The sequence below is a fragment of the Phytophthora cinnamomi genome (genome assembly GCF_018691715.1).
Source record: "Phytophthora cinnamomi strain GKB4 chromosome Unknown Contig0, whole genome shotgun sequence".
In the NCBI taxonomy this organism is placed as follows: Eukaryota; Oomycota; class Peronosporomycetes; order Peronosporales; family Peronosporaceae; genus Phytophthora; species Phytophthora cinnamomi.
Window position 1 is genome coordinate 3,225,580 of NW_027150933.1, and position 59,760 is coordinate 3,285,339.

Below are 59,760 nucleotides of genomic sequence, written 5' to 3' on the forward strand. Positions count from 1 at the left end.
GTCGGCGATAGCGTACGCAGCATTGTAGCTATCGCCGCCTCCCCAATGACTGTTGACAGTCGTTGGAGGGCCTCCCACTCTGGATCCGACAGGTGGGGGCAGTCCGCGCGTGCAACATGAGTTGCAGGCGTATTGGAGTTCTCCATGGGCACTCCGTGCTCATGTGGTTCTCGGCTCCGCGTTCGTACACCTCGTACGAACGTCAAGTAGTCGGTCGTTGGACGGACTACAAAGTCCTACCAGGTGTAGTGGGCCTACTTTGGCTCGCTACTTTAGCTTACACGTCGCGCTGCGTGTATGAGGAAGCGTAGGAGTTTATTAATAATTTGAATTAATTATACTTGAGTCCACAAGTATAATATAAATCAGATAAAACACCAAGTAGCTAGTTTAAGGTAAAATGAGAACTGTATTGTTTGTAAATTGATCTTCCTCTAAAATCTGCTAAAAACTGTTTATCATCTATGAAAGGGTTGACAGCGGCTGGCTGTCAGAGCCCCGCTAATATGCATGACTCTGATTGGTAGAAAGATGCTGCTTTCTACCAATAGGATCTTTGGGTATGTGTGGACCACTAATTGTGGTGGCCCACTTCAATGTATCCATTGGTGTGTCTTACACCAATGTGAGGAAGTATCTAAAACCTTTAACAGATATTTATCTGTTAAACCATAAGTGACAAATGTCATGCACAAGTGACAGTTGTCACTTGTGACCGTTATCGTGCACAAGTGACTGTTGTCACTTGTGTGTGTAACCCCGTTACAAAAGGTATATGTGAAGTCAATACCAAATCGCTGTTTGGCGCCACGTGCAACTATGCGTGCTCGGTACCTCACGATGGTCTGTCTTCGCATCGAGTATCCCCATGGTCTTGATGGTCTGCTGCCCGCAAGGCAATTCCGAACGTAGAATATGCCTTTGCACTCATTTGGCTTTCAAGAAAACTATCTCCGCGTCCACAGCTTCACGCCAAAACGTAGCTTACTTGGAGCGAATCGCAGGCCTGTAGGTCTTAGGAATTTTGATGTCACTCGCGTGTAATCCACCATTACCATGGCGATCTGGACTGGATGCAGTGCTTTGAACGCTGAGTACACAATGTCCTCGAATAGTTCCGGTTAAAGGTTCGTCGGGATTTCACGAAGTCCTGGACGCCTTATATCCGTTCCAAGCTTGGCCCCCAACTTTGTACGCTTCTTGTTATGCGTACGACCAATATCGTCGTCTCTTGGATGCACCTTTCCGACCAGCATCTGCTATGGAATTGTCGAACAAATAATTGTAGTAATTTCTGCCATCAAACCTTTCAGCCTCTTCAGCCACAGAAATTAGATCAGACACATGGCTAGATGTTCTTGCCAGTTCAACAATTGAATCGCCAACAGCGTCATCATGTTCATCAAATTCACTATCTGAATCATCAACGAATTAGATGAAGGGAAGACAGCGTTGAGGGAGCGGCAAAAAGGAAAGTGAGCTGCCTGCCCCGCGCAATTCGGGTAGTTGGGAGTGGCGCTCCCACAGACTGCCCTACACTGCTTATATACTAAAGTTTGTATCGTGTCAACACCTATCCTAAGGAATACTCTTAACAATAGTTACACATGTTACTCTCACCTATCCTCAAGGAGTCGTCCACCCACAAATAGCCAATCATTCGGAAATTTGCTCGGGTGAGCCAAAGAGGTCCTGGTGTGCTTGTCCGGCTTCAAAGTACCTATGCTTCGAATGACGCTGGACATGGGAGGAGCTGGTCCCTCTTTGAGGTTGCCATCGGTAGTTACCATGGTCCAGCAAAGCTCCAACCAAGGGGTGCAGGTGCCGCCGCTCGAAGGAAGAGTTGAGGCCGAGCCAGACCTCAGCCTCGACCTGCTAGCCGCGGCTGACTGCATGGTGTCTCCGGCCCCAGAACCGGAGCGGGCTTGCTCTTTCGGCCCTCTCGGCGGCATAACCGAGGAGGAACTTTACGAGTTCTTGGGCTCGCAATCGCCAACATCACTGTCGGATGGAGCTTCGTTGGCCTACACATGGGTCTCCTACCGCGTTGAACAGTCTTCGCCGGTCGTTTCTGCGTCTTTGCTTCGTTCTGCGTCGCCTCTGCTGTCGCGTAGTGGCGCGACATCGGCTCCTAGTGCTTCGGACTCGGCTGAGTCTGTCGTTGAGACTGTGCTTTCGCTTGTATCGCCTGTGCCTTCACCTCCAACGTCGCCAGCTGGGGGTTCTATCGCTGATCCTGCCGCTGATGCTCGTGCTGCTGAAGCTTCCGAATCGCGCTGGGGCGTCATTGAGTTTGCCTTGGAAGGTGATATCGATCAATATGAGCATGGCGGCCCCTTCGCGGCGTACAACTTGTTGCTGGGTTTCCTCGACATCATTGAGCGTCTGGGATGCTTCGCTGTCTCCTTCTGCGTCATTAAAATCCCGTAGAAGCTAATCGAACGTCTGTAACCATCTGTTCACCTTTGTCTTCAATCCGCTGTCGTAGCGATTTTTATACTTAATAGACTCGTTCACCTTCACACCAGCCACGAATCTCTTTTGGTGCTTTGCTCGAGAAGAGGAAAATCCGACGGATGTCGCTTGAGTAGACATATACATCATTTGTAAAAGGTATTATCGTTGCTTAGAGGCTATGCAATAGAGTTTTTTTTTAATCTGGGTCAACATAGCAGCATAATTTGTAAAACAAACCGGCTATTGAAATAACAGGCATAAACACGAACAGATCGTCAACATCACAGATCATATTCAATGGAGTAAGTATTATGTGATAAGCTAATAATGGTGGCACTCGCCTGTCGACTCTGGATTATATCCAGAGAATTGCTCATTGTAAGCTAGCGTTTGTCCAAATGAGACGAGTTCGTAGATTCCGTGCCAAGGTAGTCCTCTCGATTCGTAGACCGCTAGAAGAATCGATGGCACTTGAGTGGCTGCGTGTTCGTGGCAGTGTTTGTCCTGCCTTGGCGACGCACTCCGTAAATTCGCCAACTTCTAGCTCGTTGGTCAGATTATGGAAAGTCGCTTGACAGAGAAAACCCTTTTCCTTCAATGCTGTTCAATTGCAGCCAGAACACTATGTGTAGCCTAAGTGAGGAAGGCTGCAGCCACTTGACGATATCCAAGTGGCAGTTAACCGTCGTGGCCGTGAGAACGAGTTCGCAATATCTTCATCAACATCATGTAAAACCTGACTTAGTCACATCAACAAGTAATACTACTGTAGCACTACTATCTGTATTTTTCCGCAAGGTTGCCTCTTGACAAGGGGTTATTCCTATACGCACGGTACTACACTGTAATCCACTAAAGGTTCCCTTCACAAACTTATCTTTCATGCTGGTTTTTATCCCTTCAGATTGACAACGGACCCTCAATCTGGCAGGTTAAATCCGGAGTCGGTGGCCCTCGTCCCTGCGGCACATGCCGTTGTGCAGCACTCTCCACCCCTTGTTGTCGCAGTTGGCCCTGTTAAATTCGCATTTGTTCGCGTAGGTGGCACCGTTACTTCCACAGACTTGCGTAGTATCACCACCTCCCGTGCATTGAATATTGGAAGCCGCCGCGCACGACCAATTTTGTGCGGAGGTTCCGACGATCAGGAGCGAGGAGAGTACAACCGCAATGACGAACTTCATGACTTCGAACTTGGGACGAGTAGTGAAAGGTTTCAGGTCGGGGGGGGGGGGGGGGGGGGGTTAGTCTCCCGTGAGTTTATGCGTAGTGGTTTGTCGATAAATGCAGAGTGAGTAGGACGACAGCTATACTGTATATATATATCCTTCGGATACGTATTACGGGATGCTATACGGGACGCGGTTTATGGGATGAATACTAATAGATTATGGGACTCTAGCAGAGAGCGGCGGTACTGTCCGTGGGCAGGAACGCCATCCAGCTGGCTGCGCACAACGGGAATTGGAATCTTCATAAACCGCACGGAAGGCTGCGTGTGGTGAGCGTCGGAGAACGCTACACGCTCGGGCCCCTCGAGATTCTCCAGTGGCTCTATGCCCATTATCCCGACCAGTTCGATTGTAACCGCGTGATTGCAGCCGCCGACCGAGACGACTTTTATATGATGGAGTGGGTGCACAGCCTCGGGATATGGCACGCGACGTAATTCACGCCGCTTGTGCCTACTGACATTATTTCCGCACCTAGAGACTGCGAGGCAGCATGAATTGACGTGTATGGTCGAAATTGTCGAGAGAACCTTTTGCCCAGGCGCTAGTCAAGCACATGAACGCCATTTGTTCTCAGTTTCGTAGAAAAATCTTGTGCACGTATTTTTCGGTTGAGAAAGATAAATTTGTAGCTAGCTAGCTCCATCATAGAGGTTTGTTTTGTCCATCGGGGATTGAAGGCCTGTCCTCTAAAGAAATTGGAATCGCAAAGCGTCTCAACTCACGCCACGGGATGGAGCTACATTTTCCAGGCTGGTGGTGAAGACGATGGAGCCATTTGATTGCAAATCAAACGACGCATTGAAGCTGTAAATTGAAGACGAATTGTCTAGTCACATAGTAGCTCGCAAGAGCAGGTAGCGATCCTAACACTGAGCTTCCTGTACCAGTATCAGAAGGAAGATCAACGACCCCACAAGCATACCGCAGAGAGCATTTTCGTAGCCTCCACTGTGCTCATATCGAACATCCCTCCGACGATAGAATACTTTCCCTCAAGGAGAGTATCTGATCACCGTGTGATCTCGATGCCTTCGAATCGATTTTTTCTTCTTACAAGATGAATGGATAAGTATTCTGGTACCATTGCTCTCCATGAGCTACCATCAAACATGTGCACATCAGTTGACGGCAACATTTATTCTTCCGTCCTCATTTAGCGCAAGTTCCAGAGCCTCGTACAAGCCTCGTACAGTAACCAGCGCTGTTCATCGAGGAATACAGTTGAGCGGCATAGACTGCAATTCAGCTGAATCGACTGCAGTCGCGTTTCCACTGAAAAGTAAGCATATTGCAGCATGCCAGCACCTTTCGGACATGTCATGTCCGAAAGGTGCGGAGTAGATACATTGTATCTACTCCGTCTAAAAAACGCGCAAGCAAATGGGCACATTTCGGGAGGCCCCATTGATCCACAGCACTGAATGCATGTTAACAACGAAATCTTGAAGAGCTACCGGTTCCTCTTCATGATGCGGGCGGTAATACAGCAATAGTTATCCCCCGTTCGTGTAAGCAGCGCCGCCATTTACTTTGGGGATATTTTGTACGCATGAAAGGGGTAGTTCAAAGACCTGTGCAACAACTTCGCAACCACTTTCACTTAAGGGTAATCGGAACCAACTTGGCCGACTTCTTTCTAAATGATTCACATTTCAACAAATATTGACTCAAAAAATATGGTGACCACACCGATCGAAAGCTGTGCGCTTCAGCTATCTCCCGGATAGCTCCGAGCTGAGACTACACGCGAATTCAGCGACTTCTGACGTGTTCAAATGTTCACATATTTTCAGAGGCTCCAAATGATTTGGGGGCCCCCATTACCATATGGATTTTCGATCACAATCTATACACATTGTATTCAAAAGCTGAAGTCGGAGGACTCTGGTGTGGATCTAGATGCCTGTTCTACTTGCTCGGTAAAGCTCAGCGTAGACAATGACGATGACAACGACCAGCTCGGAATAACGTCGGGTAATGTCTCCGCTACCGGGCTCTTCTGCGTCTGCTTCGTTGGCCTTCTCCCAGTGCTGTGTCCAGAATTCGATCCTTTCGAACAGAAATTCTATCTTTGTGCCGCTTGAGAAAACCGGCAATCCATTTGTCAGAGAGACCTGCCGCACTGAATTGGTGTTCGCGACCATCGCTGATCATATCAAGAATAATTCCTTTGAGGCGTAGGCGTGTAGCAGGAAATCCGCGCCTAGCGAGGTCGATCAGTCCGTCGACTGTGCCTTCATCTTCGCCGTCTGACAATGCGGACTTGCGTCCAGGCATGATACCAACTTCAGCTTCATCTAAATAGCGAGTCAGTGTACGAACAGCAACTCCATACACCCGTTTCGCTGCTTTTATAGAAAGCTTGCCGTTTCTGACAGCACACACAGATCTCCTCAGATCCACATCCGTCCACTGCTTATAGTTCCTGTTCAACGGCTCTTGCTTGCGCTGGACCTTGCCAATCTTGGTGAAAAATAAGAGCGGCCACCTTTCGCTAACCAAGCGAAATCAACCACCACATGCTTGGTACCAGCGGTACCTATTTCTCCACATCGCGAGGTAATTCGTCCGTCTTGGCAAGATACACCTCTTGATCCCGCTAATCTGCCGACAAAATTGCTTCTTCCTTCTGGCTATTTGTGGTTGTAGATTGCCGTGAGAGTTTGTCATACATCGGCGACGCACTCTGCGTCTGTGGGTCTCGCATCTGTGAACACACCGTGAGTCCTCCCATCAACCAATTGGACCCACACATCCCCGTTGTTGAGCTCATTCGCCAGATTACAACAGCATTCAGCAATGCTTATAGCACGTTCTCTATCAGCAAAAATCTGCACCCCATCGTCCAACTTCGTCACATCTCCGAGAATACTACTACCAGTACAACCAACAATCATTTGTCCCGACAGTCTTTTCCTCTCCTCTCTCGAATGGGAGATCATGCTCATTGTGCTGACATATTTGCTCGGATGAACCTCACGGTTGGAAAACATTCCCAAGGAAGGTATTCATACTTAAGTAAAGCGATTGAGCGCGAGACGGCTAGGTATTAACAACCAGTACTACAGTAGTAGTGCTATTGTAGTAGTATTTTTCTCTCAAGTTATCTCTTGCACGGTACTACACGGTAATCGACTAAAGGCCGTCCCCGACAGACCCCTTCATTTCTCATTGTGGCCCACCAGATCGACGAAGGGGCCTCAACGTGACAGCTCAAGCACGGAGTTGATGAACACGACCTTCGTCCCTGCGGCACATGCCCTTATGCGCCATTTTGCGCCCCATATTGGCGCAGTTGGCCTTCGCCCACTCGCACACATTGTTGTAGGTGACACCGTCACTTCCACAGACGACATAGTCGTTCATGCATCCAATATTGGCCAACTGTGCGCACGTCCAACCTTCAAAATTGTCAGCGGAGATTCCGACGACCAGGAGCGAGGAGATTAAGGCCGCAATGACGAACTTCATGACTTCGAACTTGGGACGAGTGGTGAAAGGTTTCAGGTCCGGGGGGGTGGGGGGTGGGGGGGGTAGTCTCCCGTGAGTTTATGCGTAGTGGTTTGTCGATAAATGCAGAGTGAGTAGGACGACAGCTATACTGTATATATATCCTTCGGATATGTATTACGGGATGCTATACGGGACGCGGTTTATGGGATGAATACTAATAGATTATGGGACTCTAGCAGAGACTACTGGTACGAGTCGTCATACATGTATGAGGACTGGTAGTCGGAGGAGGGCTGGTAGTAGTGGGAGGACGAGTTGTCGTCGGAGGACTGGTAATCGACGATTACGACGATTACTAATCGTCGTAGGAGGGTTGGTGACGGCCGGCGGTGCAGTCGTCGATGGCGGAGCGGTCGTCAATGGTGGCGCAGTCGTCGATGGAAGGGAGGTCGTAGCTGGTGGGATTGTCGTCGATGGCGGATCAATTGTGACCGGTGGGCTCGACGTTGCTGGAGGCGAGGTCGTCACCGGTGGACTGGTAGTCGATGGCGGCGCAGCTGTTGCCGGTGGAGCAGTCGTGACAGGAGGGATAGTGGTTATCGGCGCCTGTTTCAACGTCCGTGGCAGATCAACACGTCGACCTCGCGCACGCCGCGCGTGGGGTCTTGCTGTATTTCCACAATCCGATCTTGAAGATCGTCACGAACTCGTTGAAGAAAGACCACGAGCTTGTTCGGGTGGGGCGGCGTGTGTGGCGCCAGTCACATGTGCCGGTCGTCGTACGTGTTATTGACTCCATCATACATGATAGATCTTGTCGACTGGTTTAGATAACTAGCCTACCCCTAAACGATATAATTGGTTAATTTTAAAATGATAGCCACAGTGATTGGGTATGATCCTTGATACATGTAGCTGAATGCCACGACTGTCTCGAGGTGTTGGTAGTTTGCTTCTTTTTTTCGAAGCAGTCAGCTCGTCCTCAAGTGTGAAACGCGTGACCGCAGCTGGCGCAATGGAACTTCGTGCTAAATGACCTGCCGCCTCTGCTGAAGGAGGAGTAACAGCTTCTGTTGCTGCTACTTTGTCCTCGTCACACCCCTCGTTGCCGTCGGGGCTGGCGGCGACAATAGGTAGGACAGTTGAGACTTCGTGTGCGCTCGCCCGGTCGGAGAGCAGACCCAACCAGTTTTTTTTTTTTTTTTGTGAAACGCATTGTTGCTTTACCTACTTCGGTTCTCCTCGTGCTACGTCTGTTCTTCTTACCTCGCAACTCCAGGAATTTCTTGTAGTTCGGATAATAAATTCTTTCATGTGGCGTGATTTAACCCAAGCATCTCCTCGACATACCATCTCGGTCTACGTTTGTCTGCCCATAAACGCACCGTCACGTTCAGCTCCCCCAGTGTGACGCCGTAGTAGATCGGGGGTTCGAAAATAACGTTCTTGTGGTTGTATATCTCGCTGTTGTACATCTTCGCATAGCGATAATAGGTCTTGAAGTTTGCATTAGTTGCGAGTTGGGCTTCCGGGATGTTTTCCAAGTTTTAGTGTCTCCAGATTTCTTGAGTGGAGTATCCTCGTTCAAACCAGTCGTCCAGCATGCGTCCTTCAACCTTGTACCGAAACTGCTTCAGGTACTTGTAGTTGGGTTGCGCCTTCAATACCGATTCTTCGACCCCCTTCAACCCCAATGCAGCTTTGACATAGCTCGGTCGCAGACCATAGCTTGACTTTCGCCCACATTTTGATGGACGAAAATAAGCCTCTCGTTTCCGTGTTAGGAGATCCAGGACCTGCCGCCCGCAGTAGTCGTCCATCGCTACTGATCGGCGGAATATCAGGAGGGTTGGCCATCAAAGTGGTCATTGAAATCGTCCTAGTGGCTGGGGCTTGTTCAGCTCTGACAGCTCAGACAACGAACGCCGTTGCAAGTATCAGTAGGAACCTGTAAAAATGCATGCCGTGCGAAGAACGGTTGAACTTGAGTGGTAGCGCGTCAATTTGCAAGTGCCGAAGGAGCAGCACCCAAGCAGGACGACGGCATTGCGCCATTTGATATGCACTTAGTATGGTTCACGAAGATACACCTCGGGATGGGACTGCCGGATTAATTAAAATAATTTTTTGTGAAAAGCACTCAGAATGTCTAATCGGATAGTAAATCGGCTGATTTCGTGCCTTAGTTAGAGACGGAAACCCTTATTTATTTCGACCCATCCCTTATTTAGAATTAGGTACCCCTAATTATAATCGGTCTTATGCAGCATCGCGTCAAAGCTATTTTAGAGTCGTAATCGATTTGGTCTCTAAATAGGCTGAAATGTCAGCTCCAACCTCGGCATTCCGAGGAAGTCCGCACAAATAAATCCACCGAGCAAGCGGCTATGCAAACACTAGCCAAGATATCAGTCAAAATAGGAGGAATCAACAGGACGAGCAGAACCAGCGTCCGTGTCGAGGACGCGAAGTATCGCTTCGATCCAGAGGGCAGCTTTGATGACCTCTACGCGAGAGCGGGAGAACGCATCGTAGCCGCGCTAGCTGCTTTCGAAATTAGAACGTTGCGCCCTGATACTAATCTCTACGCTAAGCCAAGTTAATGCGCCACTAGTAGTGCAGCACCACAGCTCTCCAACGAAATTCTGCGGCATACATCGTGTCTCCGCTGTCTCTCTCCCTCACCACTCTGTTCTGACAAGATGGCTTTAGAGCCCAGTTCCCAACTCCTATTTAAGCCGACTTACTCAGATTAGTACCCAGATTAACTTCCTATTCAGTACAAATTACCACGTATCGTTTTTGCTCACAGCCCTGATTTACAGAGCTATACGGAGTGACAAAATCACCGGTTTTCACAATACTGTAATGTGCAATTTTGTGTGATTACGGGGCTTCTCCATGATCCATCACCAGCGTATGGGGAGATATCACCAGCGATTTAGGGAACATCACCAGAGGTTTGAGGATCATCACCAGGATTCCAGATGGGTAAAATCACCAGCCGTTTAGGGTTTCGACACCATCAGGAGGGGTTTTATCACCAGAGTTGTAGTGTATGTCAACAGCAAACACACTCAATATGTTAGGCAATGTGTTCTTGGTAGTAGCTACCAGCTAGGTACGATGCGAAGCGGAGAAACCATATACACGAGGCATTCAGTTATATGACAATAGTGATACGTGCATTAATAAGGTTGAAGTAGTGTCATCGGGTCAAGCGATGCTAGAATCGACGCCACTTTGTCTGCTCCCATGACCGGCGGAGTATGAGAGCTTCTCAGGTCAACCTGGGTTCGCTGTTGCTATGGGAAACCAATCCGTGATATCTGGAGTAGGTTTGGTTGGGATCGACGGTACCATAGCGCCATAAGTACCACCAGCAGAGTTTATTGTAGGAGCAGAACGGTGTGGAAATTGTATTGATGCGTGAGGGGGGGGGGGGGGGGGGGGGGGGGGGCTCGCTGATGATCACAAGTGCTGAAGCGATTGCGGTAGGTGTAAACGTGAGAGGGGAACTGCTATGGTGGCTTGCACTACCATATCGTAACGAATGTGCCTGCGGTGGCCTCACATATATGCTGGAAGGACGTCTGCCACTTCAGTAAAAAGTTGATTGGCTCCGCTTTGTTTCCAATTACACGGGAAGGGTTTTTTTTTTTCGTGGAGCCCTTGAGCCACTAACCTGTTATGCGTCTCGACAAGTTGAGTAGCTCCACGTGAGCGTGGTGGAAGCGGTGGTCTGTATGTCGGATAATCTACAGTGCTTAGCGCAGTGTCCGTGATCGATCGATGCACAATTCTCAGGGAACAGCTCGTATTCTGTGGCCTAGAGCCCGGTTTACGAGAGCCTTGCGTGGTGCCGCTACCACATAGACGTTGCTTGCATACAAATGTTTGCTCTGGGTCTGGCATACCCGGACAGGGAAGCTCGAGTTCATGTGTGCTGTGAATTATGTGGATGCAAATGGAAATTTCGCATTGAATCGTCTAGTACATGTCTGTGTTCTCCCGTCTAATATCCATCCGTCTTCTGGTATATCCAGCCACTGCATACGTCGAACATGAATGGATGTATATGGCTCATTTTATGCCTTGGTTCCTCCACATAAAAATCATCAGCTTCCAGGCTTGCGGTATCGCCGTAGGCGATGTCGAAATTGTACAAATTGGGCCGGCAGATCACCAGCAGCTAGAAGGGAGGTCATCTTGAGTTCTTTCTTGCGCACAGTTAAATTATATAGGGCTTTCAACCTGTCAGATACAATTGGTGTACTGCTGAAGGCCGCTCGCATGTTAACGAATATAAGGAGAGATCTATCGAGACGCTGCACCATTTCGGTTGATTCGCTTCAGCCGACTTGTTCGCCAATTTAAGCGTACGATGGTATTGGTATAAAGGGGTGTTTGTTGTAGCACATCATGGGGGTGTATGTAATGCCTGCCACTGTGAAAAACGTGGATGCAATACCGGTATCCACTGACCTGTAATTTGATTCGCTACTGACTTAAACGATGAACTTAATGCAGATGCAGCATTCCACTCTACAAAAGCCTTGGCTCGACTAATTTTTAACTCGTCTTTTTCATCTGTGCATGCTGTGCGATATCAAAAAGCTGGTCATCCTCGTCGTGGCCTAAATGGTCGAGTTGACATCGTGCTCGGTCGTTGTTTTTGCCGGATAAATTTTGGTATAGTAGAGAGAAAATCGTCTAATGATGTAGCATCATTGGATTCGACACTCCACCACTGCAACCCTGTGCGGCGTGCCCTTGGATATATTGCGACCATCCCTGCTTCCACCAGGATCTGTATGCATTACATCACTTAGTCTTCACTCGGACAGCTATTCAATTACCCTTTGTACCTGCAATTTGGCTTCGCAAGAAGGATGTTCCATCCCAGTTGTGCTGATGAAGCGCGTGGAATGAACCATGGCAGATGCGTACTAGAGTTAGTAAACAGAAAGGTAATTTATTCAATTGACGTTCACTTTGGCATTTACCAACAATACACTACGCATATACTCCGGGGAGACTCGACTTTTCCCGCCCCCCCCCCCAACCTGAAACCTTCCACCACGCGTCCCAAGCCCGAAGCCATGAAGTTCGCCATTGGGGCACTACTGTCTTCGCTCCTGATCGTCGGAATCTCCGCTGACAATTTTGATGGTTGGACGTGCGCACAGTTGGCCAATATTGGATGCATGAACGACTATGTCGTCTGTGGAAGTGACGGTGTCACCTACAACAATGTGTGCGAGTGGGCGAAGGCCAACTGCGCCAATATGGGGCGCAAAATGGCGCATAAGGGCATGTGCCGCAGGGACGAAGGTCGTGTTCATCAACTCCGTGCTTGAGCTGTCACGTTGAGGCCCCTTCGTCGATCTGGTGGGCCACAATGAGAAATGAAGGGGTCTGTCGGGGACGGCCTTTAGTCGATTACCGTGTAGTACCGTGCAAGAGATAACTTGAGAGAAAAATACTACTACAATAGCACTACTACTGTAGTACTGGTTGTTAATAACTAGCCGTCTCGCGCTCAATCGCTTTACTTAAGTATGAATACCTTCCTTGGGAATGTTTTCCAACCGTGAGGTTCATCCGAGCAAATATGTCAGCACAATGAGCATGATCTCCCATTCGAGAGAGGAGAGGAAAAGGCTGTCGGGACAAATGATAATTGGTTGTACTGGTAGTAGTAATTTTGAAGTTGTGTCGAAGTTGGACGATGGAGTGCAGATTTTTGATGATAGAGTAACCTTTGCTGGGCGCTTCAAACGGTGTTCTTGTTATTATCATAGATACTTCAGCTCTCGATAATTTCGACCAAAACTCGTCACACATCAATTCATGCCGCCTCGCGCTGCGGTAATACATGTCAGTAGGTAGGCAAAAGCGGCGGCAATTACGTCGCGTGCCATATCCCGAGGCTGTGCAGCCACTCCATCATATAAAAGTCGTCTCGGTCGGCGGCTGCAATCACGCGGTTACGATCGAACTGGTCGGGATAATGGGCGTAGAGCCACTGGAGAATCTCCAGGTGGCCCGAGCGTGTAGCGTTCTCCGACGCTCGCCACGTGCAGCCTTCCGTGCGGTTCGCGAACAGGAACAGCACGACTTCAAAATGGCCGCCACCAGCGGCCTCGTCCATCGCTCGAGTCGAGCATCCTTCAATGCTGTTTAAGTGCAGCCAGCGTACCGTCTCGAGCCATCCTCCTGCCGCCGCATTGTCCATGGCAGCCGATGTGCAGCCTTCGAACCGGTTGGCCTGAAGCCACTTGATCGTGTCTAAATGTCCTCCCGCAGCGGCCTGATCCATTGCCTGCATCGTGCAGCCTTCCTCCCGGTTAATCTGCAGCCACTTGACCACTTCCAAGTGGCCGTTAGCGGCCGCCTTGTCCATGGCATTGGAAGTGCAGCCCTCTCGCCTCTGCGTGTGGAGCCACCTCACCACTTGCAGGTGGCCGGCACCCGCCGCTTCGTCCATGGCAGCAGTGCCGCAGCCTTCCCGTCTGTGGCGGTGCAGCCACCTTAGAACCGGCAGCTGGTTGTTGGCCGCCGCCGCGTTCATCGCGTCCTGCGTGCAGCCTTCGCTGCGGTTTTCGTGCAGCCACTGCACGATCTTGAGGTGGCCATTGGCCGCGGCGCCGTCCATCGCGCGTGTCGTGCAGCCCTCGTGGCGGTGCTTGTGCAGCCACTGCAGCACCTGCAGGTGGCCGCCGCGCGCGGTGCCGTCCATGGCCTCGCGCGTGCAGGCCTTCCACGACTCCTGGAACCTGTTCTGGTGCAGCCACTTGACCGTCTCGAGGTGGCCGTTGGCCGCGGCCTTGTCCATGGCCGCCGTGGTCCAGAGCGCGAACCTGCCGTCGAACTTCTTGCCGTGCAGCCACTTGGCCACGTGCAGCTGGCCGCTCTCGGCCGCCGCCGTGGTGGTGCGCGTCGTGACGAGCGCGGGCCGGCGCCGGGCCAGCTTCTTGACGGCCTCCAGGTGGCCGTTGGCCGCCGCGGCGTTGAGCGCGCTCTCGCGGAGCACCGAGTGGCCCTTGATCATGTACTTGAACACGTCCAGGTGGCCCTGGGCCGCGGCCTCGCCGGCGCCGTAGCCCGACCACTGGCCGCGCGCCTTGTGCAGCCACTTGACCAGCGGCAAGTTGCCGTTGCGCGCGGCCAGCTCGATGGCGTTCATGCCCACCAAGGGCGGCGCCGTGTGCGCGTGCAGCCACTTGACCACGGCCACGCGGTCGCTCTGCGCGGCCGCGCGCATCTCGTTGGCGCCCCAGAACACGCGCGCGTGGTGCGCGTACAGCCACTGCAGGATGTGCACGTGGCCCGCGCGGGCCGCGCTCTCCACGGCGTCCGTGACGCGGCCCTGCGGGTAGTACACCTCACACAGCCACTGCACGACGCGCAGGTCTCCGCGCGCGGCGGCGTTGGCCGTGCCTCGGGCGAACGCCCACTGGCGGTAGAGTGAGTCGTCGGCCTCGTCGCGCGGCGGCTGCGCGTGAGCAGAGAGCTCCACGGCGCACTGCGCCGCCCACAGGCGCTCCAGGAGATGCAGTCTAGCAGGACCGCGCACGGCGCGGAGGCACGCGCGCGGCACGGAGAAGCGCGGCGAGTAGTCCAGGTACGCCGAGATGGCCGCCAGCACGTGCGGCAGCGCGGCCACGCGCGGGGCGGCGCTGCGCAGCGCCACGGACGCGCCTGTGAGTGGCCGAAGACAGCGGCTGGGCCGCGCGGCCGGCGGCTTGCGCGCGGGCTCGGGCCGCACCGGAACGTGCACGCCGCCTTCGAGGCGGCGCTCAAGTTCCCAGGACGCCGTCATGCCGACGTGAGCGCTGGCCGGGGAATTGGCGACTGAGCTGCTCCACTTCAACGGATTATGGATTTCTTCGAGGGCGTACGGGGATAGAGACGCGTGCAGCGTGAGTAAAGTGGGATCCTTTAGTTCTGGCAGAAAGGGGAGAAGGGGCGTGTAAAGAGACCTAAAAATGTGGAAAGTTGGTTGGGGAGTGTTTTAGTACTACGTGTACTATGGGCTTCTCACGATTGTTACCCGAATTCCGCTGTTTCTCGTTCCACGATACTGTATTATAATTTCCATACTAAGTCGTGGCAAGATACACTGCCGTAAATCTCTTTCGACAACAGGACGAGAATGTTGTGTACTGGCCACTTGAAAAATTTCGGACCCCTCAGATGCTAAAAAATCCCCTCGTTTAATACTATGCCTGTGAGGCTGTGAAAGCCCGCTACAGATGCCACATTTAACAAATTTGGCAAGTCCACCATTAAACACATGGCGGCATGTCTCTTGCACCGGATGTTTCTGATGGCGCCCGGATTTAATCAAAATCAGTGAATATTGTCACTTTATAAAAGCGCGAGTTCATTCAATTCGCGCTATCTACTTATTTTGATTATGTCCTCTGGGATTGGTCGGTGCCCAGAATGGTGCGGTCGTGCCCTGCCGTCGGCCGTCCGGGACGGCCCGTCCCATTGGCGGCGGCGGCTCAACGCGATGGCGCCACAAGGTGGCGTCATCGCAGCCGGCTTGCTCGCTCCGGCGGGTGGCGGTGGCTTGTAGGCAGCTTGGCAGCTGGCAACCTTTAGTCCGGTCAAAACGGTCGAAGAAGGGAGGAGACTAAAATGTGAGAACGAATATGGGATGGATCGCGAGATCTATGGAAGCAGGATGGACGCGACTATTTAATCTGCCTCTGCCGCCGAGTGCTCACTTGCGTCCACAGCAGCGGTAACACACAGATTCAAGTGCCGAGACCTCTTACAACCAGTTGCTGAAGCTCACGTGAGCTGCACAATGTCAAGCCTCTCAAGGCCATCCTTGGGGAAGTGGAGCCGTGCGGTGCAACGGCTTCCTCTGCTCTAGTCGGCCACCTGGCGTCTGTTCGTCAGCGCTAGATTAACTGCGCTTCAGCTCTACAGCCAGCAACGTGTACTCTGTGCGGAAGTTGTTTGCACCGTTGCCAACAATTTGGACTTGCGTTGTCTAAGCGAGCGGATAAAAAGGAAGAGCGTCAGGGAACTAATTTGATCTGCTCCATTCGTGGCAGTCTTTTTTACAATTGTGAAAATCTGCCCCAAAACAACGCCTGAAGGCATGAACATTTTTTTCTGGTATGGATGAGGTATGACGCAAGCTGGAATTCGGGGAGGATGCGGCCAGTTGCTACATGCCTTGTGGAGCTGGTTATTGTATCCTAGAGTTTCTCATAAAAGCACGAGAGCATCCAGTATTTAGATTAAAATAAATGGATCGATATTTGACTGATCAAGTGACTGACTCTGGTACAGCAGCTAGAACATCTGAATGTGCGCTTGCTTCTGCTAAATTCATCATGAATCAATTCGCACCTCTCGCTGCGATTTCGAGTCCCGATGACATGGGGATGGGAGCGCCACAAAGCTCGTACTCCTACCGTAATCCAATGCGCTAATATGACTCTGCTCTTGATCAGAGAAAACAAGGACGGCCAGAGGCGTTTTATCTTCACTTGATACGGAGACGACCTGAATGTTTGCGAGTATCTTGGGCCTGTATATGTATGTGACGATCATCTGCGTGGATCCAAGCACCACTCCGGCAATATTTGGGGCCATAATGAACATGTTGTTGACCAGTGCCGCGTAAATTGTCCAGCAAAAGCTGTTCAGCACGTTCACAATCCCCATTGTGAACGGCATCGACGACGCCGTCTTGGTACTCACGCTCGTAGCCATTGGAGAAGCGTACATTCCGATCGTGGTTGCAATGGTAGTGAAGCCAAATGTTGTCCCTACGGAATGGCGAGATTGACCCATTTTGCCTGACAACGCAAGAATGCTGTAAATTGTTATGGCAATGCACACGCTAATGGCGACGGAGAAAATCTTCAATACATCTCGCTTGTAGTCCGTCCGTCCAGTGGTAGAAGAACCCAGACAGAATCACTCCCATTACCACACCAAGCATTGACGTTGCGAAAGCGGAACGTAGTCATCGATCGCGTAGGCGTAAAACTCGACGGCGTAGCAGTTGGTGAAGATCAGGACGCAAGGCATCACGGACATGTCCCCTGTACTACGATTCCTGCGCCAGCGATTGAAGTCCGGCAGCAACGAGGTGCGCATCATGACGGTCGTGATGATTGTCACGACCTTAAAAATCAGGACGGCGGTGTCGTGGACGCTCATCATTAGCTCGGCCTTGTGTGCTCGAACGCTAGAAGTGAAATGGGCAACGCAACGAGGTACGAATCCGTTTGCTCTTCATTGAGCTGAGGCGGGCAGCTCGGTCATAGATGATGTGGGTCCACAACACTTGTATGACTGTGTTTACGAAGTACCTGGAAGATTTCGAGCACACATGATCGAAAAACTTACGGTCACTCGTTTTTACTAACGTGGAACAGCAGCATCCTCTCGTACAGGGCCATTTTAAATGAAAAATCCTTCAGCTCACACGCTTTTAGTTTACCCGAGACTGCATCCTTGAATAATTCACTTTAGCTCGGCAGCTTCGGAGATTGTATTGACACGAAGTTTGGACTCTTCGATCCATCCTCACCGCTCAGCTTCCTTTCGTAGTTTCCAGCATGGGTAGGCGACTCGATCACGACAGAGACCATTGCTTGGCCATCCAGATTTTCATTCGATACCGGCGGTTTGCGTCTGTAGATGTAAGTGAGGACCAACTGGGTCGTTCCAAGTGAAAGGCCCGCGATGTTCGGCGCCAGAATGAACATGTTGCCAACGAGTCCCGAGTACAGAGCCCAGCAGAAGCTGTTGAGCACGTTCACGATCCCCATCGTGAATGGCATGGACGATGCGGTCTTCGTTCGAATCACTCGCACAATCGTGGCCATGGGCGACATGTACATCCCCACGGTGGTGCCGATTGTCATGAAGCCCATGGTCGTGTCCACCGACGAGTGCGATTGCCCCGTTCTGCCGAAGATGGCGAGGACGCTGTAGACCGTGATAACGATGCAGACGAAAAAGGCGGTGACGAAAATCTTCATCACGTGGCGCTTGTGAGCCGTCCAGCGGTAGAAGAAGTAGTTGAAGAACACCCCCGTGACGATCCCCAGCACGGACGTAGCGAAAAGAGGCAGCATGTCGTTGATGGCGATGGCGTAGAACATGACGGCGTAGCAATTCACGAAGAGCAGGAGACATGGCATCACCGACATGTCGCCCGTGCTGTGGTTCCTGTGCATCCTACTGAAGTCCGGCAGCAGCGAGACCCGCATCATTAAGGTAGTGATAATCGTCAGCACCTTGGCCACCACAACTGCGGTGGCGTGCGCACTCATCTGTAGCTCGAGTTGTGTTGTGGCCCACAGTGTGGGGGCGCGGTACTCGAGATCAAATCTTTGGTCGCTCTGACGTGTGTCCCCCCTCGTCAATGGCCGCGCTGACGTAAAGATGATGCACGTCCACACTTCATGTATGACCTCGCTACACGGAGTTTCTCAGGTCTCACAAGAACAGCATAGCACAACGAGAGCTCACGTCTCTGCAGCCATTCGTGGCCCCGAGGTGTATGGTATTAAAGGGACGTCGTCGGTTATCACCTGGAAGTGACCGCTTCCTCTGGCTAAAGCTCTCCTCTTACTCAGGTGGAGAGGATCCCGTATATCTAGAGACTACCCGAGGCTTTGGCTCTGTTGGGGGCCGAAGCTCACACCGATGAAGAAGGGTTTCTTTACTTGTTGAAGACATGGGGATTTGTGAGATGCTGGTGCAGATTAAAATAGGTTTTCTACAAGACGTGCGTAGTTTCCCCATGTCTAAAGTCGTAGCTCAAGCAGTAGGAGTGAAACTCCCCGAAGTAGGAAGGTAGCCGGCCGACGAAGAGGCTCATTCCTCGATTCGTCGCCTCCCCGGACAGCATTTAAGCTTTTAAGCTATCAAGACTTCGCTCGAGTTTCGCTACCCAAGTTATCTTACTCTTCAAGATGGCCCCGCCGCTCAAATCGCGTTCGCATCTTCTGGTGACCCCTGACCTCATCGGGTTTGCCTGGGAGGCTCCCATCTACTGCAAGATAGTGAAACTGGGCCCACGGTTCGTTCGCATCGAAGGACTCCACGAGGCGGCCGGGAACATGTGGTCTATGAAGCGTTCGGATGCTTCTCACTGCACCGTGACCGCATCCGAAGCTCGCTCCAACACGTCAGGTCCGTTGCTACGACAGGCAGTCATGGTTGAATACGAGAACGCATTCCACCACGGCCAGGTTGTAGCGGCATCGCGGAACCAAGTGTCGATTAGCCTACTGAGCGAAACTCTCCCAAGTTCGGCCAACGACGCAACCCCGGTCGCACCTATCGTCGCCATCCTGCTCGAAGCGCTCTCCTTTGGGACGTCAGAGTGGTCCGTCGACGAAATGATTGAGCTCCACCACGAGATTTTGGATCGTATCTGTGGCACCAGTAACAAGAGCGGGTCCAACAATGTCTCTACGATCCTAGCCGACCTAGTGGATTCATCATCCTTTCCGACTGTGGTACCTGGATTGACTCAAAGACAGGTGATGAGTCGTCTTTTACACTGCAACATGCAATAGATTATGTGTATTATGTTGGCGGAGGAGTCCAGCCCGTACCAGCATCAGTCCGCACGTCGTTCTGTAGACCACCCACCTCTCGGCCTCGAAGACAACTTGCAACCCCGCTTCAAGTCATCGCCCAGCACCTGCTAATGATCAGCTCGAGATCTTCGACCCCGACCTTGATGACGATGACGGCGCCATCAGCGAGGTGTCGGCTGGTCAGCCCCAACTGGATCCGCCGTCACCCCGTAAGTGCGCAGCTAGGAACACGACAGCCAACCAGTCAGCCTCTAAGCCACGTGTCGGATTTCAGGATCCGGGGACCGACGCCGAGAAGGATGCTCAAATCGCACAGCTACTCATTGATCGTCCCGGTTTGACTGAGCGTTTTCTACAACTTCGCTCAGATGCTGCAGTACAGAGTGACTTCGCGGATGCTGCTGCTTCACCTGCTCTAGAAGCTCCGGTGGTTCACTCTGCCACATTACCAGTGCAACATCAACAGGAAGACGGTGGCTACACTCAAACAGGCAGTATCCAGCAGGTGGGCCACGAACAACAGGAGACCAAGTATCGGTCGAAATACGCGTTCGTACCCTCGGTCACGCAGCGGCACATTCACGCACAGATTACAGCTCTTCGATACCAAGGTAAGAGTGTGTCCGTTTTCTCGAAGTGCTGATCAACTCTGGTTTTGTCCTCTTTAAGCCTTTCCCGAGCGTATTGGGGCGTGCGTTTGCCATCGAGTTCGGTATCCGAGCCTTTTAATCATGCACTTCATGCGTTTCACCGACCTTAGTGACAAGGCCGTGTGGATCGCGACGTCTGGGGTCAATATGCAGAATTTTTCAGCCGCAGTCCCGCTACCCGCGGCTCCCGTAGCCGAAGGTGTTGATGACATCATCGACGCCCTCCAGTCACTTGCAACGTACGCGGCAGAGTACTTCTTCCCGGTGCTACGAGACTTCGTTGACAGCCTAGTGACCTTCGCCAAACTACGCCTCAGACAGATGAGGTGGGACCAAGACGACCTCATTCTGTTGGTGAACTGGGTAAACACCGTTCTGGAAAGTTTTCGCATCGAAATGGAGACGGGCACCAGTGATGGCTCGCGTATCAAACTTCGCTGTACCGAAGACGACGTTGATTTCCGTCAGATCCTTGTTCACGTCCAGCAACGACAGATTCGCGATTTACAAGCTGAACTGAACACCCCGCACCACAAGCGGGTATCCACCTCAACTAAGCCAATTTCGACAACACAGAATGGTGACGGTGGTCAACGTCGAGTACAGCGCGTCATTAAGTCTGAGCAATCTATTCCAGCTGATGTCTATGCGCAGCTTCCCGTGCAAGACGGGAAACGACTCTGTCTCCGTTTCCTGTCAAACGCAGGCTGCAGAGCCAACAGTGGGAAGTCCTGCCTGTCCGCTAAGCGAGCTCACCTCGTTCCAGGATCACTCCACCCCCTGGTCAAGGACTTCATCGCAGAACGGTTTGGCGGACTTAAATTTGAATATGCTTCGTTATGACGCCATTCCAGCAGGGGTGTAGGCACGGCCGACGTGAAACACTACTCTAATTGCTGTCCAACTGCATGTGGCGCATCGCTGCCTGCTACGAAGTTCACACCGGCCCAAGCTACAGCCCCACTCGCGTCCTGTTTCGTCCCCAACAATCATTACATGACGGCTGGTCCGGAGCGAAGTCCCGGCTCGATGTCATCTCCGAGCTGTTTCGGCGCATCCTCCCCTATGGACCACCCCGCCGCTGATTTACCCAACCTTCACCAGGGAGAGCAGAAGTCAGGACCAATTTCTCTTTCGCAACACTCGGCAGCACTTGTGGCAGCGCGACTCGAAGAAAAACTGTTTCGTGAAGAGACTCGTCAAGCGGTCGCACGACAAAAGCTTGGGATTCGATTCACTCCACGCACAGCGCCACAGTCCAATGTTCTCGACGAAGTCGCGAAATCGTCAATTTCAAAAGTCATACGAGAGAATCACCTCGGCCTTGCTGACACTGTGCGTTTGTATCGCCACGAAACCAGTTCTGACAGCCAACCAAACAAGGCCCTCGATCCGGACCGGCTCAAGTTTCTCCTAAACGGGTACCCCCACTTGGCGACAATTATAAACATAGCGATTCAAGGTATAGCTCCGGTATGGGCCTCAGACCATCAGCATGCCTGTCGAGCTCCTAAACATCACTTATCGTTCGCGCGCAACCAAACCGCAGCTCTAAAGAGCATCCGTAAAGGTCAAGATACTGGCCGATTCCTAGTCGTCGACGCGGACATATTGGATCAGTGGGAGACCGTACACTGCAGCCCATTTGGCGCTGTAGAAAAAGCGACGTGGATCCTACCATCGAAGTCAGACTGATTCACGATTTATCATTTCCCAATGGGGCGTCCACGAACGACCTTCTCGACAAGTCGTGCCTGACTGACATTGATTACACCTACGTGACGGTGTTGGCGGCTCGGATCGAGTATCTTGCCGGTCAATTCCCTCGATGCACCATCAAAATGCTCAAAGGCGACGTCAAAGGCGCGTATCGGCACTTGATGACCCACGAGCTCCATGTGCATCACATGGCCGGCCTGATTCCTGAATTAAACGCATTAGTTATCGATCTTGCAGTCCCTTTCAGCTGGTCGGGCTCACCGCAGTACTACGGTGCCTTCGGCCGAGCGATCTCTTGGTTGGTTTCACACAACTCACCCGCAACAGTTGTTGAGTCCTCACATTGAGTACCGTTCTTTGGATATGAATGAGTAGACGACCACGTGATGATCGAAATCGACTCTGGTAATAGACTTCAACTCGCTGAGGCTACGCTACGGCACGCGATGTTAGCGGTTCTAGGGTCACGCTCCATCAGGGAGACCAAATTTTCAAGTGGGAGACTAGACTTACTGTATTGGGGTTGACTTGGGATACCAAGGAGCATACAGTATCAATTCCGCAGGACAAAATCATCAAAGGACTCTTTCGTGTCAACAATTTACTTGGTTAAGGGAAAGCCACACGTCACGAGCTCCAAAAGGTGCTGGGCAGTCTGCGCTACATCACAACGTGCATCAGAACAGCGAAGCCCTTCTTCCAGAATTTACAGTCCGCGATTCGACGGTGGCCTCGTTTCGGTCGAATGCCGTTGTCCGAATCAACCCGGTCCGATCTACAGTGGTTTGAACACATTCTTCGCCACGGCCATCTCTCCGAGCTGCCACTATGTATGTTCGGTTCGCTGTCTACATCACTGTTTCACATTTACATAGATGCATCCGACCTCGGTCTCGCTGTATTGAACCCTGCGTTCAAGGAATACGTTCAAATTCGGTTTGACAACGAAGAAATCCAGGGCATCACCTCAGGTTCACTGTCCATCAACGTCCGTGAGCACATATGCATTGCTCTCGCGATTTGGACATGGGGTGAGCAGTGGGCCAAGGCAGCGCTCTCCAGTATTCCCCACATTCGCTGCTGGAGCGATAATGCCTCGGCGGTGGCGTGGACAAATCGATTGACTAGCTACTGTACCGAGTCGCAAGAAATTAATCGAGCAATTAGTCTGGGAGAAGCAGTATTTAACATCCGGGTCTCAGCTGCGCATTTACCCGGTGCTACTAACCGAATGGCAGACGCCGCCTCAAGAGCTTGGCAAGAACCGCACGTGTCCATCTGGACTAACTTCTCTGTGCACTGGATGCAGGTTCCAATCCCGCCAAACTTGAGAAAGATCTACAAAACATTCTCGTCCAGCTACAGTCCGACTATCTGGGCGACTCGTCGGCAGAAAAATACACCTGGACGTGGAACCAGTGGACAGACTGGTGCAACTTCATGCAGTTTTCACCGTGGCTACCAACAACAAGACCCAGCAATCGTACCAACTCGCACTTTTCGCAGTCTTTTGCTGGCGCCACGGATTCGGTCGCCAGCAACAAGGCAATTCAGCTTCAACCATCCTCTCCAAGATCAGTCACATCTCTTGGAATCATCAGTACCAGCGAGGCTTCAGCGTCGGGCTATTGCCCGGACACAAACTGGCAATCACTGGTATGCGACGCCACGACAGGTCATCCGCAAGAAAGCACCCAGTCACTGTTCAGATTCTGCGCGCGCTCCATCGCCTCCTCAATTTCTCCACCACCCACTACCGGGTTCTGTGGGACGCTGCGGTCCTGGGTTACTTCTATTTGCTGCGGCGCTCCGAGTATCTTGCCAGCGGCAGAAAATCGCAGCCCTATGCCATCTCGAGGGACGATGTCACAGTATTAGACGACTCCAACAACCGTGTAAAACTCTGGGCCTGGCGGCAAAGATGAAAATTGGATTTCGCGGCAGTAAAACCGATCAATTTGGAGAAGGAACGTCACGGACGTTGTGTCGCTCGGAGGAATGCTGGTGTTGTCCGGTCCAAGCTGCTTGGTTCCTTACGAAGCATCACGAGGCCACCGGGGCACCCGCCAACACCCTACTATGTCAAATTTCCAAGGGCGACCAACTTCAGGTCTCTCACATAGCGGCGGCCCTGAAGCGCGCTGCGGCATCGGTCGGAGAGGATCCCGCCCGCTTTGGCTCGCACTCACTACGCAGCGGCGGTGCGACGGCTCTGTTCAAGGCGTGTGTCGACAGCCTCGCCGTCAAGAAGTTCGGCCGGTGGAAGTCTGATGCTGTTGAAAGATACACGGTGCTCAAGGACGATTTAACAGCCTCGCTCGCGCGCAGCATGCTCGGCAAACATGCATAGCAGCGTTTTAATAGGGCAACCTCCACGCCACTCCCTGGCAGCGAGGCGCTGCTAATCAAGTTTACCGTCGGGCCACCATGTGGCCGATCCCCCAGAACGACTTGAAGAAATATAATATATGTTATGTACTGTGGGACAGTGGAGTTCAGATGATTTATGCCAATATTCATCAACGACAGCATAACAGTGCGATGTTGCCTTTACGTTGGTCAAAACGGGGAAGGCCAAGGTAATGAGGGCTATAGCCTCGTTAACTTGTGCGGAAAGGCAGCAGCGAAATCAAGACAGTGAAGCGCACACGGAGGTATTGAAAACGATTGCCAAATTCCTCTCAGGGACCAATGGGGATGGTCCTGGTTTGGATCTTAAAATTCCTGTACAAGTTCATGTTCCCCTCCCTGGGACAACAGCAAACCTCGACGAGTTGTACAAGTCGAAATAATGGTAAGGAAGAGAGGGCTGAACTCGAACAACACCCTGGAAAACAGGTTTCGAATGGAACGATTCGCTCTACTTTGGTGCTGCAGCTGATGGATCTCATATATGATTGAAGTCGAGTTGTCAGAGACTATTCAAAATATGGTGCGTGAAAATATGTAGTTCTTCTCGATCACGCTGCTTATTGATGTGGATATAAACCTCCGACGCAACCGAAGCGCGCTGAGAACAGCAATGTGACTATGTTACATTTTGTTTAGGGCAAACTGACCCAGTACAGACAACGACGCAGAAATCCGGCATCACTTAATGCCATCCTCCATAGTAAATAGACGAACACTGTGCCCGACAAAAACATCCGGCAGGAAATGTCATTGGTCAAAACGTGGGTCAATTGTACAGAGATCGTTCATAAATGCATATGAATTTCAAAAAAAGGTATTCAATTTCAAATGGTTACCTCCGAATACCTCGGAATAGCCTTTTCGAAGCTACGGAATACAGTTCTTGCTGTAATAGATTCCCATGCAGCAATAGTTGAGTTAATCGCACGAATACGCTTTTCCTTAGGAGTACCGCCAGTGCATCTACTACTACTGTTTTTAATCGCTGATTTTAGAGGCTCCATTACCCCCACATCAAGCGGCTGACACAGTGCGGTGCTATTGGGTAGTAATGGGACCACCGTAGCGTTGGCTTCCTCGGCCACGATCCGCTGTCCTTCTTCCGAGACGTGGCAATCAAAGTTGTCAAGAAGAAGGACAGCGGGTGCATCTATTTCAAACTTTAATAGTTTTTCTACATAGAATCTCCACACGGAGCTGTCCATCCAAGCTTTTTCTTCAACGGTGTAGAAGTGTCCATCTGGGTATTCTTCGAGCTCGCCCTGTTCGAGCCGTCCACCGGGAACTCCACGGAAAATGAATAGAATTGGCAACTTTATTCCTAACAATACAAATTAGCAGTGAATATACAACATTAATACACAATAGCATATATGATAACAGATTGAGAAAAGCTTACCGTCATCCCGCACGATCAAAACTGCCGTCATACGGCCTGTGTGTTTGTTAGCGCCCGAAATACGCGCCGAATCTCTCCTTCCTTTGCCAGCCCACGACTTTATCGGCGACATGTCGAATAGAATCGCCGTTTCGTCCCCGTTGAGCACACCGCCGCCTCCGAAGGCTTCGTATTTTGCCCAAAACGAGAGAGCGAATTCAGCACGTGTTTCTTCAAGCTCCTCGTAAGATGTTTTTAGCAGATTGGGGCTTCTGTGACGAGAACCCGTTGCTGTTAAGCCATAAATTACAAGACAAATTTAAATACATCAATACACAGAACAATATAACAAATGTCATAGTATATTACCGATTAGCCAGTCGCTGGACCATGCGCTCGAGCGCGAGCGTACCCGTCTCCTTCTCATTCAAGTAGGAGGTCATCCACTCCGGCTGAATCTTCCACATGAACGCTATGATTCCAGCGGCAGACAGAACCTGCATAATAGACATAACCTTTAAAATATACAGTCCGTAGCAATTAACACCATTGTTGACTTACTTGTTCAAGCCGCCGCACGTCCTTCATGTACGTCAAAACCTCAGAGACGCAAGGAAATATTTCCTTGCACCCCTGACCTTTTAGCGTCTTCGACGTAGCGTTACCCGTACAGCCACGAATCGCTTCGGCTTGTTTAGTCCAGTCGTGGAGGGTACCTCGGGCGATATTTAGGCTGCGTGAGACATCCTTTATGCCGACTTGGTCAATCACTGCCAGCGGCTCGCGCTTCTTCTTAATGAAGTAGCTCCGCTCGATGCGCCTCATGACGCAGAATAGTGTGCGGATTTAGCGGGCACGCAGTGTGATTTTGGGTCCCAACCAGTCGTTATGTTTTGCTAGCGATTGGCCCAATATCTCGTTGCTGTGACATTTGATTGGATAATAATATATTTTGCTTTACTATCAGATCAGATGAGTACCACTGTACAATGCCGGACTTTTATATCGACCGGATTTCTGCGTCGTAAACCCTGGCAGATTTTACTGGGAGGCCATGAGTTTTTTAGCCGTACAAGATCTCCAGGGTGGTGAGCAGAAATGCTGCGATTGTCGTGGCGGGTATTGTTGAAAGACTGGAAACGAGTAAAATGACCAACAAGGGCGAAAGCAGTTCAGTATGCTCTCGTTACTATTTGGTGGAATGCAACGTCCACACTCCAGGAGGGATATTGCCTAGATTTGTCACGAGAACCGCAGGCGGCAGCAATGCAGATTCCATTGCCGAGAGCTAGCATTCAAGTATGCCCAGATATATGGTCTTAGCTGATCTCTTAGTTGATTCTCTCTGTAGGTCCAAAAATTCACTTAGGAATGCCCGGTTCCAGATCGCACCTTCGATCGTTTAGTCAGCTTCGATAAGCAACACTTTAGCTTTACGCAATCTTTGTGGCAACGTTTTGCATCTACCACCTCGAATATTCCAGAAAAGGCAGGTAGTCCGAGCTGTGCATCAACTGCCACTGATTCTTCTTCACCGTTTCGTATTAAGGTGAGGTACATTGCAGTCATTTAGTCCAGCTAACGACCAAGAAAATGCTCGTTACTTTCATCTTCACCGTCCTTTTCGGGAGGTTCCTCATCATCCGCGGCTTCTTCTTCATCAACGAAAGACGTGAGTTTTTTTTTTGCTTTTGACTGCGTTGACGTCATCCCGCCCAAATTCTTGGGTCGAAATCCCATTAGCTTCTCGAAGAGCAACGAGCTGTGCGCAGTGAGAACCGCATCGCCATCAGCTCTCGTCAAATAAGAAACGGCTCCCATGAGCTTCTTCATTGCAGAGCTGGATGCCTGCTCGGACACTCCTCTCACTTCGGACTCAAGAGTTGCGCTGGTGGTCGCCACGGGTTCTTAGGGATCTACTGCCGGTGCTAGCTGTCCGGATAGTGCTGATCGATCCATAAGATCTGTGGATGTCGTCGGGCGGGAAATAGGTGCAGCCGATGCAATATTGGAGCCGACGAGGAGGGCAACCGCAGCTGCGAGTATAGTGTAGATCGCACGCATGGTTTGGCGTTACTGGTCGGGATTGGTGTGGGGGCCGAAGGGAGAACAAGTTGTTCGGCCAGCTTCGAGTCGCCCGCAACCTGGTATGATAGCCAGGAAAGGTTTGATTCACTCACTTTCATGAAGTACAGTCTCGATCAGTGTATTCATTAAACTGGTGCCTTTGAATCCACCACTTTTCCAAGATATCTACACCAATGTAGAAAATAATATGTTACAACTGGAATACTCCATCCGTACAGTAATCCAGGTTTCGTGCTTATACAGACTACGAGTATGGGAGGAAGGACTGCTTTCATACATGTAAGGCGCATCCTATTTGCGGTGTTTCGGGTCAGCCATTAACGCCTGCGTTATGCAAAGGAACGTTGTCAGGTAGGCAACGAAATAGAGGTGAATGTCTGAAGAACTAGCTGTCCTATTAGTAGATTGGCACTTTAGGGGGGCGAGGGAGAATTGAGGAATGAAAGACCGCGAAGACTGGATGGGTGTTGGCGGTCAAGCAACGCACGAAACAATATTCCGATGAATATGTAGTCTGTAAGTAAACCCCGTAGGCGCACTCTACTACTTAAGTACTCAAGACTTGACACATCACATGTAAATCTGGTCTCATATTTTGCTGAATAGCACTGTAAATTGGCTAATGTATCTCTAATCCCCTCTCAAATCGCTTTTTAGAGTGCACCGCGCGCAAATTCAGACGCGTAACGTCGATTGAATCGATTCGATTCTGGAGTTGGAAGTGCACAAACCAACCAGTGCCTAAATACCTTCGTATAGTTCTATTCATGTGGACGATCTATTCAGCGATTCTTCATAGACTGCAATATCTATGGGAAAACTTTGTTTTGGTTCATTCGGCATTAAGATTTCCCAGGGCTCGGAAGGCTTATATCAACAAGATATTGCTGTCTTTTCGTGAGCGAGGGCTGAGTTGCAGAGACCCAGTCATTCGCTGAGTTGGCTACAGAGCAGCGCTTCAGCTGGAAGTTATGGCGCTGGTACAAGACAGACACAGTCGTTGGGGGGGGGGGGTCAAGCCCCGCGTAGGAGGATTCGCTGGCGCAGTTTTCTTAGGGTCGTGGTATCATCAAACGTGCAGTATATAGGTGGTGCGGATGAAATTCACGCGTGATGTACATTCATGTAATACTACGAATGATCTGCATCGCATTCATTAAAAACGAGTTAGTGTTAACAGGAGTTATCGGTGGCAACCCACGTGGACAAACTCGGAAACGTGAGTACTCTACAGACACACTTGTATGACCGACTACGTGACGACAGCGATGTCGGCCTACTTGTCGTCATTTTTAGTACTCGTTAGCGGTCGTATTAGCTAAGTGAGCAACAATGCACCTCAATTCAAAAACAAACAAAATAAAAAACAATACTCGTCGTCGTTGGCCTACCGGTCCTCAACTTGTGCTCGGAAAAACGAAAGAAGAACAGAAGGAGGAGAAAAAAGATGACACCGGTTTCACGCTGGGAGTTTCTGTCCCCATGGAGTTCTGTGTTAAAGTGGCGTCTCGGGTATTGTCCAAAAGCGACGACTGGGGTGGCTTGGTTGGCATCCTCTGGATGAATCTTCGCGCTCATTCCAACAAAGAAGTGACGCTTTGGCGTTGTTGGTGTCCGTAGCACACGCCGACAAAGCAGATTGTCTCCGTTTATTAGAGGAACACCGCGAGGCGCCAATTACAGATTCCCCAAGTCATGTAGTTAGTTCTCAAAGTAGATTTTCAGGAAACATATCGCCAGATCTCATGATTCACTACTAGAGCGCTCTGCAACGTAACTTATTTCAGACGAATGAATTAACTTTAAAAAATCGTGTACAAGTCCCTAGCAGAAACGTTTTACTGCAGTCTACCGCTAGTCCTCATTTCCCTCCACGACCGAGTCTCCTCTCGCGTAGGAGAGCGCATGGCCACGAAGCTCGGGCTCTTCCGGCCATCCACCGAGCTCAACTTCCTGTCATTTTCCTCGTCTTGAATCGGGGACAGCACCACCACCGACAGAGCTGGTTCTTCCGTGCAGTTATCCACTGCGATGGCGTGCGCGTCCTTCGGAGCACCTCTCGGGTAGATGAAGGTGAGGCTCAGCTGGATCACGCCCAGTGTGAACCCGGCGATGTTGGGCGCCAGGATGAACGCGTTGCCCACCAGCGCGGCGTAAAACCCCCAGCAGAAGCTGTTGAACACCACCACGACCCCCATCGTAAACGGCATGGACGACGCCGTCTTGGTCTGGATGACCCTCACGATAGTGGCCATGGGGGATGCGTACATGACGACGGTGGTCGTCACCGTGATGAAGCCCATGGTCGTCCCCACATCATGTCGAGTTTGGCCCGTTCTACCCGTGAGCGCGAGCCATCCGTAGATGGTCACCACCACGCAGACTACAAAAGACCCGATGAAGATCCTCATGGTGGCGCGCTTGTAGTCCGTCCACCGGTAGAAGAAGTAGGCCAGGATGCCGCCCACCACGACGCCCAGCACGGACGTCGCGAACAGCGGCAGCATGTCGTCGATGGCGTACGCGTAGTACAGCAGTGCGTAGCAGTTGGTGTAGAGCAAGACACAGGGCATGACCGACATGTCCCCGGTGTTGCGGTTCTTGCGCCAGCGGTTGAAGTCGGGCATGAGCGAGATCCGCAGCATGACGGTGGTGATCACGGTCAGCACCTTGGCCACGATCACGGCGGTCTCGTGCCCGCTCATTGTTAAACGGAGGACAAATGCTCTACGGTCGAGTCGACGAATTCGATAGTGGCAGCGCTCGGTGACCCCGAGACTTTCGTCTCCGACGAATCGTCTGTACGACTCCGACTCCATGAAGATGCGCAGTGGTCATCTAATCAGCGCCATTGATCGGCTGCAGCGCATTTCGCAGGTCCGGCCGTGGGAATCGCGTACATACCACAAGAAGATGAGAGCGGACGTTCGTGAGCCAACCGATCTCCGGCGGTTATCAGGTCAAGGTCGCCGCTACGCTCGACTCGTTCACTGCAGCCAGTCCATGAGGTAGATGTTGTTCCTCTTGGCAAACACGACCACCTTGTCGCGCTGGACGAGCTGCGGGTGGTGGTGGAACAGCCACTGCAAGACCTCGAGGTGCTCACCCCTGCTGGCGGCCACGGCAGCGGCGGGTGAGCAGCCTTCGGACCGAGCGAAGTGCAGGAACAGGATCACCTCCAAGTGTCCGTTTGCTGCGGCGCCGTCCATCGCCTCGCGCGTGCAGCCCTCGCTGCGGTTTCGATGAAGCCACTGCACGACTGCGAGGTGGCTGTTCCGGGCCGCACCGTCCATTGCGGCGAGTGTGCAGCCTTCCCGGCGGTGCTGGTGGAGCCATTGAACAAGGTGGAGATGACCGCCGGCAGCGGCGCGGTCCATGGTGTCTGCTGTGCAGCCCTCGCTGCGGTTCCGGTGCAGCCACTTGACGATCTCGAGGTGGCCGTTCCCCGCGGCACCGTTCATGGCCTCGCGGGTGCAGCCCTCGCTTCGGTTGGCGTGCAACCAGAGGAGAACACGCAGGTGTGGCGGCGGCATCCATTGCCTTGCGCGTGCATCCTTCAGCTCGGCGCTCATGGAGCCACCGAACGATGGACAAGAAGCCACCTCTCGCCGCGCCGTCCATCGCTGCACTCGTGCAGCCTTCAGCTCGGTGCTCAAGCAGCCACTGCACAACTCGTTCGTGCCCGTTTGAAGCAGCTCCGGCCATGGCCAGCGTCGTGCAGCCTTCGGATCGATGAACGTGCAGCCATTTGACGACCTCGAGGAACCCGTGCGTCGCTGCGCCATCCAGGGCTCTCGTCGTGCAGCCCTCTGTTCGATTCGCGTGAAGCCACTGGACGACGTCCAGGTGTCCGTGCTCCGCTGCAGCACGGGCGTACACCCGTCTCTCGAGTGCTTGAGCAGCCACTGGACGACGTCCAACTGGCCTGCACCTGCTGCGAGATCCATCGTCCGCCCCGAGCTGATGCCGTTGAAGCTCTTTTTGAGCCACTTGACCACTTTGAGGTGGCCGTGGCGGGCTGCATCGTCCACAGAGATCGACGGTCCTGCTGGTGGGAGGCGCTGAGCTGCTACGCTGTGGTCTGCCATCCACTTGAGCACGTGCAAGTGTCCGTGAGCTGCAGCCGCGCTGAAAGTCGCCAACGTGGCCTGCTCAAGCCCGCTATTGTGGAGCTCCTTAACGAGTGCAAGGTTCCCGTTCTGCGCGGCCAAGTCCAGCCGCTTCACTCGTCGCGTCACGGTTGCGTGCTGTTCGAGCCATCGGATGGTCTGCACGTGGTTCTTCTCCGCTGCTGCCTCCATCTCACGAGCTCCCCAGAAAACATTGTCGTGGTGGTCGTAGAGCCACTGCAGCACGTCGAGCCGTCCGTGTCTTGCACCCTCCTCCACCGCTTTGGTGACAAGTCCTCCAGGGAGAAATCGCAGTAGCCAACGGAGCACCTCGTAGTCTCCTCGGATCGCCGCGTGAATTGACCCCAAGTGAACTCAGCGAAGTGTCCAAGAACATCGAGATGCAGTTCACTACGTGCGGCAGTGCCGCCACCTCAGAATGCAATTGACACACGACCATCACGCTCATCAGCGGCGGCACTTGCGGAGTGGAGACCGTTGTCGAAGGTGGCTTCGGCATCCAGGACATCGTTGTGAGTTGCGGAATTCACTATAACCAAGGGAACAGAGCAGGCGGAAGCGAAGAAAGTGTTCGACACGACACGCCGCAACTAGCGAAGAGGCCACCAAGGCCAGACGCAAGTCAGAAATCGATGCAGACGGTGGGATGCCGTTGCATGAAGATGAAGGTGTTCGATTCCACACGACGATTGCTCGTGGAAATGCAATGAATACCGGTGTATTACATGAAGCTGCGCTACTGGCGATCAATAGATACCGACGAAAGGCAGCGCGTGGAGGGCGAGCGGATCGCGATGAAATCGAGGCTGTCCTTACGGTCGAGTTTGTCCTTGCCGGGGGTTGCGAGAATTATCGAGAGAGAAGCTTCGTCGTCCGATGCTGGGTAGACTACTGCGGTCTCGGGCTGCAGGTCGGAGCCGCTCGAGCTTGGGTAGATGGCGTAGACGGCCATCTGAATGGACGAGAGCACGAATCCCATGACGTTCGGGATGAAGACCCAGATATCCTTGATCATGACGGAGTACACGATCCACACGGCACCGTTCGTGAAGTTCGCCAGCGATAGCGTGAAGGGCATTGAGGCCGTCGACTTGGCTCGTACCACGCGGCGGATAGTGGCGAGCGGGGACCCACACAGCACCACAGACGTCACGATCGAGATGGCTCCGAACGCAGTGCCCACTGAATCGTCGGACTGCCCGGTCAAGCCGCACACACCGAGGGTGCCGTAAGCGCACACGAGTACGATGAACAGCAGCGCCCTCAGCAAAATCCGGTGCACCGCTCGACGGTCGTCTGTGTAGTAATAGAAGACGAATGTGAACCCCGAGCATGTGATCAATCCAAGCACCGCCGTCGCCAGCAGCGGGAAAATGTCGTCCGAGAGGTAGCCGTACCAGACTAGCACCACGCAATTGGTGAACAGCGTCACAACCGGGAGGACCTGCACCTCGCCCACTTTCTTGGCCGTGTGGATGCGTCGGAAGTCCGGGAACGGCGAGAACCGCACGAAGACGGCGGTAACGATCGACAGCACTTGGAACACGCTTTGAGCTGCGCTCATGTCTTTGTGGTCTATGAGGTCTTGAACTGTGCTCGACGAGGCACAAACGATAATGAGCGACTGGTTTGTGCCGGCCATGGCAAACTTCAGCAGGCTTGCGAACCGATCCATTACCACCTCCGAGCAATCGCGGCGAGGAGGGCGCGCAATCCGCTGGTTATGTCGCAACAGCTTCAACCTGGCACGCAGCAACGGTTTTGACAAGAGCTACAGCTATTGCAGAACGAGGAGCTTCATGGTGGTACATTACAGGTAGTTGGATGTGCTAGTGACGACTGACCGAGGACAATTGCCGTGCGACGGGAGATCGGATGGCAACGTAGTCGAGGGTGTCCTTGGGGAGATTGAGACTGCCCTTCCTCGCCAAGCGCTCGCTTTCCTGTGTGTTGCTGGTGACGATAACTGAAAGCGAGGCCTCGCGCTCGTAGTCGGTAATGGCGCCTGGGTGGTCGATCATGGCGGACTCATTCGACTTCGACGTCGGGTAGATAGCGTAGAGGATCAGCTGGATCGTCGTGAGCACGCAGCCGAAGGCGTTGGGGAGCAACACCCAGAGGTCCACGGTGATGACGGCGTAGATGACCCAGCACACGCTGTTGAAGAAGTTGGCCAGACACAGCGTGAAGGGCATCGAGGCCGTCGACTTGTTGCGGATGACTCGCCGGATCGTGGCGAGCGGTGACCCGTACAGTCCGATAGATGTACCGATTGAAGTGGCACCCATGGCCGTCGCTAAAGAGGACTTCGACTGCCCCGTGACGCCTGCAACGCCGATAGCGCCATACAAACACACCAGCACTATGACCGCGAAAGCTGCGGCGCAGATCCGGTGCACGGTGGGCTTGTCGTCCGTGAAGCGGTAGAAGACGGCAATGAAGCCGCCGCAGGTGATGAGCCCCATGATGGCCGTGACGAAGAGCGGGAAGATGTCCTCGGACAGGTATCCGTACCAGACCAGCACGACGCAGTTGGTGAAGAGCATCACGACGGGCAGGATCTGCACCTCGCCCGTGCTCTTGGCTCGGTACACGCGCCGGAAGTCTGGCCACGGCGCCACCCGCACGAACATGGACGAAATGATCGTCAGCACTTGGAACGTGGCCTCTAGCGCGCCCATATCCAGATAGTATTTAAGCTTATCCGAAGACTGTAGACTGGATGACTGCAAAATGGAGAATGGACCGGTGCACTGCAACACGCGAGTGATGGCCGCGATGGTCACAAAACGGGCCGACCAATCGACAACGGCAACGGCACCGCGCGCAATCGGAGACTTGTGGGCGCGACATCATCGTCTCGAGTGTCGCTTTGGACGCGGTTATCGGCCAATCGGAGCGCGATTGTTCCCAGTCCCTAGCCGCAGCACGGTGATACACTTCTCACGACAATCACCTGAAACTCGGCCGTTGCAACTGCATCTAACGCTGAAGCAACGGGCAATGCAAGTTCTTCTGGTCGATGAAGGCGTTGGCTGTTGCATTCTTGCTGGCTTTATAAGCAATCGAAGTACCCAACTGAAATGTGCAGCTTTTGCCACTGGAACGCCGATCATGGTACAGTTTGCCTGTTCTGTATGTTTACAAAAAGTGTAGCTGCCTACTGTATCTGCTGCTACATGTATTAGTTGGACTGCAACCTATGTACTGTATCTACACTCGAGTCGATATCGAAGGGTATCTTGCCAGCAGTGATTGGATGGCCACGAGCTGTCCTTGCGAGTGAGCCCGACTTCCGTGACGATACCGTAACGGACAGCGAGGCGTGGCGCCACAACGTGGGGTCAATCACGACAGACGGGAGCCCCGCCTTGGACCGGACGGGTAGATGACGTAGGGCGCGAGCTGGGTGGTCGTGAGGACGCCTCTGACGGCGTTAGGGATCAGCACCAACAAGTCCGAGATGACGACCGTGTACGCGATCCAGCACACGCTGTTGAAGAAGTTCATGAGGCACATGGTGAAGGATATCGAGGCGGTGGACTTCGTTGCCACCACATTCCGGATCGTGGCTTGCGGCGAGACATAGGTACCGATAGCTGTGTCGATGGAAATGGCGCCGAATCAGGGGTCGGATATTAAAGCAAAAAACTGTACAGTCAAAACTGTTTATATGATCCTCCCTATTTGAGCTTTGCCATTTATTCGATGCAAGCTTTGTTGCTACCAAATATTTTACTTAGTTTTTGTATAACCGCTGTTTATATGTATATAAGGTATATGAGTCACATTTTGGAGAACCAAATTAGGTCTAACCTGTTTATTTGATTCACACTGTTCACGACCACACACTCTTCAAAGCCCCCACTGCTCAACGCCCAACGCCCAACGCAAGCCCCCTTCCCTCGCAATGTCTCCTCGCACCTGTCTGATGCTAGAACAAAAGCTCCAAGTGCACCTAAAGCTCAAGCAGAATCCTGGCATGAACAACCCCATGCTCGCTGAGTGGATCTACGCGACGTTCAAGGCCCGGGTCAGCCGTGCCATACTTGCCCGACTGCGCAACCTGCCTTCTTCCTACTTCAGCCACGTCGACCTGAGTGCAACGAAGAGCTTTACAGACTGTGACCGCTTTGGTTCGGGAGACTACGGTGAAGGCAAAGCGGCAGCGAGTTATGCGCGATTACTTTACGTGCACCACATAATTTTTTTTAACTGAGTCCATTTTATATGAGTCATTGTTGTAGATGCCACCAACGGGGCCTCATATAAACAGGTTTGACTGTATAGCACTCGAAAATCTCCCGGAATAATCATTGCAATACTCAAGGGTACAGTAATACATAATTATATTGAAAAATGGCAGTACATGTAATACAAATATTAGTGGAATTTTAGTATGTGATTTTGTATGTACGCCAGGAATGCTGCAATAATAATGATGAATATATCTTACAGGTGGAGAAATGCCATAATTACTGTATTTATATTATTATTTTCGACCCCAGCGCCGAATGTAGTCCTGATTCCGCCTTCGTCTGCCCTGTCGTTCCTGTCGGCCCCAGGACGCCGTAGGTCGTCACGGGGAGAACGACAGCTAGAGCAACGACGCAAACTTTGTGCACCGCCTGTCGACCGTCCGTCCAGCGGTAGTAACGTTAGATGGCCAGCCGCACGGACGAGATGGTGGTCAGTCTCCAACCCAGACATGCAATAGTAAGAATAGGTGCAGTGCTGTTGAGGATGCTTGAGTTGCACGAGGCAAAATTGATAATGGCGATGAACAAGCAACGAGAGGTGATATATGAGATAGTCGAGCATGTTGTCTTTTATCGGTCAGGATTAGCCAGCGGTTGAAGTCGAAAGCCGCATCAAAATGGTGGTGACGATAGTCAGCACCTTGTCCACGGTCGCGGCGGCCTCATGTCCACTCATGTTTTAATACCCTCTGTTTAAAAACGGAGGGTCTTCAGTCTGGTCCGCGCTCTCGAAGGCAAACTGAGCGATGGTGGCACGAGCTCCCAATGATCGGCATCTCCACTCTTTCATGATGCACAATGCATTGTCAATGCCTTGGCGGTCAAGCTGACCGCCTATCGCTGGTTGAACTCGTTGGATTTTGTGTGGCGTTAGTGCTGAGAAGAGAAGAGCGACTCCTGACCACGATAAGAAGGGTGGGACGCCCTCGCAGCTCAGAGCGAGCTGAACAGCCCGAAATTTTCTGGTGGTATCGAAGTGCATTGTACAATCTGCACTGGTCGGTCGAGTCACTGCCCTCCTTCTTGTACTGTAGAGAGATTGCCAGGTTGTGAGTGCTCGCTGTGAAGCCAACGTTAGTTAAGGCTTAGCGGCGCCAAATGCAAATGTCCAGGACTTCATACGACCAGCGAAAATGTTCTATGAGACATGAACCTGATTGCGCGCCATCACATCAGTGATTGCTCGCAAAAAGTGCAGGTGGACATATCGGTGATGCCCTGTGTTCTGCTATACACCAACAGCTACGCGCTGTTCTACTATCGACATGCTTCCGCTGTTCGCGACGTCGGTGCTGGGCGAGGATTTCTGGCCTACTTTTTCTACCGGTATGAAGATCTTCACGTCGTGTGCGTGCTCCCAACGGTATATAACGCACTTGCTATTGTTGGCTTCACGGGACAATCGTGATCGGCTACAGGGACCACGCTGGCTTCATCACCATTGCAACGACTGTGGGGATGTATGGGTCGCCGATGGCCATCATCGTGCGCGTTATTCTAACAGACGGCGTCGTGAATGACTTTCACTATGGGCATCGTGGGGGTCATGAACAGTGTTTGCTGGATTATGCAATTTTCTCTAGAGAGCTACGTGTTCATTCTGGCGCCGAATATCGCGGGATTAACCTTGGGCTCCAGCCAGTTGATCCTCGCATTTGTTTCCCCGAATAAGACCTCAAAAGAAACCCAGATCATCGAAGATGAAGAACTTCGCGGCCAACCAGCGCTGTCTATTGTATTTTGTTGCCTATTGAAGATGAAGATCACGCGGAAATTGAGTTCTGTGGATGATCGAAAGAGTTCGAGCTTCATAGCGATCCGTTCTTCGAGCTGTGGAGAGACTCGGTCGGGGAGAGAAATGAGAAGTAGCGGTTGACAGCAGTGAATGCTTGTTAGCATTTGTCCGAGATACCCAAGTACAATGACCAGAGTAGCGCAAACATAATTTTCCCAACATGACTTCGGTGCCGTTATAAGTCGTTTTGGCGGGCAGTCAGACATCCCGTATGACTCAAAGTGCAGGTAACGCAAACACCTGAAGCAGAAACGGTTGGATCCGAGGCAAAGCAATTTTCCGCTCTCTTCTGCCTACAACTGTGCCCTTCCTGAAGTGCAAAAGTTTCGGCGATCGTTGATCGTTAATCTTGTTTTTTTGCGTGGTCACGGACGAGCAACTCGACCATCGAGTCACACTCGAATTCGCGTTCAAGGCCACACGCATCGCTATCGAGACCAAGGCCAATTACACCTGATGAGTGCACACGAAATTGCCATCGACGTCTTCAAGTGGCTAACACTCGCTACGACCATAATGCTACGAGTTTCACTGCTTCCAGACTTTCGACGGATGCACAAGAATCACAGCACCGGCGACATGTCCGTGATGCCATGTCTGCTACTCTTCACGAATTGTTACGCGGTCATGTTCTACTCTCTCGCTATCGACAACATTTTGCCACTTTTTGCAGTGTCCATCCTGGGAATCGTTACGGGGGTCTTCTTCAATTACTTCTTCTACCGCTGGGCAGTAGACAAGCGCGCTGTCGCTTACGCCTTCATTGGATCATTCATTGTGTGCATTCTCGTGACAACGTACAGTGTCCTTGCGCTAACTGGACACACGGGACAATCTGATGCCTCAATTAGCACAACCTTGGGCTTCATTACCATCGGAACAACCCTCGGGCTCTACGTGTCGCCGATGGCCACAATTGCACGGGTCCTTCGAACCAAAACTGCATCGTCAATGCCCTTCACAATGGGGGTCGTGAATGTCTTCAACAGTTTTGCTGGGGAACGTACGGCGCCCTGATCGGCAATATGTTCATCCTCGGTCCAAACATCGTAGGATTTATACTGGGCTGCACTCAGTTGGTGCTGACGTATATGTATCGGCGCCAGGATGCTGTATCGAAGGAGGAGGTGGGTGATGAGGGTCAGCTTTCTGTTGTAGTTTTATCACCGGGCCAGGAGAAAAAGATTGTCTCTTCGACCAGAGAGAAGAGTCCAAGTTTTGTGACATTGAACTCTCCGTTTCACGATGATCCCAGCAGTCAGCCAGAGGTAGCTGCACGAAGCAGTGATGCGGATCAAACTAACACATAATTGTGTGGTTCTTTGAACAGAAAGATGACACCTTAAAATGAATTTTATTTTGGGCGTGTGACCTCAATATTCTTTCTATTTTAACATATTGTATGTTGTCGAAAAACTTGTGTAAAACGAAATCGAAGAAGAGTTTCTTTCGCTTTATACGAGTGTTTTATGTTTAATTTTAAATGTCCGATTATGTACGAATTTTGATTGGCCAACTTTAAACGTGATTATCTCGAAAACTCCAAATGGTGGCTAGGCATCTTTTTGTTTGACGCGGCCTCAAATATACATTAACGGGGTGGGAGTGCTAAACATCAATTCGAGTTACCTATGTGACACTTTTTTGTTGGGCAGAGTATGACTTCATTTACCTGTCGGCGCTTTCTCTCACTTTCCATTTCGCCATACTCCATGAACTCTCCCATTAAACGGACGAACCGACGCACCCTAGCATCCTTATCATACTACAATTCGTTTTAAGTTGAGGTACATTTCAGTCACTAAACTTGCTCAACGATCCAGAAAATGTCCGGCCCCCGGATACTTACAAGTCATTTGGGTGTGTGCTGGCTACTTTGAATTGTGCCAGCAAAAGCGTACCATCTAAGGTGCGCTGTTGTTGTTGTTGGAGGTGCGGCGGACGCCCTCCTGATCCGGGTGTGTGTCCATCCAGTGATCAATGTCCGCTTGGAGTGACGCGATCACTGTCGTCCAACACGAAGGCAGTTGTGCCATGTCAGCTGCCGTTACTTGGGTGCTCTTCTTGGAATCCACACTCGTAAAAGTACCCGCTAAGGGAAAGGTCGCTCAGGAGTGAGGGACACATTTGGCAGCCTAGTTGTCGGCTGGACAGCACCAAGGAGAGCTCGTGCGTTCGCTGATGGCGTTCATGGCGATGTCGCCAGAGCGAGAGCCACCGGACACAGGACCACCACCTGGTGACACGACGGATCAAGTGGACAAACCAACAACAACGACAAGGCTCAGTGAGGAAGTCTCGAGCATGGAGAACTCAGGTGCGGAAGGAGGGGCTGGAGAAGGCTAGGTAACGATCGACCCTTCACAGTCCCCACACCAAACTTGCGCCTCAGCTCCGAGTACAAATACTTGGGGAGACAAAGTAAAGGCGAATTTGCCCACGCCATTGGAGTCAATAACGGAAGAAATGGCACATTGTTCTCACATGCTCCATGGAATTTGGAATACAGCTCAAGCCAAGCAGCTGATTCAAACCTTGATGTCCAACTGGAGCTCGTCTGACGAGAGTTCTTGGACACCAGAATACAAAGCGATGAGGGTAGAGGCGCTAGCCCGGCTACAGCAAGGAGTGACGAAAACTTGCGTGCATGGACACAGCGTGAGAACAAAATATTGACGTCTTATCTGAATGGAGACTTGGAGCTACCCCATCCCCCCAATTTCCTCAAGGAAGTCCTTGTGAGTGAACACAGAGCCATAATGGAGGATATGCACGACAAGTATTTCAATTACGGTTTAGCTGCAAATCTACCCCCAGCAGTTCGACTTGCTAAGCGAGTGCCGCATGCATTCTTGTACAAAGAAAACTTCTTGGCCAACACGGATAAACGTGCTGGCCACAATATGTTGAGAGCGTTGCAAGCGAAAGTAAAGCTCCTGCGCTACGATGGCATTCACACCTTACGTTTCGTTTTCTACTCCAAACGTGCAGCACAGCGCTGGAAGCTGAAAAGGCTGCGCTTCCAGAAATCAGTGATCGTCTTGCAAGATACCAACCGCCAAACAGATGAAGATACGGGGTACTACACGACAGCGCAGCTTGAGCTCCAGTACGCTGTGCGCATTTATGGAGGGGAGAACCTGGGTCTAACGGCACTAGCACGGGCTATTACTAGCTTCTCGGATGCCAAAGTCCTCGACGTAGTATATGCTCGAACAAGTGGCCCTGACATTTTTGACAATCGTTATTATACGATCAGGTTTGCACAAACGACCTGCCCAGAACCGTTACTAGGCGTCACGAGAATTGAGAGGAACGACATATACCTCACCGCTCATCACTTCCAACGGGATTACAGACTCCGTTGTGGCCGATGTTACAGCCCCAGACACAGTAGCCAAAAATGCACGGTGATCCCAGCGCGTCTTCAAGGTGTTAGAACTCGAGTTACAAGGAATTTCAATACAGCCATCACCAATGATGAACCGGCAGAGCGGGCCAACTTTTTGCGGAAATCTTTTGAGGATTTACTCACGCTGCTTCACCAATATCAACGTCCTCCTTTGTCGATGTCACCTTTGGAGAAAATGGATCAAAAGATGTCCTCTGTAACTTCTCCATCTGGAAAACACTCTCCTGACAATGCTAACCCCTCAGACACCGACAACAATACCGGGAACAAAGTGCCAGATGCCGATGGCTTCTACACCAAAAAGGTGAAATCGAAAGGCAAGGACCGCAAAGTAAAACCTACTGAAAAGCAGGGACAGTCTGCAACACAAGTCGTTCGCAGTGTCAACGTTGCAAAACCGTCGCAGTCTGGAAAACAGCAACAACATGGAGCCCCCAAGCCTAATTCGCGTAAGTCACCCAGTGTCAATCGATTCCAAGATTTTCAACGAGGCGAAACGGAAGGTCGATATGCATTGCTGGCTGATTCAGACAGTGAACATGATGAAGACGACGCATCGATGAGTTACGACAGCGCAGAAGATTCATACTCTGAAGCGGATGACGCCCCGTACGCATTGATAATCCGCAGCCTGAGGCCAACGGTGCCTTGATGGATAAAGGTGGGGCAATGTCTGACGAAGAACCAACGGGGATTGAGATCAGTGACGCCGCAGTGCCAGCAGAGACTGATGCCCCAACAGCCTTTCCGTCTTCGGTGGATCAGTCATGATCAACGGCATCGCATTATCAGCTACCAGCCCCAGCTGCGTCGAACGCTCCTGATCCTAACCACCGAACACCTCACATGGTGTAGTGGGTCTAACTTGACTCACTACTTTAGCTTACACGTGCGGAGGAGGCGTAAGTACTTAGTAATGGCTTGAATTAATTATACTTGAGTACACAAGTATAATATAAATCAAATAAAGAATTCAAGTGACTTAGTTTAGATAAAATGAGAACTGTATTATTTGTAAATTGATCTTCCTCCTAAATCTGCTAAAACTGTTTATCATCTATGAAAGGGGTTGACAGGGCTGGCCCGCCAATATGCACGTCTCTAATCGGTAGAATGATGCTGCTTTCTACCAATAGGATCTTTGGGTAGGTGTGGACCACTCATTTGTGGTGGCCCACTTCAATGCATCCATTGGTGTGACTTACACCAAGGTGAGGAAGTATCTAAAACGTTTAACAGATATTTTATCTGTTAAAATCACAAGTGACTTGTAGCCACTTGTGCGTGTAACCCCGTTACACATGGGCAAGTCCAAAAAGCAACACAAAATTAAAGTGGGCCTGACAGAAGTTATACGCAAAAAGTCTAACTCAAGTTCTCAGGCAAGCATGACTGACTTCATTATCAAGCAGACTGTTCAACAACAATGTGATGATGTAACTAGCGGGCCTGCTCCTGCGGACGAGGAAATGCACCAAGTGCCAAGAACTCCTGCAAATCTGACTGATGACTTCATCCCTGCAACTCCAGACTCACACAGTAGCCCGCCAACTCCAGGCTCTCAAGAGGAGTTCACTGCAGGTGAACCCCATCAAGGAACCGCGAAAGGAGATAATGATTTACCGACATCTGTGGGCCGATGGATTAATCTCTTTGAAGGAAGGGAAGTTCAGGTTGCCTCAAACGGGCATTGTGGCGTTTTGGCTCTTTTGGCTTCCTCTACTAACCAAGACGGTCTGATCCAAAAACTTACTAGTACGGTGGCGCGAGAAACTAATCAATTAAGATGGTCTGTTTACACTCGCATGATGGCCAATTTAAGGAAACACGTAGAACTGAACTTGGTGGATACAGTTGTGAAGTATCAGACACTTTTTCCTGAGCGAAGTAAATTCACGACAACGGAGGCAGCCATTGCTGCACTCTATGCCCATTACGATGCAGCGCGTAACAAGTCGGCAGATGTCCGTGCACCGGCGTCCTTCTGGGTTGGTACTAACGAGTTGCGAGCAATGACTAAACATCTTCCTGAACCGATACTAGTACTTGATATCGACGAGTACAATAATGGTCACATTCAGTTCTACGGGTACGGGATGTATCGTCGGTCGAATGGCAAATATCACGAAAGCGGATATGTAGAAGCGCTTTCTGACCGGGCTGCACTAAAATATATCACTGCATGCAAACTACTACACGTACTACCGATATTCCTTATTCTTTGACATCACGAGAAACATTTTTATGGTGTCTCTCATGGAGACCTATTCATTAAATGGCATGTGGAAGGGGATCCTAAATCTGCCGCACCCTTCGTCAAACACTTCCCGTGGGTGAACAACCAACCAGTTGACACAGGCAGAAGCAAAAGTCGATACAGTCAAAGCTGTTTATATGAGGCCCCGTTGGTGGCCATCTACAACAATGAGTCATATAAAATGGACTCAGTTAAAAAAAATTATGTGGTGCACGTAAAGAAATCGCGCATAATTTTGCCTGAGGGCGGTGTTCCACCACCAAACAAACGAGAAGCACCACTAAAAATAATACTCGATACACCATAATTACCAACGTAAACCACACTGTATACCGATTTGGAGTATCCACCCTTTCGGAGGGGTAGAGCCACCCAAATGAGTGCTTAGTGTCACCTACAGTACGTGTACCTTCATCAACTCACTGTATCACGAATTCACCGTATCACGAATGAACTCACCGTATCATGAATGTCGAGCTCATCGCGCACGTGAACTAGAGCGTCAGCTTCACGCCCAGCGACTGCTGCAGGATCCCAGATCGGCGCGCTTCGTGACCATGGGCATCTACCTCAAGGCCACGGGCGCGCTGACCGTCTACGGGCTCTACCAGGGGCCGCTCAAGACGCACGCGGTGTTCGAGAAGCCGCACGGCATCAAGCGGGCACCCGAGATCGTGACGGACTGGCGCGACGGCTGCATCCTTGTCTGGGACGTGCGCGTGCCCTAGCCGGTAGTGACGCTGAAGCCCAAGGATACGGACACGACCCGCGACTGCTGGACCGTGTGCTTCAGCAACTCGTGCAACGACGTAGAGCGCTGCGTCGTGAGCGGCTACGACAACGGCGACATTAAGATGTTCGACCTCCGGACGACCTCGTTGCGGTTGGAGACGAACCGCCAGAACGGAGTCGCAACGTGCAGTTCGACCGGAAGGACATCGAAATGAAGAAATTGCTGGTGACACATTTATTTCGTAAATAGAATCTAAACAACTGTCCACCTACTCAACCGCTACAAACCCAACCGTATTCACGTTCACGTTGGAAGTCAGCGGTTTGAAGCCGAGAGCTCACCTTAGTCACGCTATGTTGCATCTTGAGGATCTTGGTGTTCGACTTGGGCGCGAGGTACGAAGCCGTGGACACCGACACACTGGACAGCACGCTGTTGGCAGACGGCAGCAGCTGCGTACTACTAGATGCTTGCTTCTCCTCCTCTATCCTCCAAGCAAGTCACCGCTAGTAGTCTTGGGTAAGCTTCCGGTACGCAACCTTGACGAGTCTGCGCAGTAGCAGAATCTGCGCGTCAGCAGTAGCAACGGGTCCAACAGCCACTCCATGACCCACAATTCCGTTGTAGCTGACGCAGGCTGCGACGGCTGACTTAGTTGCAGCGTAAGCAAGTACCCGAAAGCCTGGGATACATCTTGCAATTCTGCCTCCTACAAAAAACACCGTATCATCGTCAAAACCTTTAAAAAAAAAACTCTCAATACGCTTGAACCGAATCCTCTCCACCTTGCCAGCTATCTCCTGCTGTGTAGTCATTGGCTCGGGTCAGTTGATCTTCTCCAGTGCCAGCTGCAACTTCTCCACGGCGAAGTGACGCAGATCCAACGACAAGTCCTCCACCCTTCTAGCAGCTTCCCTCTGGCACTAAAATATTAGGTAAATAAAATAGAGTAAGGTCAGTTTAATCTCTATGCATCCTAAAGATCGCTACAATCACGCCTAAAACTCACCCGAACGACCGAAAAATGATCTGGTACTACTAGACGCTTGCTTCTCCTCCTGCTTGTGACGCATCGCGGGGCTCATTACCTGCTCATGTGCATCGCTCTCAATTCCCTCGCTGCTGCTGCTCTCGTAGTCGTCGCCAAGCAAAAAGGACATGCCACCACCCGATTGTCAACCAATACAATACAATTCCTACCGCAGTATGCAAGATAAGGTGAAACCTTCCGCTCCAAGCAGGAGGCATCCAGTTGCCTGGTGGAGCCGCTGGGCATCCCGCCACGGCAGACCACGCCGCCCAGTAGCACATTGAGGAGCTAGTGCGCCTCGACGAGACGGGCGCCGAGCGCACGCGGTGGTCGTGGCCGTTATCGAGCTCCACGACCAACTAATCGGCACGCAGAACACGCCATCGTGACACCTGCGCGCGTAGAAAATAATATTCTTGATGCTTCATCAAAATGAAATGAGGTTAAAAGCGTGTATATAAAAAGTAAATAAGAGTGTGTATATAGAAACCAAATAGCCACACCTCGCGAATTGTGCCGTTTAGCGTTGTGTACGCTTCGTCGATTGCTGCATCGACTCTACAGCGAGCTGAGTTGGCTTCCTCTTGCGCGCCGAACGACGGGATCCTCGCAGTGATTCCTGTGCCGGAGGACGTGCTTCTGATGCGGGGGCAGACGATTCCGGAATGGTGCTATCCGCCACTGGTTCTTCGTCGAGAAGCTCCGTTTCTGCAGCACTCACACTTGAAGCCGGACTCGCAGCGCTCTCTTGCACAACCTGACCCTCATCATGTTCTGCAGCATATGCTTCCAGCACCTGATCCTCCTCTTGCTCTGTATCAGATGCCGCCATAGGGGATGATAAATTCTGTAGTTCTGCCAAAGACCACCCACCACTAGGCATACCGTCAGTCTGCATTCTTCTAGAGTTCATAGATTTGATGGACTTTTTTATCTGCTTCTTCTCCTCCGCCGTTAATCGGACCGGCCTCTGCATAACTCGGTACAGATCTGCAGGTACATTCCCAACAGGAGGGATGCGCTCCACTGAAAGGCAACCATTGTTGTACATAAACCGATATAGTTTCAGCAAGCGGTCCGAGGCGGTGGCAATAGTCGCAAAGGTCACCTCGCGGTTCAGGAAAGCGAGTCGAGCACCATCCAGATTGTGTATCAATTCCCGAGGAGTTGCCAAACCGTCTGGACATTGCAACTTCACTTTGCGGTGGTACTGCTCCAACGGATTGTTGGTTGCAGCATAGCCACTGGGTGTGTAGAACGCCTGCCGTCTATAAAATCGTTTTGAATTGACCCAGAATCGTTTCAGATGATCCGTTAATTTCCCGGCAGGTGAACCACGTGGGTATCTACTCCACTGGAGTAAAACCCTGGATTTTACTGAGACAAAATTTTCTTCGCTTGCATAGTGCATGTCATACAGATCTGCGAATATCGCATGTGTATCATCCATGGTTACATGGTGTAGCCGAGCCTGTTTCCACACGTTTTGTGTTACATGAAACCAACACATCAACAGCGTGGTGCCTGGAAGCTCCGATGCATAAGCGTTGAACTGCGCTTTGCAAGCATCCGACATCACAAAACGGGGAGAAAACTGGGCATTGCATACGTCTGAGCACACACGTTTGATATAGCGGATGCACCATCCTATATCAATAGCACGCTTCTGTGAAGTGCAAAAGTACGCCAGCAAAAAAAATTGTCCGCTTCTATCTGAATAGCCAAATGCAAAGACCAGGTAGCCATTGATAACCATGCTATGCGTGCTGTCTACGTGAAAAATCGTCGTGCAGTCGACCCGACCTTGTATGTCAATGTAATCACGGACCAGGTTTAGACAGGTCATGCCAATCCTAAACGGATATCCAGCAGATCCATCGCCTAGATGGGAAACGCTGCCTCCAGAACCAGGACGATTGTCAGGCTGCGAGTCGCACAAAATCATCATCTCGCGTTCTGACACGGTCTCCAAATCTAGCTGATCGTATAGCCGTCCATCGCATAGCTCGATCACCAATGCCATTGAGTTTCTAGGGTTATCCCTTCTCCAATTCTTAACAAAGTCTGTAACTTGGGTTTCTTTAGGTGCTGGCCCCCCAATAGTGTTCCTCTCAACCATTGCGGATAGAGCAGTATGCAGGCGCGCAGCAGTTGTTTTAATGCCGCTGCTGAGCCTCTCAGTAATGAATGTCTTCATTTCTGGTGTGAGCTTGCGCCCCGTCGGTGCTGGAGGATCATCACTGGTCATTATATGCACGCCCTGCTTGTAGATTTCGCATGCTCCAGAGGATAGGCAAATCTTAAACTTGTATCGACAAGGACAAATTGAAGTTTGCATGCGCTCAGAATCACCCACAGTAGTCAATAGACCGGCACGGCATCGTTGAGAGCGACAGCATACCATTTGGGACCTCATTTGATGCATAGAGCACGCAAGTTCGTACTTGTTATCCAGAATGTGACCCACTGTGCAGCCCACACAATTGCTTTTTTCTATACTATGTGTTGGTAGCGAGCTACGATACACCTGCAAGTCTTCCAAAGTAGTAGATCGCCAGATCTGTATCCATGGCTGCCGGCGGCGCCGCCCTGGAACGTCTTCGCCTTCCGAATCGGACGTCTCCAACTGCAATTCTCCGGCAAAGGCCTCGCTCGCGCGCTCGGTCATAGTTGAGACTTGATCTATGACTGGTAGTTCACAAGATGACATGAACCATTTACAAATATACACGTAGCGACTGAATAGAAGCGCAAAATAGCACTTCAATACGTTGAAGTGCCCACACGTTGAAGTGATAAGTTGGTGTCCGTCTATTTTTATTTGGTGGTGCCGCCCTTTTAAGTGTGGGTGGCCCGGCTAATCTCTTGTGTGGTGATACACCGATCGTGGTTGGTGCGACAATGCGAATTGGGTGTAAAAGCACCTCACTCATTTTGCCTTCACCGTAGTCTCCCGAACCAAAGCGGTCACGGTCTGTAAAGCTCTTCGTTCTCTATAAGTCTGCTCTCCGCATTGAAGCAGAAATGCAGACAGCTCCATGCAGTGTCTCAGAGCGATGACAGGTTGAATTGTGGGTTCCTGGTCCTCCTCCTCCTCCTCCTACTCGTCCTGCGAAACTGCATCACTTCCTGCTGCTTCGTCCACTATCACATCTGGCTCGTGCGCAGGCACGTCCTCGTCCACTGCCAGATACTCACTAGCGCTCACAGCGCCCTCCCACTTCGATAAAATCGCTGTCAACTCCTCCATCTCATTGCCGGATACCGCCTCAATGTAATTCGTGTCAGCGCGGACCCTTCCCAGCCCAAAATGCGAGTTTTAACCCAGCAATTTGTAATCGTCGTTGGCGTCACACCAGCCCAAGCATCTATAGAGAATTGGACAGCTTCAAGTACGTTGAGCTTGCGTGTAATGTTAGCTTCAAGCGCATCCAAACACCACCGCACAAAATACTTTCGGTACCGAGCCTTGAATGACCAGATGATACCTAAATAATAAAAAAAGTTGTAAAAGAGTTGGTTAGTTTTGGCCTTACCACAATACTGATGAAATATTTACCTGCATCTAGCGGTTGGACAGCGGATGTCATGTTAGGAGGGAGGAAGTGGACGGTCACATGAGTCAGGTTTCGTAGAATCTTGTGGCATGAAGCGTTGTCGACTAGAAGGAGAACCTTGCGATTGGAGGCCGCCATTCTCATGTTGAAGTGGTGCAACCATTCATCAAAAATGACGGATGTCATCCAGGCGTTCTTGGAGGACTTGTACAGTATAGGTTTACCTTTAATTGCCGCTCCCTTTTTAAAGCACCTCGGGTTTTGGCCGTACCAATGACAATTGGGTCGAGCTTGTCGGAACCAGTGGCGTTGCAGCAGAAGGCCAAAGTCAAACGTTGCTTTTCCTTTTTCTTGCCCTCGTTGCAAACGTTCGGTTAGGTGTCAGGCGATAGAAAAGCGCCGTTTCATCGAAGTTGAACACATCATCGGGTGCAAACTGTGCTACCAGCTCTTGTAGCTCTAGCCTGGCATCACGCACTCCATCATCTTCTACAGCTCCACCTTCTCCGTGTAGCACATGGGAGCGGATACCATTGCGCTTCTTAAAGCTTTGGACCCAGCCGTTGCTAAACCTGAGTTGCGTGGAATCGATGCCTAAGCGCTCCGCCAGCTCATGCGCCTTCAGCAGGAGCACGTCGTCCGCCATTGCCGTTTTAGCTTCGTTCTGAAAGAAAAATTCCCTCAGTTCCCGCTCGAACTGTGGGAATTTCACTCGGCGCCGCTTGGTTGCACTCAGGTCGACGTGGCTGAAGTAGGAAGAAGGCAGGTTGCGCAGTCGGGCAAGTATGGCACGGCTGACCCGGGCCTTGAACGTCGCGTAGATCCACTCAGCGAGCATGGGGTTGTTCATGCCAGGATTCTGCTTGAGCTTTAGGTGCACTTGGAGCTTTTGTTCTAGCGTCAGACAGGTGCGAGGAGACATTGCGAGGGAAGGGGGCTTGCGTTGGGCGTTGGGCGTTGAGCAGTGGGGGCTTTGAAGAGTGTGTGGTCGTGAACAGTGTGAATCAAATAAACAGGTTAGACCTAATTTGGTTCTCCAAAATGTGACTCATATACCTTGTATACATATAAACAGCGGTTATACAAAAAATAAGTAAAATATTTGGTAGCAACATAGCTTGCATCAAATAAATGGCTCAAATAGGGAGGATCATATAAACAGGTTTGACTGTATGCAGACAATCGATGTGCTGGACAAAGAGCAAGACACCATCTCCCTAATCATAAAACGGATAGAAATGCGTCGACGTCTTGATGTGGTGCATGTTAGACTGGGCCTTAGTGTTATCACTTACTCATCAAAGAAAACGAATTGGGAAAATATACTCGTGAACGAAGAATCTAAAATCCACCAAGCTTATGCAATTGACGCCTCTGCAGTGGCATCACAGGGGAAAATCGGCGCAGGAACCAAAAATTGAGAGTGTGCGAATGAGGCTTGGTAGTCGAGTGAGTAGTTGGAAGGAAATCCGAAAGTGAGCTCGATTTAGGTTAGTGTGTTTGCCAGCTAGCAGTCCCTACTGTATGCAATGTTCCCTAGTAGGTGAGGCTTGTAGATGTGGTCCAAACGATCTCGGCTGCGGTCCAAACGAAGTTGCCAGTCGTAAGACTGATCCGCCTAGTCACGGCTGCGGCTCAAAACGGTTGACTCAACACATGCAAATCATAAGCACCCAAATTGAAGTTGTCGTCCAATCACATTCCAGTATCAGAGATAGTCCAGCCAATCAGGTTGCGAGATCTTCCCATCTTCAATCACAGACCCCGGTGGCACGTGCCAGCACGCGCAGTCCGTCTGCCTCGCGGTAGGGATCCAGTCGATCAGACAGCGAAGTGCAACCTCAACACCCCCACTCAATTCGATGTCTCGAGCTTGGGTCCAACGTTGCTACACATCATCAAGTAGCGGAGCGTCTTCGACGATAGACCTTTTGTCATGAAGTCAGCGAGCTGGTTCTTGGTCTCCACATACTCCAGCGCGACTTCGTTGCTCACCACCTTATCGCGAATGAAGTGGCAGCGTATGTCGATGTGCTTCGTGCGAGCTTGGTATCCAACATTCTTTGCCAGTGCCATCGCGCCTTGGTTGTCTTCATAGATCACCGTAGCCCCCACTTGTTCAGCGCCAATGTCCTTCAATAGACGGCGCATCCAGACGCACTCCTTCACGCATTCGCTCAGTGCGATATACTCGGCCTCTATAGAACTTAACGCGATAGTCTTCTGATACGTCGAACGCCATACCACAGGAGCACCGCACATCATTAACATCGTCCCGCTTACGGAACGACGGTCGTCGCGGCTGCCGGCCCAGTCCGCATCCGAGTAGGCGACGAGCTCGGTTCCACATAACCCATCGTACGTGATGCCCACGTCCTTGGTCTTCAGTAGGTAGCGCACTACCTTGATTCCGGCGTCCCAGTGCTTCTGGCCAGGGTTCTCCAGGAAACGACTCAACTTGGCAACCACGACCGAAATGTCAGGTCGTGTTCCACATGCCAGGTACATCAGGCTGCCCACCAGCGATCGGTAGGGCTTCGACTTCATCTTGGTCTTCTCTTCTTCCGCCTGCGGTTCGTCGGCCTTGGTCAGATGAACTCCAGCTTCCATAGGCGATGTGCACGGCTTCGCGTTCTCTTGCCCAAACTTCTTGATGATCGACTCGGTGTACGCTTGTTGAGAGATCCTCAGTGTCTTGTGATCCATGTTGTAGTCGATCTCAATTCCAAGAATGAAACGTGCGCGCCCGAGGTCCTTGATTCGAAACTTCTCCGCGATTCCAGCCTTCACCGATGTAATCACCGCATTGTCCCGCGATGCGATCAGCATGTCGTCCACGTAGAGACACACAATGCAGTGGTCGTCTCCATCCCCTCTTGTGTACACACACGGGTCGGCGTCAGCAGGCTTGAATCCCATCACCTTGAGGTGCGCGTCAATCGTTTCGTTCCATATTCGTGACGCCTGCTTGAGTCCGTAAAAACTTTGCAGCAACATGCAAACGACGTCCTCTTCACCATCTTCTTCGGCAAGTGTCAAGAGATCTCGGAGTCCCTCTGGCAAGTCCATGTAGATCTCCTCTTCCAGCTTGCCGTACAGGAACGCGGTGTCAACGTCGCATTGCTCGATGTCGTATCCATCTGCGACACACTTCGCCAGTTTGGCGCGAATCGAGTTGAGATAAGCCACCGGGGCGTACGTCTCTTCGTAGTCCACGCCGTGACGTTGCGAGTAACCCTTGGCTACGAGACGGGCCTTGTGACGAATGACTTGTCCCTTCTCGTTGCGTTTCAATGCGAATACCCAACGACAGCGGATCGGTCGTTGGTGAGCTGGTCGCGGCACCAGCTTCCATGTCTTGTTTGCTACGAGCGACTTCAACTCGCTCTGCATAGCCCTCTTCCATTCCACTTGGTCCGCACTCGCCATAGCTTCTTCATATGACGTCGGGACCTCTTCCGTTGCAGCCATTGCTTGGCCACTTTCAATTGCATATTGGTCCTCGTTAACCTGAACTCTGCCTTGAATCATCTTCTGGCGCTTCGTGCCAGTAGTCGAGGGTGCCACGACTTGCTTCTTGCGAGCGCCTGCCTCTTCAGGATCCGTTGTCTCGTCAATGTGGCGAGCACGCGATCGGGTAATCATATGATGTGTCGATCCGTATGGCACGATCGCATCGTTTACGCCCATGTCACGTTGAAGTGGGATAACGTCCCCAACTTCAGAATCCATTGGCACGACTTGTCCTGACTCGTCCGGTTGATACCCACCATGGCTGGGCTGCTCCACCTTGACTTCATCGTCATCCAGCTCCATTTTCTCCACCATGTCATCCAGACTTGTTGTTTCCACGAACTTCACTGTGCGCACGATTTGCACCTTTCCCGTCGCCACGTTGAGTACTCGGTATCCCTTGACACCATCCTCGTAGCCAACGAATCGACACTTGAAGGCCTTAGCATCCAACTTGCGGCGCTTCTGGTCGGGAATGTGCGCGTAGCCAACTGAACCAAATACTTTCATGTTCTTGAGCTGCGGCTTGGTTCCATGCACAATTTCGTAGGGCGTCTTGACGTTCACCGAGTTGGGGAGCCGGTTGATGATCCACGCAGCCGTGTTTACGGCTTCGGCCCACCACTTTTTCTCAATGGCTTCGTGGTAGAGCATACAGCGCGCCATCTCCACCAAACTTCGGTTCATGCGCTCAGCCAGTCCATTTTGCTGAGGCGTGTATGGCACCGTCTTTTCATGCTTGATGCCACTGCGGTCGAGGTAGGCCTTGAACTGCTTGCCCGTGTACTCGCCACTATTGTCAGAACGTAGGCGCTTGATCGCCTTGCCTGTTGCGTTCTCCATTACCGCCTTGAAGATCTTGAACTTCGACAGCACTTCCGATTTGGCCTTCATGACGTAGATGGTCACGTGACGTGAGTAGTCATCAACGAAGGTTACCACATACATGCAGCCACCGGGTGTCTTGGTCTGCATCGGACCCATCACGTCCGTGTGGACCAGATCCAGTACGCCTGCACTCTTGACGAGCTTCTCCGGGTGGCGCGGATAGTCGTCCGCTCTCATCTTGCCCATGCAGCAGCCTGCGCAGACGGTACCACTTGTGACACCATCCGAAACGCAAGGCACTCCGTCTGCCATGGTCAACAGCTGTTCGTAACGTTTGAACGGGATGTGGCCGAGACGGGCGTACACAACGGCCCATGGCTCCTTACGAGATGCCGTCGCCGCACGACACACCTCGCCCCCCACTGTCTTCAACTTGTAGACGTTTCCAAAACGCTTGGCCTCCATGACGGTAGCATCGCCATAGCGAAAGACACACTTGTCCTTGCTGAACTGCGCGACGACGTCCTTCTCGGCCAGCTTCGCAACCGAGATGAGGCTTCCATCAACTTCAGGGGTGTATAGCACATCCGACAGCGTGACAGACGTTCCGTCCATCAGCTTCATTCCGACGGTGCCCTTTGCAACTGCGTCGATCTTCGTGCCATCCGCGATCGTGATGCGGACTGGCGTCTTCAGCTCCTTCATGGACACGAACTTGTCCCGGACGCTGGTCATGTGCGAGCTGGCACCGGAGTCCACGAGCCACTCCGACTTGTCCGTCGCACCCGTTGCCGTAAACGCGAAGTCGGACGCAGCTTGCGCGACTTGCCCACGTTCGTTGTCGACCTTCTTCTTGCGGCACTCGAATTCCTTGTGGCCAGTCTTCTTGCAGTAGAAGCACGTGCCGTTGAACCGATGCTTGAAATTCTCCTTCTTCTTCGTAGCAAACGCCTTCTCTTGAGCCGATGACGATTCATCCGAGGCTTCAACACCAGCTAGCGCTTGGATTGCGTACGAGAGCGTCATGTTCGGCGTGTTCTCGAGCACGGTACTGATCATCCGGTACTCATCGGTCAAACTGCCGAGCAGCAGCACGAGTTGGCGGGTCTCGTCGATAGGCTCACCAATCGTCTCCATTTGGAGCACGATTTCCTTGAATCGGTCCACGTGCGTCGTGAACCGCGTACCGGGCTCCATCTTGAAGTTATGCAGCTTCTTGGTGACGAGGAGTCGGTTCTTGAGCGTGCTCCGGTTGAACTGCTCCTGGAGCATGGTCCATGCATCCATCGCAGTCATCGCACCACGGATGTAGACTTGGAATGTGAGGCTGACGTCGCCAGCGATCACTCCAAGGGCTTTCAGATCGTCGGTCTTCCATGCATCCGTGGTGCGGTTGCTCACCGGGTCGAACTCTGCCTTGATGATGTGGGGCAGCAGTCCCTTGCGCGAGAGCTTCATCCGCATGTTGAACTCCCAGTGGAAGTAGTTATCTTCCACGAGCTTGACGGTGTCCGCGTAGCTTGGGCTCATAACCAATTGAGAGTGTGCGAATGAGGCTTGGTAGTCGAGTGAGTAGTTGGAAGGAAATCCGAAAGTGAGCTCGATTTAGGTTAGTGTGTTTGCCAGCTAGCAGTCCCTACTGTATGCAATGTTCCCTAGTAGGTGAGGCTTGTAGATGTGGTCCAAACGATCTCGGCTGCGGTCCAAACGAAGTTGCCAGTCGTAAGACTGATCCGCCTAGTCACGGCTGCGGCTCAAAACGGTTGACTCAACACATGCAAATCATAAGCACCCAAATTGAAGTTGTCGTCCAATCACATTCCAGTATCAGAGATAGTCCAGCCAATCAGGTTGCGAGATCTTCCCATCTTCAATCACAGACCCCGGTGGCACGTGCCAGCACGCGCAGTCCGTCTGCCTCGCGGTAGGGATCCAGTCGATCAGACAGCGAAGTGCAACCTCAACACCAAACAGCTACCAACTAGATACAGCCGCCCAGCCACTGGGGCTTTCGTGACGAAATCGTACTATAGAATACCCCGAGACTCGAAGGCAACACCCATGGAACAGGCTGATCGACCTTTGAAGGAACTCATTATCACTGCAATCCGAGAAGCTTTTGCCAAATGGTGCTGTCTCTTCAGAGACGAACTCGATATTCCAGAGACTAAACGGAGAAACGCCAAAATATCCGACTTACATCCATGGTTACTTGTACATCCACCTGCTCTTCGCCATCTTTTTGCCTTTTTGCCCTACCCGGAGCAAGAGGCTAAGAGCTGGCAAATCGAGGATCTCCTCGAATGGTGTTCACAAGGAGTCTACCTTGAGCAAACAGGAGCATTGCACAGAATTGTACAGGATGTGAGGATAAACGCGGAACCAAATTTTTTTTGCTAAGCATGGCTGGAGGCTATAACAGATCCAACTATTCATCCAGAGTCTGCACAGGCAATAGCTCGGTTCCCGACGAGATGGAAGCGACTGGCGGACTGGCTGCCATCGGCTTTTAGCAGGAGTCAACCACAGTTTATGAATGAGCAAACTTGGCATATTCTGCATGTGGTACCATATATCGTCAGCACATGGACTGATACTCCATTAGGCAGAGTACCGAGTGGCTCGCGGGCCACCTGGTACGAAAAATTCACCTTTGTGAAGACCTTGTGTGACGGTATAATTTCTGCTAAGGGCTGGAGCGAGGCGCCGAGGGCCCAACCAGCGCGGACTGGGAAAATACAAGCGATTGCGCTGTAGATCTCCCAGCCCCATCTCGAAAATAAAGGCACTATGGTGCCGCGAACGCCAGTGGAAAATTGTGAGCAACTTCCATTGGCACCTGCGTTCATGCTTGAACGCACTCTGCTCACAGAAGTAGGACGGAACGAAGAAGGCCACGTCCGCGACTGCGTCACAGGTGATGCACACGCGCGCGCGACAGATGTAAACTTTCCGCGACGGGACATCCGAAACTTTTTTCAGAGGGTCTCCGGTGCAATCAAAGTTCGAGATGTTCAACAAAAATTCAACGACGTTAAGAAACTCTCTGCACGTCAACGTCGGCAAGAAGATAGTAAACCAGTTCCTGCCAATAGTACAGCAGAGCTTCGGCCAGACGACAAGACATTTGGAATAGTTACACATAATGCCAACGGTCTCGGAAGTGACGAAAGATCGCTGCAACAGTTGTTCTGCTCTTTTGGTGAAATGGACACCAACGGACGATCGGATGTCGCGATAATACAGGAAACTCATGTACAGCAGGGTGAAATACCTAGAGCTCAGCGTCTTTTCGCGACACGATGGGATTTCGAAGTGATACTGCAGAACCCCTTCAACGTGGATCCGATCGAGTTGCTCTTAGCCGACGGCGCCAACCCGTCGGAAAAATGTACTCGCCACCATGCATCTCCTCGCACTCGCATCAAGTGCGCTGCTGTCCAATGTCCATTTCCAAATTCGCCGCCTTCAAGACGCACCTCGCACCGGAACCCAACACTTCACAATGGCTGGTGTCGCGACAATCGACTCCCCATCCAACAAGCGTCCGCTGACTATCGAGACCGAGAAGAAGAATGGCACCGTTCGCATTCCCGTGACGCTGCTTTCGGGTTTCCTGGACAGTGGCAAGACTACCCTACTGCAGCACATTCTCAAGAACAAGGACCACGCTCTCCGTGTGGCGGTGATCGTGAACGACATGGGAGAGCTCGACATCGACGCCGACCTCGTGGCGTCCGGTGTGCTCCAGCGTGAAGAGCAGCTTGTGCAGCTCGAGAACGGCTGCATCTGCTGCACGTTGCGCGTGGACCTGCTCGAGCAGATCGCCCGTATCGCCCAGCAGGGCGAGGTGGACTACATTGTGATCGAGAGCTCGGGTATCAGTGAGCCAATGCAGGTGACTGAGACCTTTGTCTTTGAGCTGTCGGAGGACGCAGAGGTGGCGTTCCCCGCTAAGGCGGACCCGACGATGTCTCCGAGCAGCTCGAAGCGTTCTCGCACCGAGTCGGAAGTATCGTCGGCTGATGAGAGCAGTGCTAGCTCTCCAACCACCGGTATTCGTACAGTCCAGCTGGACGAGCTGCTTGTGCGCGATGGCGAGAAGCTGCCGCTGCTGCGGGACATTCGGCCCTACAACTACGCCACCTGGTCGCAGGCGGGTCTGTACTGCACGCTGGCTAACGGCGGCATGTGGATCGCCGTCCTGCCCGAGGAGGAGCGAACTCGCACGATGAAGGAGCTGTCCAACTACTCGGAGCTGATGACCCGCGAACATGGAGACCGTGGTCAGGAGCTCGTGTTCATCGGCCGATTCTCGCAGGAGGACGATGAGGTCGCCAAGATTCGAGCGGCTCTCGATTCGTGTTTGCTCACGAACGAGGAGATGAAGCAGTACGAAGCTGACGACTATGAAGACTGGGAAGAACCGTTCGAGCCGTGGGAGTACTACACCTTCGAGGACTAAAATATTAGCGTACAGGGAAGTTTTAATTTTTTTAATTACACCTGCAAAATCAAGAAGAGCGTGATGCAAGTAGATGTAGACGTCGCCACTGAGATCCTAGCAGGAATCAGCGAACTGAGACAGTAGCACATCCGTGGTTAACAACGTTGGACACGGTAAGATAGTCCGGTTACTGGTCGAGAGAGGTGTCGGTGTCGATTTCTCAAATATCAGAAATCGTGGTCAAGCTACAGGCTGTGCTCGGAAATTAAAATATGCTTAAGTAGGTTGAACTACATGTAGTTGAATACGGCAATACATCGATCACCAATAGTAAATATTTCAATAAATATAAAACCTAGTGGTGTGTACTTGGGAGAACACCAAGAAGTGACGAGATTTCTGGTTGAATCCACATTAAACCTTGTCGGCCCAAGTTGGGGATGACCACCAGTAAAAATGGTGCTACCGGCCTAATCTACATGTACAAGAGGAATATCCGTCCTCATGTCCACCTGAATACTGGATCGAATCCTCAGAGCCCGCCTAACAGGGACGCCAGTAGCTCCGTCAAGTTTGTGTTAGCCGGCAGCGGCAAACTGTCCGGTAATGTCACCGTGATGTGGCGATCATGCGGTGTCGTACATGAAAATTTCTCGTCCTGCGAGCATTGCTGTCCAATGTTCACACGACGGCGCCATGAGGAACGCAAACGCGCACAATGAAAGCACCGCCTAACAACTAAGAGATGATCTGAGCGAATTGAAAGTTTTCGGGGAACCCGAGTTCATCAAACTCGAAAAGCAGATGAGAACAAATTCGATCAAGGTTACCGCTGAAGATATGAAAGTTGTCCTCGTATTTCAGGCAAAGAAACGGACGCGAGGTCTCTCGAAGACTCAACGATAGCTTCTGCTTGGTGTGGTTACCGTGGTACCGGTCTCACGAGCACGATTTTTTTCCTGTCACCGAGGCCTTGAAAATATGTGGATTCTCAAAAACAAAAATCAGAATTTCAAGATGATGTATCATGCCTGCTGTTAGTTAGGCATGGTGTCGTCCCGCTCGACAGTACTGCGTCGCTACATTCGCATGTCAAGCGGCGAACGCGCCGTTTTCAAGCACGACCCTCGCCACTTCGCGGTGCTCTCCAAAATAAGCGATACTAAGTGCGGTTGCACCATCGAGTGTTTTCGAGTTAACAAACGCCCCGGAGTCCAAGAGCAGCTGAACCAGTTCATGGCGACCGGCTTAGGCTGCGAACATCAATGCGGTGCAACCGATTTGACTTGTCATGTTCACCGCTGCACCAGAGTCCACAAGGACTCGTGCGACTTCTTTGTGTCCACCCTGGCAAGAGCCGTCTCCCCGCCGATAAGTAGTTTGTTGACGTCAGCCCCCTTTTCAAGGAGTACTTTCACCACATCAACGTGGCCATTTGCAGTGCCATAAGCCAGTGGGGTAATCCCCTGATTCTCCACCAAGTATGGCAACGCTTCGTGGTCAAGAAGTAGCTGTAGAACCGGAGCTTGTCCACTTTGGGCGGCCACGAAGAGTGCTGTACTGCCGTCTGGATACTTGAAATTGACATTCGTACCACGCTCGATATATAAGCGGACGATCTCAATGTGTCCAGCTTTGCAAGCTACAGCCATCGAAGTGGCTTCGTCTGGTACGTTTGCCTCTTTTTCGAGTAGTATTCACAATGTCGATATGGCCATTTATAACGGCTGCACCTGGGGTTGTCCGCCTATTTGTGTGGTACGAGCTCCAGGGATCGGACATAATTAATTGATATTGTAACATTACAATATTGT

At 51.6% G+C, this 59,760-nt stretch overlaps 10 protein-coding genes across 10 annotated transcripts; 3 read left to right on the forward strand and 7 right to left on the reverse strand.

The window, feature by feature from the left end:
• Positions 1–1,788: 1,788 nt before the first annotated feature.
• On the forward strand, positions 1,789–2,430 carry IUM83_02123 (uncharacterized protein; the record flags this gene model as incomplete). Its single annotated transcript, XM_067926021.1, has 1 exon — positions 1,789–2,430. The coding sequence occupies one exon, from the start codon at positions 1,789–1,791 to the stop codon at positions 2,428–2,430; it is 642 nt and encodes a 213-aa protein (XP_067801039.1).
• Positions 2,431–7,387: 4,957 nt separating this feature from the next.
• Positions 7,388–14,970, reverse strand: IUM83_02124 (ankyrin repeat-containing protein; the record flags this gene model as incomplete). The annotated part of the gene is made up of 3 exons (XM_067926022.1): positions 7,388–7,474; positions 13,348–13,400; positions 13,485–14,970. The coding sequence occupies 3 exons, from the start codon at positions 14,968–14,970 to the stop codon at positions 7,388–7,390; spliced, it is 1,626 nt and encodes a 541-aa protein (XP_067801038.1).
• Positions 14,971–17,650: 2,680 nt separating this feature from the next.
• IUM83_02125 (3-like protein) lies at positions 17,651–18,460 on the reverse strand (the record flags this gene model as incomplete). The annotated part of the gene is made up of 1 exon (XM_067926023.1): positions 17,651–18,460. One exon carries the CDS (start codon positions 18,458–18,460, stop codon positions 17,651–17,653), a length of 810 nt encoding a protein of 269 aa, XP_067801037.1.
• Positions 18,461–26,130: 7,670 nt separating this feature from the next.
• Positions 26,131–26,485, reverse strand: IUM83_02126 (uncharacterized protein; the record flags this gene model as incomplete). The annotated part of the gene is made up of 3 exons (XM_067926024.1): positions 26,131–26,188; positions 26,267–26,394; positions 26,459–26,485. 3 exons carry the CDS (start codon positions 26,483–26,485, stop codon positions 26,131–26,133), a joined length of 213 nt encoding a protein of 70 aa, XP_067801036.1.
• A 3,338-nt stretch (positions 26,486–29,823) lies between these two features.
• IUM83_02127 (3-like protein) lies at positions 29,824–30,690 on the reverse strand (the record flags this gene model as incomplete). Its single annotated transcript, XM_067926025.1, has 1 exon — positions 29,824–30,690. The coding sequence occupies one exon, from the start codon at positions 30,688–30,690 to the stop codon at positions 29,824–29,826; it is 867 nt and encodes a 288-aa protein (XP_067801035.1).
• A 282-nt stretch (positions 30,691–30,972) lies between these two features.
• On the reverse strand, positions 30,973–32,463 carry IUM83_02128 (Ankyrin repeat protein; the record flags this gene model as incomplete). The annotated part of the gene is made up of 1 exon (XM_067926026.1): positions 30,973–32,463. One exon carries the CDS (start codon positions 32,461–32,463, stop codon positions 30,973–30,975), a length of 1,491 nt encoding a protein of 496 aa, XP_067801034.1.
• Positions 32,464–32,851: 388 nt separating this feature from the next.
• On the reverse strand, positions 32,852–34,796 carry IUM83_02129 (MtN3-like protein; the record flags this gene model as incomplete). The annotated part of the gene is made up of 2 exons (XM_067926027.1): positions 32,852–33,832; positions 33,960–34,796. 2 exons carry the CDS (start codon positions 34,794–34,796, stop codon positions 32,852–32,854), a joined length of 1,818 nt encoding a protein of 605 aa, XP_067801033.1.
• A 9,491-nt stretch (positions 34,797–44,287) lies between these two features.
• On the forward strand, positions 44,288–44,566 carry IUM83_02130 (WD repeat-containing protein 92; the record flags this gene model as incomplete). The annotated part of the gene is made up of 1 exon (XM_067926028.1): positions 44,288–44,566. The coding sequence occupies one exon, from the start codon at positions 44,288–44,290 to the stop codon at positions 44,564–44,566; it is 279 nt and encodes a 92-aa protein (XP_067800761.1).
• Positions 44,567–45,395: 829 nt separating this feature from the next.
• IUM83_02131 (uncharacterized protein) lies at positions 45,396–49,166 on the reverse strand (the record flags this gene model as incomplete). Its single annotated transcript, XM_067926029.1, has 4 exons — positions 45,396–45,494; positions 46,323–46,456; positions 49,065–49,089; positions 49,161–49,166. 4 exons carry the CDS (start codon positions 49,164–49,166, stop codon positions 45,396–45,398), a joined length of 264 nt encoding a protein of 87 aa, XP_067800605.1.
• A 7,838-nt stretch (positions 49,167–57,004) lies between these two features.
• IUM83_02132 (Cobalamin synthesis protein) lies at positions 57,005–57,964 on the forward strand (the record flags this gene model as incomplete). The annotated part of the gene is made up of 1 exon (XM_067926030.1): positions 57,005–57,964. The coding sequence occupies one exon, from the start codon at positions 57,005–57,007 to the stop codon at positions 57,962–57,964; it is 960 nt and encodes a 319-aa protein (XP_067800762.1).
• Between the last annotated feature and the right edge of the window lie 1,796 nt (positions 57,965–59,760).